This window comes from Ictalurus furcatus, chromosome 10 (genome assembly GCF_023375685.1).
Source record: "Ictalurus furcatus strain D&B chromosome 10, Billie_1.0, whole genome shotgun sequence".
Lineage (NCBI taxonomy): Eukaryota > Metazoa > Chordata > Actinopteri > Siluriformes > Ictaluridae > Ictalurus > Ictalurus furcatus.
In genome coordinates, this window is record NC_071264.1 from 26296668 (window position 1) to 26366007 (window position 69340).

The following is a 69340-nucleotide window of genomic DNA, read 5'->3' on the forward strand; positions in this document are numbered from 1 at the left end:
TATGTTTAATATAAGCGAGTTTGCCTTTGTACTGTTTTGTCGTTGTGTTTTTCATTTAAAAAAGAAAACAAAACAAACAAACAAAAAACACAGATATAGCCAGGGCCGTGTCTACCTGCAGTTCTCGCCTGGTTTTCCACTGAAGCTAAGCATGGTTGAGCTTGGCCAGTACTTGGATGGGAGACCTACTAGGGAAAACTAAGGTTCCCTGCTGGAAGTGGTATTAGTGAGGCCAGCAAGATGTGCTCACCCTGTGGTCTGTGTGGGGTCTAATGCCCCAGTGTAGTGACGGGGACTTTCGAATGAGAGGTTAAACCAAGGTCCTGACTCTCTCTGTCATTAAATGCCCAGGACACTTCACGTAAAAAAGAGTAGGGGTATAACCCTGGTGTCCTGGTGAAATTCCCCCATCTCTATCATGGCCCCTTAATAATCTCCATCTCTGAATTGGCTACATCACTCTCTCCTCTCCTCTCGCTGGTGTGTGGTGGGCGTTCTGGTTCACTGTGGATGCTACACAATAGTGCTGGTTGAGGAGATTCCCCCTATATAAACTGCTTCGAGTGTCTAGAAAAGCACTATATAAATGTAACTGTATTACAAATAATAATGAAACCACCATTCAAGCAATTGCCGCCGCTAATTGAAAGCAAAAGATTACTGCGCACACACTGGCATTCATAAGCAAGAGGGAACCCCCCCACCTCCCCACTGATACTGGTATTACTGGTGTCACATGTCGATTAAAGGGTGGGAACATTCCCCTCACCGTCACATCTCTTCAAACATCCAAAGGCCTGACTTGTTATCTCTTGAGTCTCATGTCTGTAGACCCCACCCCACAATTTTTCAAACGTCTTAAAAAAATAAAATACCGACACGGTGAAACGATAACGTGGATTTTTCCCAGACGCGAGGTTGAAAGTATCGTGCCTGAACCTCCAGAGGACGGCGCGCCGAGGAGAGGACGGGCCAGCTTATTTCAGGCACCTGTGCTCATTCTCTCCAACAGAAGAAGGTCACTCGAGTCCAGATTTCCTGTTTATGATCCTGTATTTTTAGTCTGACGCCCTAAATGAACGGCACACCTTCATTAGGGCACCTAGATTGAAAACATAAACGGTGATATATTCACGTCTTACACAGACGACGACAAATCATCGCAGAGTCTAATTACCAGCAACAAGGCATTACTTCAGTACACGAGTTCCGCTAATTATGCTTAAGTGAAAATTAAAAAGACGTCAAAAGATTACAACACTTCTTACCAGATCTCATGGAGCTCATACTTTCACACTGGGCCTCATTCAGAAGTCTAAGAACAATGTCCTAGGTTGTCTTAGGAGGTTCTTTCCCACTTGGTAATTTATGTTCCAGTGGCATTCATCACGATGTGCACGTGAGGACGAAGAAAATGTACAAAAAAAAATTATAAATCTCTCAAATGTTTAGTCAGTTTTTTTCTACAAAGACATTTACACCAAAACTTCACTGAAAGACCCATTAAAAAGGCCCATTAAACATCAACCAACATCTAGTCTCCTAGACTAGCAGCTAAAAAGCAGGACGAACATCTTCCCAAACGACACGTCCCTGGAGAATAAAACAGACATCAGGGCAGACGGTCGTCTGAGGCGAAGACGGATGAAAAAAAAGGGCACTAATGGCTTTACCAGGCCTCGTCTCTAATTGACAATACAATCCGAGGGAACTATGAGGAACCGAGCGCATAAAAAAAACCAAAAACCCAGAACTGCCCGAGTGAGCTGCCTTCAAAGACTGTGGTGTTAAATTAAAGCGTGAAGGTGCTACACATTAACGAGTCCGAGCCGGAGCAGAACAATGCGTGTCAAAAAGGACCTTACTCATTCACAAAACTTTTCCCAAACGTTTCAAACAAAAGCACGGCCTTCTGAACGTCGTAAGGAAAGCTCGTTTGCATATAAAGACTCGTCTTTAAGACCGGATACGTGAAATTCTCACCTCTGTGTGCAAACGTAGGCTACCTGCCATCTCCGACTGGAAACGGAAACATTTCCCTGGAATGATCTCAAACGATGGACTGGAACGTGCGTACAATGTCACGCTGGGGAATGATTAAAAGAATCGACGGCAAAAAAGTTTCCACTGACTCTTACAGTAAATTATGATATCTCAATTTTCCAGAATATAGGAGAAGGTCCCCAAAAATCCCCAGAAAGTTAACCAACAGTAATCCCAAATTGTTTGGTTTGTAAAAACATTTCTGAGCTTCAAGTCAAAATAGCAGTGTATTTCTAAGGAAATCCTTTCGAGCAGTAACTCCATGTCGCTAATATTATCTTTATATAAGGAAAAAAAACAAAAACCTCCCACAAGGCACATTATCAGACTTAATACAAAATATGACTCATGTATCAATCACTGTTTCCAGTTAAAGGCTCAGTGTTCATCTCGCCTCAGCACATTTTAGCTACAAGCTCTACAAGGTCACATTCGGTTTTCAGATACAGAAGTCACTCATCCTTCACTCCCTGGGTGAGGATTAGAACAATAAAACTACAGAGCGAAGGTCTAGTTAACCAGACACGTGCAGTAAACCGACCGATTTAGACCTACAGTACTAGAGACACGGGGGAAACGCCTGAATCTGAGCTCTTCATCCCATTCCAACCAAGCTCCTTCTCTTTTTAGTAAACATAAATATTTAGTCTACGGCCACTTGCACTCGTACAAAACAAAAGAACGAAACAACATTCCGGAAAGGACGCTTTTTAAAGTTTGGGCCAAAACCACATATTACTTCACTAAACGTCCGTCAAATCTGCATTGTTGTTATTATAGGATTCTGACTGACGCTGGCTACTGTGTGTTAAACATTATATCAAAATAACACGCGTCCTCAACAGCCTTCATTTTATTTCAGTGTTTAAAAGGTTATACATGACTTTTTTTTTTTAATAGAGAATTCAGCCATTATAAAATGTTACAGCACTGTGGAAACTAGCTTGCATTATGGATGTGGATTTTAACGCACTCTAGGTTGAAAAAAGTTAGATATCATTAAAATTGATAAATAAGTAAATAATTAAAATCACCACAAAAGGTTCCTCTACAGATATTTAGTGAGGCAGTAATCTGGTCTACGTGAATATTTAATGGTTATTTTATACTTTTTAATATCCCGTAAAAACGCTTCACTTTCAGACGGTGTGAATCCTAACCCTCTTACGTTGACGCTCGGTGTTCATTAGAAACCGATTGTTGTTTAGACTCCTGTAGATACAACAGCACTTCAGTTCTTTGTGTTAAAAACGACGTAAACGTCGCGAACGTGACGCCGACCTCCCTCGATTCTGGTGTTGCCCTTATATGGGTCATCATCTGGCCCAGTTAAACCTCCATTAGGTGAGAATAAATCAAGCGTACAGAGACAAGCTTTGAGATAAATCAGGGAGATCTGAGAGAAGGAGATGCAGCCACGATGAATGAGAAACTCAATTCGAGCCCTGTTAGTGATTCACTACTTGCATACGTCCTCGTTCTAGATAAACACAAGGCTAGACAAGTGCAAGCGCTGTTAATAATAAGTGTCTATCAGGATGCACATGGCGCATTTTGTAGTTGCTCGGGTGTCAGATATCTGGACGGGGCAGTTGTCCTCTGCTTGCCCTCCGAGTCCGCCCGAACAGCTGAGGCAGACCCTGAACATTCCTCTGGACGCGGTCTGATCACCTGTGCCTGTGGAGCAAGACTGGCACAGGACAGGTGCTTCCTTCTTTCCCTATCGGGAAAATAAATTCAACTCGGCTTCGTCCCTACGCATACGGAAATTAACCAACAGTGATATGATCAGTAAGCACAAACGTCTAGTGCAGTACGATATACAAGACAACGTGCCAAACATACAGAACGCTACACTAAAACTAAGATTTAACACACACACACGTGCAGTTATAGGAGTATAATCAATAACGAGCCACAACCCGAAAGTGTTTTATTCCTCTTACCCAGTAACTATTTTTCCAACTGTAACAATTTCTCATTTATTAAACGGTATTACAGTAACTCAAACAACCACACTTTGACAACCACGGTGAGCTGAAAAGCATCAGCATGTCGAACCTTGAGCCATTTGAGCTACAACAGCATGAAAACCAAATTAGTTTCCAGGTTTATTTCTGGGTTCGTTCCTCTTATACTACAGCAATTTGCCAGTGACTGCGTTCTTTTTCATTAAAGAAGGAAAAAGTCATCATTTTTAATCCGTTCATAGACACATAGTCTTCAGCTTGGACATCGGAGACTCTGATTGGATTAGGATTACAGTACACTACGCCGGCACTGCTGTCAGAGCTGCTGGAATAGACAATTAACCAACAGCGCTGTACGTATCATAAAGGGTTGATGAGCCAGGATTACCGAGCACACTCGCTGAGAAAATGATGTAATGATCAACCATTTACACACACACACACACACACACACACACACACACACACACACAGCATGAAAGTTCACCTCCACAGCATGAACGTGTGCTGGAACAAAAAGCCTCCATTTGTCCCTGTCAAGCAGTCGTGTCCCAAATATGGTAAAAAAATTTTTTTTTTAAAAGCTGCCCTAGATATCTGGGATTAAAACAGAACACAAGGCATTTAGAGGAACATGAGTTTTATATCCAACAGTGCTCAACTGTTTTCACTGATACTTTAAAAATCACTTTAACTGCATACATCATCATCATCATCTCCATCTGCCTGATCCTGCGTCGTCATGGGTGAACTCGCGTCTCTTTTGGGTGTGGTCTGCTCAACGTTTCTGTGGTAGTAGCTGCATATAGCCGACTAGTTAAAACACACATCAAAGGGATGAGATGAAGTCACGCTTACAAGTTTTTCCTCCATTTTTGAACTAATTACATGCAGGAACTAAGGAGATGGGAACTGAAGAGTCATTGGAGGATCGGAGGTCTGAGGAGTCTTTCCAGCAAGCAAAACGTTTGGATTCGTCACTTTGTGGCTTCGCAGAATTGAGGAAAAGTGGAGTGGAGTACAGTGGAGGCAGACAACCGGAGACAGGTGCGAGTAGGGTCAATAAGCCGGGCGCTACTCGGGGGCGTGGCCATGCAGGTGGCACAGGGTGGCAGCCACAAATCTGACTCTCTAGGAGGGACGTTAAAGTCCCTGTGAAGTTCCTTGAAACCCACAGCGTCATTCCACGTGCCGACACTAAAACAGGAAGTCAGGGCAGGATGTATAGTGGCTCCGCCCACTTTTTAAACAGCCAATAGCGTTTAGCATACCTCACAGCCTGGGGCAGTCAGTATCATGGATTTTTATCAACGTCGGGGGCGGGACACTTCAGATATCAGAGAGCGTTTGATTGGACAGAAAATCAAGTGCAGAATGATGTCATCAAAATTGTTGTTTTTTTTTTAAGCTCTTAGATAACCATAAAGCAAACATTCATACTGAAAGCCAGCCACAATTTAAATTTGATAGGGACTTTCAAAAGTATTCTTCCTGAAATTCATACAGATTTAAATGAACCATATCCATCACACTCATTTCTGATTTATATCAGAGTGTTAAATGTTAAACAAAACTCCTCAGCGTTAGGAAGCCGATACAGTAATGTCCTGTCAGGATATGGTTATTCATTTTAAACCTGTACTAATTAAATCTGCTCATTTAAGCTTATCTGGTATATAATTAGGTGATGCCAGGTCTTTGCCCACCCTGGCCACCCCAATGTTCTTATACCATTAAGCAGAGCAGCACGTCCACATTTCACAACACAGTACAGACTAGTTACATCCTTTAAACTACAGCACGCTAATAAACAAACAAATAAATAATAATAATAATAATACTGAAATGAGTATGGGAAAGCAGAATTATAAGCGCCCCAGGGATGAATGAAAAAGCTGAACAGCGTCACGACAGAGAGCCCTAGCGACTACTGAGGGGGAATTTAATGAACTTCTTTCCAGTCAAACGGACGAGAGAAAGTCTTTTTTTTCAAAGCGAATTAAAAACCAAGCACTCACCTTCTCGAAGTGAACAATAAAAGAAAAGAAAAGGAACGAAAATCCCTGTTTTTATTCCGCGGTGTAGTAGTTAGCGTCCTCCTCGGTGAGCTGAGAGTGAGATCAGCAGCGCTCGCGACTCCCCAGTTTAAATATCCCAACGGATTTTTTTTTTCTTTCCTCTCACAAATTTTCCCTCGCGCGAACTTCCAACTGACAAAACGACCCATGACACAGAACCATTTTTAATTCACCGCAAAACCCCATTATCACGTCTTCGTCTTGTCACTTAACATATTAACATGACAAGCTTCTTTCCTTTCTCTCCTGCGTCTCCTTTTTTTTTTTTTTTTTTCTTCCTCCGCGGACTAATCACTGCTGCTCCTCATCTTTAGCGTAGTCGCGCTCGGTGAGCGGTGCGCGTGCCCGCCGCTTAAACGCCTTTTTTTTCTCTCGTTTCCCACCCACATTCCTACTAACCCAGCCTCCTGTACCGGGGTTGGCTGAGCTTTCGTAATCGCAAGCAAGTCCGCGCTTACGATTGGTTACTCTCAGATGTAAAGCGAATCATAGAGAGGGAGAGGCGGGATTTTTCTAATACAGGTAGAGAGGGGAAAAAAACACAGGAGGCGGGTGCTATGGAAAGTGCCTGAAGATGATTGGTTGCCAAGAAAACGTCATAATATTAAAACCAGCGAATCATTGTAGTCATCATTACGGGGCGTGAGGTAAAACTGTTCTGTCCTGCAGTTACTGTCGTAAAAACAGGATTTGTTTTACGACAGTTATTTATTCTGGTCGTTTCCGTCTGGTGCATTGGTAGTAAAGATTGCTGCTATGACACTACGGTTTGGTGAATGTTTCGTCTATAAGGTAAAATGTTCGGAATATATTTTATGCGAAATAAAGCCCTTAAAAAATAAGCTTAGTTGCATTACTAACTAAAGCTTCCTAGCTAGCAACGTATTGCAGAGGAAGAGATCTGTTCAGGAGCTTGTCGGCTATTTAATTTAATATATATATATATATATATATATATATATATATATATATATATATATATATATATTCTAGCTTTTGATTTAATAAAACACTGCTATGCAGTAGCAGATATGTGGTAACTAAGCACTGCAATAAGCTTAAAAATCTTTGCCAGCTGTATGCAGAGTTTCTAGTCTGGAAAAGGGCAGACTTCATACTGGAATAAAGTTGGTTTGACGTTGGACGTTCATATTCGCAGATATGCGGAAATTAAGGGACCGTCTCTAAAGTTACATACGACATTGTTAAACACGTTTCTAACTTCAATAGCATTTGAAGGGAATGACTTACAGTCATATAACCAACTGGAAAGTGTTCATGTAGGTGTCAGCTATAATGCACATCTCTTAGATTTTTGTCATTTAACAAAATAAACTATTAAATCATATATAAATATTGCCATGTATTTTATTACTGCATGGGCCCATACACAAAATATACCATTATTTAAAGCTCAACAGCATTTGAAGGGAATGACGTACAGTCACGCAACCAACTGTAAATTGTTCATCTAGGTGTCAGGTATGATGCACACCTTTTAGGTTTTTGACCCCTAGATGAACACTTGCCAGTTGGTTGTGTGACTGTACGTCATTCCCTTCAAATGGAAGCTTTAAATAATGGTATATTTTGTGTATGGGCCCATTCTACAGTGAAATTCATATCTAATTTACATATGATTTAATAGCTTATTTTAATAAATATCAAAAATCTAAAAGATGTGCATCATTGCTGACACCTAGATGAACACTTTACAGTTGGTTATATGACTGTAAGTCATTCCCTTCAAATGCTATTGAAGTTAGAAACGTGTATAATAATGTCCTATGTAACTTTAGAGACGGTCCCTTAATTTCCGCATATCCGCGAATATCCGCGAATATCCAACGCCAAACCAACTTTATTCCAGTAGACTTCATGTGATACAATTCAATGTAATCTGGATCTTTTATTAATACACTTCAATACAATACAATACTACCATAGAGATGAGTTATTGAGGTTTAATGGCTCTCTGATCTTGTGTTGGTGTTCATTCATTCATCTTCAGTGAGTGCTCGATCCTGGTCGGGGTCACGGTGGATCCGGAGTCTATCCTGGGATCACTGGGTTCCAGGTGGGAATACAGCCTGGATAGGATACCAGGGCACCATGCATACACTCACACTCATTCACATCTATGGGTAATTTAGAGTGACTATTTTACCCAAAATAATCCCACACCGATATGAGACAACCTGTGAAACTCCACGTAGAAAGGAACCCGAGCTCAAACCGGGGACCTTTAGAGCCGTGAGGTGGCAATGCTCCACCATACACCACCGTTCTGTCCCAATGTGTTTTGTCCAAGTCTTATTCTTACTTTTAGATTTTAGCACTGGAGAACATTGAGTATTCATTGTGCTTTCCTGCAGTATCTATGTGTGAGACAGATTGCTGGATGTACTGTACACATTTGCGCTGAGAGCTTGCAACTTGCATCATGTACAGGTCTACAGGAACCTTTAAAGACCAAACGATACGATGTAATGCACAGTGGTGAGCCTTAGCCTTCTGGTCACTGATGCCAAACCTCATATTCTCTTTCTCATATTGTTTTCCAGTAACACTGCCTTCCCGGTGTCACGTCCTCGGAGATGGACCCGGTTGTTCTGAGTTATCAGGACAGCTTGCTGAGGCGCTCGGACGTTTCCCTGCTGGAAGGCCCCCACTGGCTCAATGACCAGGTAATCGGCTTTGCCTTTGAGTACTTCGCTGTGGAGCGCTTTAAGAGCCTGGGTGACGCCGTGTGCTTCATCAGTCCTGAGGTCACCCAGTTCATCAAATGTGCATCATGCCAGGAGGAGCTGGCTGTCTTCTTAGAGCCACTGAGGCTAGAGTCGCGTCGCTGGGTCTTTCTAGCAGTCAACGATAACTCCAACCAGGCGGCCGGCGGCTCACACTGGAGCCTGCTGCTTTACCAGCGCCACTCTGGTCATTTCTCCCACTACGACTCGCAGAGCGGAGGCAATGCCAAGCACGCCCGGCGCATCGTCGCAAAGCTCCAGGCTTTCCTGGGCGCTGGGACTGAAGTGCCCTTCGTAGAAGAGCCGTGTCCCTCGCAGCAGAACAGCTACGACTGCGGTATGTACGTCATCTGTAACGCTGAGGCGCTGTGCGAAAGCGCTCGAGTCGGAGGCTGCGCTCGTCTTCCCACGAACACCATCACGCCACCTTACATCACCAAGAAGCGGACAGAATGGCACTCGCTGATTCGAAGACTCGCAAAGGACTAGAATGAGACACAACGTCTGACATGTTGCTAATAAATAAAGTCAGTACTTACAGCAATCATAATTCAGCTCAGTAGTTGGGGATTTAATCAGCATGTGTTACTAATTAGATGAAACTCAACGACGCATGTGCTCAAGTACGCGAATTCTCTGACCGTTTATCAGGGTTGACTGTATTATCGTTGTGTAAGGAATAATACACTTTGAGTTGTGTTGTTATTGGAAAATAATCGACTTTGGGATGGTGACGGTAACTCCGCGTCGCACCGGGCCGCGTCACACCACCCCGTCTGATTATTTTCCCACAACACCACATTACGGGGTGTTTTCTTCCTCTTATACCACTGCAATTTGCCAACAATTTAAAGTTGTTATTAAGTAAAGAATGACACGTCATCCTTTTTCTTTTCTTTTTTTTTAGAATTTAATTATTTATTTTTGAATCTGATTTGAAACACATGTGGAACATCTGTGAAACAAGTTCCTGCCATCACTTACATATTAGCAGCTTATACCATATACAGCGAGGTTGAATTCTCCAATCAGAAGGTGTTGATTAGTTTTCTAAAACAGCAGCTCTGACAGTAGTTCCGTCTGTAACATAAAGGACAAGTTTATAATATTCACTTCCTCCAGGATTTAGCGGCTTTGCGATCACAGAAATGACGTCATCACGACACGCATTCAGCCAAAAATGCTTGAATTTTCCTGCCGGGTTTTTTTTTTTTCCCAGAAATTTGCGATGCAATTTGCAGAGTATTTTGTGCTTTTTTTTTTTGTCTTTCACAGTGATATTTGTTGGTAAATGAGACCTTTTTAGCTGTACTCATGTTCGACACACGTGAATCGAAGAGGGCTTTGGCTGAATGCACGTCGTGATGACGTCACGTGACGCGTCTCGGCCCAAACCTGCGGTAATTTTGAAAAATTGCAAGCTCCCCCGAATATTGCGGAGTTTCCTTTAATTTTGCCCTCGTTTCTGCGATCGAGAAATCTTTGCGGGACTGATCGGGGTGGTAACGTACATTACCAAAGCTACAACCAGTCACGCCCTCATCGGCTTCTCACCAGGTTCTTCAAAAGTTCATAGAGGGGTTCTGCTAGGAACTCTTCCTCATAGGCAAACCCTCTTTTGTTATTATTTATTCTTCTCTACCACTGGTGGAAATAGATCGTAGGCTGCACATGTGACGTTTGTTTACTGACAAACACACGTTAGCTTTTCAGTTTAGATCAACGGGACACGACGGTGCTAATGTTTGTTAAACAATCCACGATAACGCTGAATGCAGGAGACGAATGTGACGAGACTTGTTTACGAGACTTTTCGCTCAGGGTTATTTTAAGCTGAAAATAAATGAGAAAGAATGTGGACCGTGTCGATTTACTGTTTAAGAAGAAAGTATTCCTTGTGCTTGTTTCTTTACAGAGGGGGAAACCTGTTCTCATTTTTAAAGCAGTTCCCTGCTGTAATTACACGTGTGTGTGTGTGTGTGTGTGTTGTGGATGTTGTCTGAGCACGAGTGTGTTCATGTTCAGAACAGACACGACACTTTCTGACCTCACTCCAGCCGATGCATGACGTTTGGACCTTCTCATGATTTTTATTTGAATGAGGTGAAGGATCTGCTGATCGAGCTCATCCAATAAAGCATCTTTTGCATGTAGAGAAAGATTTGTGTACTTCTGGAGTTTTATATGAAGTTACTTTCCTGTCTAACGGCAATCATATCTGAATGAGATTCTACATGTTTTTTTTTTTTTTTTTTAAATGAATTATTATTCAGATGTTCTGTTTACACTTCACGCTCTCACTTTATGGGAATTCTGGTTTGTAGCTGCAGATCTATAAAGACATCCACTTTGGTTACGGCTCTTAAACTGTTCCAGTTGAAACGGTACAGAAACTGTACCGTCTGCAGATCCTTTGTACAATTTCAATTTGTCTGGAATGACAGTTTTTAAAAAGATATTTGTGTTCACGTACACAGCGGTTAGACTTTGAAAATGTTTTAAAAAGCTTTCCTCTTCACAGCAAACACCAAACTAGGTGTGGGTTTAAGATTCATCTCAGGAAGAGAAGAAGATGAAGGAGGAGGAGGAGGAGAAGGGGACGAAGGAGGAGGAGGAGATGAAGAAAAATGAGATGAAGAAGAAGGAGGAGAAGAGAATGAAGAAGAGAATGGAGATGAAGAAAAAAGAGATGAAGGAGGAGGAGAAGGAGATCAAGGAGAAGAGAATGAAGAAGGAGGAGATGGAGAAGGAGATCGAGGATGAAGAAGGAGGAGAAGAGAATGGAGATGAAGGAGAAGGAGATGAAGGAGAAGAGAATGAAGAAGGAGATGAAGGAGAAGAGAATGAAACGGGGGAGAGGAGAATGTAGGAGGAGATGAAGAAGAAGGAGATCAAGGAGAAGAGAATGAAGAAGGGGGAGAGGAGAATGGAAATGAAGAAAAAGGAGATGAAGGAGGAGGAGAAGGAAATCAAGGAGAAGAGCATGAAGAAGGAGAAGAGAATGGAGATGAAGGAGGAGGAGAAGGAGATCAAGGAGAAGAGAATGAAGCAGGGGGAGAGGAGAAGGAGATGAAGGACGAGGAGATGATGAAGAAGGAGCAGATGAAAGAGAAGGAGATGGAGGAGATGAGACTGAAGAAGGAGATTAAGGAGAAGAGGAAGGAGAAGGACATGAAGAAGGACGAAGAGGAGAATGAGATGAAGAAGGAGGAAATGATGATGAAGAAGTTGTTGTTGTTGTTGTTGTTGTTCCCTGGTGGACTAGAGGCTAGCATGCTCTTACTGCCACTTACTCGCAGAACTGGAAGGTTGTACTCTCAGTGCCAAGCCCGGAGAACTGGGAGGGTTGTGTCAGGAAGAGCTTCCTGTGTAAAACTTCAGAATCCAAATATGCTGACAGGTGATCAGCTGTGGTGACCCTGAAGGGGAGCAGCCGAAAGTGGAAAATAAACAAATACAACAATAATAATAATAATAATAATAATAATAATAATAATAATAGTTTAATGTACATAGTGGTTTTCCCATACTTGCTTTGCATAAAAAAGTGATGGCGTTGGGAGAAGGGGTAGGTTTTCAGCTGAGATTTGAAACAGGGTAGAGAAGCACAGTCACAGAGATGTGGGATGGAATTCCAGAGAATGGCGGCCATGACACCGAACCATCTGCCACCCATAGACTATGGCCCATAGTGGCCAGACTCATCTTAGGTACCACCAGCAGACCAGTACCAGAGGACCTTAATGTGCGAGCTGGGGTGAAAGAGTGCAGAATCGGAAGTAGAGAGGGGTAGGGGCGCATCCGTTTAGTGTATGTGAGGACCCTGGCAGCTGAGTTTGGAATAAGTTGGTTTATCCATGTTTTTTTTTTCCCCAGATATACCAATGTACACGGAGCTACAGTAATCTAGATCTGAGGTAATGAAAGCATGGACCAGGGTTTCAGCATCTTTCTGACTGAGAGTCGGGCTAAATTACAGAGCTGAAGAAAAGCTCTTTTAGTTAGTGACCTAATATGGGGTTCAAAGGAAAGGATGGAGTCAAAAATAACACAGAGGTTGGGAACACTGGCTGAGGATTTAACAGTGATGTCATCAATTCCCATGGAGAATTCAGGAACTTAGTAAGAAGCGCCTTGGTACTAATAAGTAAGATCTCCATTTTACCGGGATTTAATTTAGCGTCCAGCCGTGTTTTTGTGATGTAGGGGAAGAGCTGTGGTGGACCTAGTTCTGTTGTAAAGCTACGCATCATCTTCAGAAGAGTGCAGATTAAAACCATGGTGCACTTGGATACAACATCTGCGATGCTTCCTGGTGTCATCGGGTGTTTCATGTCTTTCAGGATCAGACATTTACAGATGGATTTTTACACCCTTATCGCTTTACTTACATTTATCTCAAGGGTTCAGCAGTGACAGCCTGGCTGGGCTGGGATTTGAACTCACGACCTTCCGATCAGTAGTCCTAACATCGTAACCACTGAGCTACCACATTCCCCCCAGAGACTTTCACCCAGTTCAACCCAGCCTGCTGTGATCAGACTGTGGCTCGTGTCCAAGTAGCTTATTTCCTATGGATTACCCTGCTCGACCTTCAGCCTTGCCAGCATGCCAAACGCAACCAAAACCACACCAGCCTCTTCAGTGACGAAGGCTGTAGCAAGCTCCAGCTCAGCGTCTACCTAACACAACCAGAATTGTTCACGCATTAACGCATGCCACCAGCACACACCTCACCCGTATCTGTACCATGCAGCCACAGATCTCTCCTTTTCATCCACAGCCATCTAGAGAAATGACATTTACGTGAAATTAAAGAAAATCATACTCGATTAAAAGTATATATGCTGAAGTGAAAGTCAAAATGTTGCTACTTTTAAATGTGCTAAATGTATTAAACAGTAAATCTTTTAACTGATAAAATGAAGGTTTTCATTCGTAGATGATGAAGCCGCTACTCCGTTTTGACCAAAAAACTGGCATCGGCAACCTAACAAGCTAATTTCATTTAAATATAGACAGTTAATGTTAGCAACATTAGCTAAACTTACCTCAACATGCTTTTGGAGATGCTTTTTAGGGAGATAAAGGATCGGATAAAGGATAAGGAGATAACTATTATACAAGTCTTTATTTACTCCAGAATATTGAAAGATTTCAGTGAGGTAGGGCCAGGGCACTCTTCCTCAATATCAACACTATTTTGAAAAAACACACACATGGAGAGCTTTAGCACTAACTACATTATGTAGGATGAATTGGTATGATAGTTTTCTTGATAGTTTTCTAACATTCATGATCGTGATTGGACGCGAATCTGAAATGATTCGATGCTAAACTGAGCCCGTGTGATTGACGTAGCATAGCGTCCACTTATATATTGGCGGTACATTGGAAGAAAAGGCCTTTGAGATTCGTAAAGAGTACTTTTCTGTACAAAAAGCATAAATAAACATAAAACCAGTTTTTGTGAGTTGTTGCTGTTTGAGTATTTTGACAGAGCAAATTTACTAAATGCAGCTGCAGATCTGTGACATCTGATTATCCATTTTCCATTTGTAATCAAGCCATCAATCAATCAATAATCCCACATTCTTACGTTCAGTGCGCATCCTTGCATATATCTGATTACCTATGTAAAATAACTCCGTATTTAGATTGTTATCTCCAGTACCAGCATTTAAGACTAACACTGACTCGCTGTAAATTAGCGGTTAACAGATGAGTCCGATTTTAGATATAAAAAAAGAAAACTCTGGATCGGCGTTCATGAGAAGGAAGATATTCTGTTACAGAATGTGAAGGCCAGTGGACGCAGGGATTTTTCTATCAGGCCTGACCTTCTAGAGATTAGTGTGTCAGAAAAAATGCCTTACGTGAAGTAAAGGCAACATTGTGCACATTCCTCACACTTAAATGAGCTGAAACAGGAGAGTAGCATTTCCTGAATCCTGAATCATAAATCACCACATCACGTCCTGTACATGGTAATTAGCAATAAACGAACAAAATAATTCATGGAAAATTCCACTCTGAAACAAATACTGAAATACGTGCGATGTTCTTTAGTGATTCCGGTGCTAATTTGTTGGTTGGTGCTGCATTTTCCTTCTTTCCTATGAGAAGTTAGCAGTTGTGTACTGCACTCAGTTGCAACAGGTGTTTATTAAATGGAGAAAATATCAGCAATCTCAGGCATAAAGGATAACGTTCAGATTTTACTGTTCGCTCCGAAAATCAAACGAGTAAACGCTTCTTTTCTCAGTCACCATTTTCCAGCTACATTTAACGTCATATTAATGAGAGGTAGCGGAGACGGCGGTGCAAACACTGAACTCAAAGTCCCAGAATGCTATGCAGCTAAACAACATGAGACTCTGCCTTTTGGAGTATGATTTGTTCGTGTAAGGACGAGGAGGTGAGAGAGCTGGATAAACTAAAGGAGTAAAGCTCTGCTGCATCCCTCTCTTTAAGTAGACATAAAGTGAGGGCTAAATCCCACCGCAGCAGCATTATGGGTAATGTAGGATTTACATTTATGGCATTTTATCCAGAGCGACTTACATTTATCTCTTTTATACAACTGAGCAATTGAGGGTTAAGGGCCTTGTCCAAGGGCCCAACAGTGGTAGCTTGGCAGTGTTGGGGCTTGAACTCCTGACCTTCTGATCAGTAACCCAGAGCCTTTAACCATTGGGCCACCATTGGGCCACCATTGGGCCACCATTGGGCCACCATTGGGCCACCATTGGGCCACCATTGGGCCACCATTGGGCCACCATTGGGCCACCATTGGGCCACCACTGGGCCACCACTGGGATACCACTGGGCCACCATTGGGACACCACTGGGACACCACTGGGACACCACTGGCCATGTAGGAAACCATTAACCAAAGTAAAAATAAAGCCAAAGATGTTTAAACTAAAAAAAAGTCTTCATCGTCACTGAAGATCACGTGTTAATTCGAAAGATTAATAATTCAAATAAAGAATTCATGCATGACACATCTGGCAACACGGTGCATTTACATTCCCAGGTAAAGTGCCGTGATACTGTAGATACTGTAGAGCTGAGAGAAATCCTCCCTAAAGGAGAAAAAGAACCCCAAAGGCTCCTCAGGTGTTTCACATTATCTCTTTTGAAGGAGCATTAACCCTTATTTCTCAGCTGTCAAACTAAACCACCCTGCTTTTAACACATCCTCCTAAGCTGCACTGTAATATGCTGCAGGTCCCCTCCGAAGTGCAAACATATTTACAGCCTCTGTCTCTAACTACAGCCCTCCAGCAAACTCTCCACGCCACGGATTTATCTCATGGCCATGTCATGCACATCTGAAACCCACTACATCCATTTTGCAACCATTTCCAGACTATTTACAATGCAGGAAGCAACAATATTCACTGTAACTGGAATACTATTACCGAAACACGCCATAACGCTTACATCCTGGTTCGAAGACAAAAGAAGTGCGAAAATGTGTCTTTGTAACACACACCCTGACGATGCAGCATTACAGTACGAGGTGTGTAATGTGAGAACGTGTTTTTGAGCTGCTCAGGGTGAAGACGCTTTTGAACATTGTCCTCTCTCTCTCTCTCTTTGTGGTGGCATAAAAACGCCTGTCACTCACCTGATCGCTTTTGATATGAGGCAAAGAGTGTTAAAGGGTCATGTGATGTGGCTATTGGGGATAGATTACATTTTTTTTTTTTTTTTTTTTTTTTTTTTTTTTTTTTTTAGCATAGCCACATTAACACTCTTGTGGTTCAGGTCCTCATTCAGGAGTGACTACAGAAGGGCTGGAAAGAACGAATCCAAATGCTTTTCCTCTATAAACACTTTCCCCTAGGCGTAAATATGGTGAAAGTTTATTTATCTAGAATGAGATGACAAGAAAGAGATCAGTTTCCTATTTTATTTACACTAGCACTAGTTTATTATAATTTTTTTAAAAAGTCCTTCCTTTACCAGCATATCATCTCAAATGTTAATATTGAGTTGATGCTGGACTTAGACTGCAAGAAATGACATCTGAGCAAATCATTATGCGATTATTATCATTATATGACTATTAAGCCTATATCTAGACATATTTACTTATACATATTTCATGCATTTATGATTCTACTTACATACAGTCCTAAAAGTAGATGAAGAGAACCCAATTAAACAAATGAGACAAAAATATTACACTTGTTCATTTATTTATTTGAGGAAAATGATCCAATATTACAAGTCTGTGACTGGCAGAAGTATGTGAACCCCTAGGATGAGCAGTTCGTTTGAAGGTGAAATTAGAGCCAGATGATTTCAATCAATGGGATGACGATCAGGTGAGTGAGCGCCCTGTTTTATTTAAAGAACAGAGATCTATCAGAATCTGATCTTCACAATACACGTTTGTGGAAGTGTATCATGGCACGAACAAAGGAGATTTCTGAGGACAAGGGTCAACACCAGATTCTGAAAGCAGAGGTTCACATGCTTTTGCCACTCACAGGTATGTAATACTGGATCATTTCCCTCAATAAATAAATGACCAAGTAAAATACCGTTGTCTCAATTGTTTAACTGGTTTCTCTTTGTCTACTTTGAGGACTTCTGATGTGAAAATCCGATGATGTTTTAAGTCATGTTTATGCAGAAATGTAGAAAATTCTTTAGAAAGTTCAAAAATTAAAAAAATAAATAAATAACAATAATTTTCTAAAGAATTTTTTACATTTCTGTATTATAACTGTATTGTTTTGTGTTTTCCTAGAAATAGCCTAAATGCACGAAATAAGCAAATGATCTGCCAATAGAACAAAACAACTACAAGCTCGAATTGAGTAAAAAAATCATTTTTAAAAGGCTTAAAATCCTTATTTGTTTAAAAGCAATCTAACGAAGAGGAAATGTTAGTGGAATTTGCCTATATTCGAGATATTTTTACTCGCTGAGGTATAATTTATTGCATCGTAAGGCAAAAAACTATGTGACTACTACTATATATCTCACAAGACATTTTTGTCTGTTTTTTAGGGTATTTGAGGTTGAAATTTGCTATTCACATATTTTGTTTCATAGATTTCGTTTCATCGCTCCACAGAACAGAATCCCAAAACTTCTGCGGCTTATTTATATGATTTTGGGTCGACTTTTCTTGTGCTTTTGGGTCAGTGGTGGTGTACGTCTTGGAGTTCTGGCATGGAAACCTCCTGCGTTTAGTACGCTCCTTACTGTGCTCACTGAAACCTCGGTGCCTGTTACCACCAAGTCTTGCTGCAGGTCTTCTGCAGTCACTCGAGGGTTTTTCACAACCTGCCTTCTCAGAAATGTGCTTGCAGCCGTTGATAGCTTCCTTTTTCTGCCACGTCCAGGTATTTCATATATTTTCTACCCCTAGCCAGTTCAGGTATTTCATATATTTTCTACCCTTAGCCAGTTCAGGTATTTCATATATTTTCTACCCTTAGCCAGTTCAGGTATTTCATATATTTTCTACCCCTAGCCAGTTCAGGTATGTCATATATTTTCTACTCCTAGCCAGTTCAGGTATTTCATATATTTTCTACCCCTAGCCAGTTCAGGTATTTCATATACTTTCTACCCCTAGCCAGTTCAGGTATTTCATATATTTTCTACTCCTAGCCAGTTCAGGTATTTCATATACTTTCTACCCCTAGCCACTTCAGGTATTTCATATATTTTCTACTCCTAGCCAGTTCAGGTATTTCATATACTTTCTACCCCTAGCCAGTTCAGGTATTTCCAGCTCAAGCACACCTGGGGCAACTAATGAAGCCCTTGATTAACACTTGTTTTGCATATTTGCAGTGTTGTGAGGGATTCTATTCAGGGGGTTGAATCATTTTGAGCATGTAGAAATCATTATAAGTTGCATTTTCAGTTGAATTTGGGGAAACCACTTGACGCATTCATTGCGTCGAACTACGTCAATTGCTTTTGTTTGATTTGTTCATTGCAAACAGCTGAAAGCCTGTACATTTTGACAATAACCCTGATTTGCAACGGGGATTGAATAATTTTGATTGCAGCTGTATGATCGGATAAAGTTTATTAGCCCAATGAAATCCACTTAGCGTGCATGTGCTCACGGGAAGCCGATTGCTCCTGAAAGCCTGTGCACCAGACAGGAAAGTAATTCTTTTTTAATAAAAAGCAGCTCCACTAGCAGATCATAGAAAAGACAACATGGCTCGGTTCACTCAGATACATGGAGAATGATGGCTGGGTTAACTGCTATTTCACATGAGAAACCTGCAAGTCAATGATATGAGACTCCAACATGGCCTGTAGGTCACGTACAGCATCTGTAACAGCTTGCTCCAGGCTCACAGCTTTAGTCCTAGGGGTGCTGTTGTTGAAAAAAAGACAGCTAATATGCATCCCAGTTAGGGCGTAGATATCTGACAGTAACGACAACATTAAACATGGAAGATACTCTTCGGGTTGTCTTCAACATTCATATACAGTACAGTACACAGGACTTTACGAACGTCAGTGGTGTGCTCGTGTACTTCTGTATACCAAATATTCTTATAGCTATAGAGGACAGTATACAGACACATTCACATGTCTCTTAATTCATAATATTAAAAAAAAAAAAAAGAATAACTGCAAAGAGGACTATTCAAGAAAAAAAATCCACCTTTATCATCTGATCTTCAACAGAGTCCAAGATTTGTTCTGTAATCAAATTACAAATGAGTTTAAAATTCTTTGGTCTACAGTGTGTTCACACTGAGGAACACTTTCTTACATTAACCACATTGTTTTTTGACTACCTGCTGAAGGTAATGCCGCACGATTTAGCCATTGCATCATCTTTACGTAAAGAGAGCAATGCAGCGGCGCTTTAGTCATTTAGTCTGTCCAGCTTTCTCACTTCCTCATCTGTATACTCTGCTCAAACAGATCAGTGTCCAAAACTTCATCTTTCATGTTCATATCATCATCATCAGTGCCACTGCTAACTAGATCACCAACCGACCAAGCTAAGTCTCGCGTAACATAGCGCAACTCTATCGTAGAGCTGCATTGCATTCCGGATCTTTGAGTCCAGCATTTGCACCAGTGTCTCCGCTATACTTGTTGGATTTCTCAGTAATGCTGTATAAAATCGAATGTCGCTGGAAAATTGTGAGTGAGAAAAGAAGCTCTCTTTTTTTTTTGTTTTTTAAAATAGTTTTAACAATTAATATCTGACCGTTATCACTTATATCCGAGCATTTTTTCTCCACCTTTATAACTGCACTGGATATAATCAATGTCCTACTGTGATGTCAGAGCAGCAGACAACCAGTAAGATTTCGCAGGAATCGCAAAAATACAACACCAACCAACAAATTAGCACCAGAACCACTAGACAACTATTTTAATCTTATCATATTTAATGTGTTTCATGGTGGAGGTTTCCTTTAAGAGATTTGATAATAGTTGAATGGTGTTTGTCTCCTCTTGCTGTCTGTGAGCGGAACTGCAGGCTCGACACACCTTTGTTTTAGATCATTCCTGAAAAGTGCAGTGTGTACTACTACTACTGCTAATGCTACTACTACTACCACTACTACTACTACCACTACTACTGCTAATGCTACTACTGCTACTACTACTGCTAATGCTACTACTGCTACTACTACTATTACTGCCACTACTACTACTACTACCACTACTACTACTATTAATGCTACTACTACTACTACCACTACTACTACCACTACTACTGATAATGCGACTACTGCTACTACTACTACCACTACTACTACTATTACTACTACTACTATTACTGCCACTACTACTACTACTGCTACTACTATTACTACTACTACCACTATTACTGCTACTACTACTAATAATACTAATACTATTACTACTATAACTACTACTAATACTACTACAATTACTACTAATAATACTATTACTACTATTACTACTTCTACTACTACTAATAATAATAATACTAATATTACTACTACTACTGCTACTGCTACTACTACTACTACAACATTTACACATATGGCATTTGGTTAAGGGCTCAGTTGTATAAAATGAGATAAATGTAAGTTAAGAGTTAAGGGCCTCACTCAAGAGCCCAATAGTGGCAGCTTGGCAGTGTTGGGAATCAAACTCACAACCTTCTGATCGGTAGATTGGTAGTCGAATGTTATTATTATTATTATCGTTAATATTAATATCAATAATAATTATCCATGCATAAAATGAGCATCTGAAATAGCCTGTAATTGGCTTTGTCCATCTCTAATCCACGAGCAGCTGGGCACAGAGTTCAACCATCTCCTGAGCTTCATGGATCAATGCACACAGACCAGTCTAGACTCAGCGATCGAAACCTACTGCCGCTTTTATACAGTAACTACAGAGAGAGAGAGAGAGAGAGAGAGAGAAAGCATATCTCTCTACCTTAAGCAACACTTCTGAGATATTCGCTGGAGATACAGAGTGTTTCCTGAAGCTTCCTGAAACCTGCCCAGGGAATCATTTATGAATAATTCATCCAGACTCACTAAAGTCCATTAAGTCAAGTGAGGCCTGGAAGCTGTGCGCATCCTGTGGGAAATGAACCATCCTGCAAATCAGTTTCCATATGTGCAGCAAGTTAAACAATTGGTTTAGAGCACCATGGGTTCAGAGACATGTGGACAACAGATTTCACACACAAACACACCCTATAGAACATATAAGATCTTATAGAGATACTGTAGGAGGTTACTAAGTCACATAAAACAATGAGAGCAATTTAGCTTATAATGTTTAAAAACATTTTTTAAATAACTTATTGCAAAATTGAATCTATGAAAACATGCATTGTCTTTTTTTTTTTTTTTAGTTAGAATTATCAAATCCACAGAATGTGGTTCGCATACATTCTAATATCACAAGGAGTTTAAATACATTATGATAATTGACTCCAAATGTATTATGTTTTTAAATCAATGATGTACTTTTGGTAATTTGGGTAGTTGTATTTTCCGAGATGGCCTCATCAGCTAATATCACAATATTACTAAAAATAAAAGAAGAACAAATGTACGTACTTTTCTTCTTCCCAGGATCTTCAGGGGCTATAGGTATGGGGCTATTAGCGATCTGCAGAATGCACACCCAGACGGACTGTTTATCATCACCGGAGATTTCAACCATGCGAATCTCAAATCACTGCTCACTAAATTCCATCAACATGTCAACTTTGCAATGAGAGGGGCGAATGCTCTGGGTCTTGTTTACACTAACATCCCTGATGCATACCCCCACCTTGGCTACTCAGACCACATCTCTGTTATGCTAATCCCAGCATACAGACCACTCATCAGACGCTGCAAACCGGTTTTGAAGCAGGTGAAACCTGGCCAGCAGGAGCCATCTCTGCTCTTCAGGACTGCTTTGAGTACACTGACTGGCACATGCTCATGGAGGATGCAACCGACAGCGACTCCACCAACTTGGAGGACTACACGGCATCAGTGACCAGCTACATCAACAAGTGTATTGATGACATCACCGTCTCCAAGACCATCATGACACGCGCTAAACAGAAGCCGTGGATGACTGCTGAGGTGCGTGCACTGCTGAGGATCCGAGACTCCGCCTTCAGGGCAGGTGACAAGGCGGCCCTAGAACAGCAAGAGCCAAACTGTCCCGGGCCATCAGAGAGGCAAAGCGCACACACACCCAGAAAATCCAGTCACTTCACAGACAGCGAGGACACGCGGCGCATGCGGCAGCGCAATCGGGTCATCGGCAACTACAGGACAACATCACCCAAATGTGATGCCTCCCTTATAGATGTGCTGAACAACTTCTATGCTCGGTTTGAGGCACAGAATGATGTGATGGCGAGGAAGACCACCCCTCCTACCAAGAACCAGGTGCTAACCACGGCTGATGTGAGGAAAACTCTACGCAGAGTCAACCCACGGAAAGCTGCTGGACCGGACAACATCCCTGGCAGAGTGCTCAGAGGATGTACAGACCAGCTGGTGGATGTTCTCACTGACATCTTCAACATTTCCTGAGCAGCGTTGTCATTCCAACATGCTTCAAAGCCACCACCACTGTCCCAAGAAGTCTTCAGTATCCATCTTCAACGGCATCCCATTGCACTCACACGCATCGTCATGAAGTGCTCCGAGAGGCTTGTCGTGAGGCAGATCAAGACCCTGCTGCCCCTCTCACTGGACCCCCTGCAATTCGCGTATCGTCCCAACCGCTCAACAGACGATGCCATCGCCACCACCCTACATCTGGCCCTCAACCACCTGGACAAGAAGGACACCTACGTTCGAATACTGTTCATAGATTTCAGTTCAGCATTCAACACAATCTTCCTCAGCACATGAATGGAAAGCTGAACCTGCTGGGCTTGAACACCTCCCTCTGCAACTGGGTCCTGGACTTCCTGACTGGGACACCTCAGTCATTCTGGATCAAGAACAGCATCTACAGCACCACCACACTGAGCACCCAGGCCCTCCAGGGATGTGTGCTCAGTCCACTGCTCTTCACTCTGCTGACTCATGACTGTGTAGCAATGCATAGCTCCAATCACATCATCACAACACAACACAACCGTGGTGGGTCTCAACAGCAAGAACGATGAGTCAGCATACAGAGAGGAGGTGCAGTGGCTAACGGACAGGTGCCGAGCCAACAACCTGTCTCTGAATGTGGACAAAACAAAACAGATGGTTGTTGACTTCAGGAGAGCACAGAGCAACCACATTCTGCTCAACATTGATGGCTCCTCCGTGGAGATCATCAAGAGCACCAAATTCCTTGGTGTTCACCTGGCAGAGAACCTCACCTAGTCCCGCAACACCAGCTCCATAACAAAGAAAGCCCAGCAGCGTCTCTACTCTCTGAGAAGGCTGAAAAAGCCCATCTCCCACCTCACATTCTCACCATGTTCTACAGAGGAACTATTGAGAGCATCCTGAGCAGCTGCCTCACTGTCTGGTTCGGAAATTGCACCTCATCGGATCGCAAAACCCTGCAGCGGTCAGTGAGGACAGCTGAGAAGATCATCATTCATGCACTACGGACAATTTGGAAATACAAATCAGCCTAGAGTGCATGTCTTTGGACTGGAGGAGGAAGCCGGAGTACCCGGAGGAAACCTCTGAAGCACAGGGAGAACATGCAATCTCCGTACACAGGACGAGTCCTTATAGCAGATTGCACATCTTTATCAAAGTTGACAACAGATTAAAAGACAGCTGAAGAACTTGTCTGAAAAATATCATTTTTAATGAAAATGTTTTCATTTCATGGCAAACACTGCTTTGCATTAGTTCCTACTTTTCAGTTCACAAAGGTGAGGTTTAAGTATTTGAAGTGAAATCACACTCTGATTACTGCATTCATTACAGTTCATGGCTTTTCTCCTTGTAAATAATAAATATATATATATATATATATATATATATATATATATATATATATATATATATATTTATTTCCTAACAGGTTCGGAAACATTAGCAGCTTCCACTAGTGTGAACATAGTGTGACTTGGAAAATCGGTCAAAATTTTTTATTTAATTAAAAAAGAAAAAAACCCTGATCATCACATTACAGTCTGGAGTACTTAATAATAATAATAATAATAATAATAATAATAATATTTCATGACAGTTACATTAATCCCTTAAAATTCTTTTGTGTCAGATATTCAGAACAGTTTTGGCCATGATATCCACATGGTAGTGCTTCAGTGTGTCATGTGACATTTGAACATATCCTGCTTATTTATATGAAATGCATTCACAGTTTACATAATGTGCAGGTTCAGTGGTTACAGATAAACATATACATATAAACGGGGTTATATTTCCTGCAAAACAGTAAATAGTACTGAAGGAATATTCATTAGAAGGTCGTTTTTCTTGCTACCTGCATAACCTGTAAATATAAAATGTACTGACTTGGTCAGGTGATCCAGCTTCACATTATTGTCGTCTATAAAGTACATAAATAAAAAGATGAGTGCTGTTGCGTTCATGTGCGGTGAGAGTAATGTCTGTCCTGAGTGCAACAGAAATAGGCTACAGCTTGAGGAAATAAATACATCCAGTGTTTGACCTGGTAAACTCCCGTAAAGCATGTCATGTTTTTCAGTAGCGACTGTGAATGAATTATTCAGTAACAATTCAAGCAAAACTGTTGGAAATGTGCAGAAGTACAAAAGTGAAGAAATAGAAAATGAAGTCTGGAGAACATGATAGGTCCGGGGAGTTTAACGGGTTAGAGAGTGTAAGTCATGTTTGCATAATTAAACACGTGTGGTTAGACCTTTAGTTCTTCCTATATTCTCACCTGCAGAATTCCTTAATGACTTTAGACGGCAATCATGATGAGCAATGAAACATGGCTGACTGAACAGCTCATACCTGCCTTCACCCCTCACACTGTGTGCTTGAAGAGGGCAAGGCATGAACGGTGGTCGATCCCAGAAATTATGAGCCGACTAAAGGTCTCGGATGCACGATCAATTTTCCTGCAGGATGTTTCTGCTGTAGTTACTTCAACATTGTTCCTGTTTCAGCAGACCAGCAGGACGTGCTCCTAAGTGCTCATTACATGACCTGCGGTTCACTTCTTCCTCCATCCTCTAGCACTGAAAAACCCGCAGTGCCGCATCCCGTCTTCATTTAGTCCGTCTATGCAAAAATCAGATTATGAAACAGGCCGGTGTCTCCACTTCACTGCAGCGATAAAAAAAAACAGATCCGGCCTGCATCGTGTTCAGGTCAGGACACCCTCGGCTACCTGTACGAATGCAGAATATGTTTGTGAATGTTTCATTTCATTTATTACCATCTTATCAGTCAAGTACGTTTACATGGACGACGATAATCCGATATTAACCCGATTAAGACGATACTCTGATTAAGAAACTAGCATGTAAACAGCGATTTCTGATGACCTTAATCCGCCTAAAGTCATACTCGAAGTAAACACAAATGGAACTAAGACGTGTGGAGTATTCCTGTTTTAGTCGCATTATGGAAGTGCGTTATAGACATGTACACACCGCGATCACACGATTAACGTCGTGTGGGAGTTTTCACCGCATTTTGCGACAGGACACGTTCACACACGGCAGCGCTCAACCGTTTCACGGCAAACGAGAGAGCACGGCTGCATCCCAAATTCGTAAAATTAAAAATGAAACACCCAAAACTGTATACGGTACCATAACGAAGACGAACTGTATGTGGATATGTGAAATTCTGGAGGGAACGTCGGACGGCGTGGCGCGGGGACGTAATGACGTGTGCCGTTAATCCATCTATGTTCTATAACATGTAACACAGGAACATGAAAGGAATATTCTAAAAGCCACTCATGTAAACAACTTAATCACAATATTGTCTTATTCAGAATAAGGTCAATAGTTAGATTACTGCTCTCCATGTAAACGTAGTCAGTGTAACAATATCAAAATCATGGATAGTGTAAGTGTATAAGTGTTACTTATAGCATTATACAAAATGCTGCCAAATTCTTAATTCTGACTTGTCAGACGGTGCTGATTCATTTTCTCTCACAGCAGCTCTGACACTAGTCCATCCATTCATTTTCCACCCTGGAGAATGATCCTGAGGCTATCCCAAGGTGCTCGTGCCACAAGGTGGGGCACACCCTGGACTGGGTGCAAAAGCCGTCGCAGGGCACAATAATATGCTCGTAATACGCATCATTGTTTCTATAGTAACAGCACATTCACAGGGACTTATACTGTACGGCGGATGCTCCTCAATAATCTCAGGCTAATAAGAAACAGATTAAAAATAATCGTTGGAATGAAGGATGTTTATTGAACATTTATGGAAGGAGTCTCCAGTGTTAGCACTTTGTAACAGTCAGTCTTATTAACTTCAAGAGAGAGAAAAAAAAAAAAACAGAAGCTGGTGAGGGAACTGTTTATAGCTGCTATAATGTGAGTGATGACAGGAAGTCACTTACATTACATTTACGGCATTTGGTAGACGCATTACATTTACGGCATTTGGAGTGACTTACATTTATCTCATTTATACAACTGAGCAGTTCAGGGTTAAGTTGGGCCTTGCTCAGGGGTCCAACAGTGGCAGCTTGGCGGTGCTGGGATTTGAAGAAATAAGAGGAATAAAACACTACAAGATGTGCTCTTATTGGAAAATAATCAACTTCTGAGCGGTAACAGAAACTCCGCTTCATACATGTGTTCCGTACGTGAACTATAGAAGATAACCACGATCATGTTTTTCTATTAATTATATTTAGTTCATTTTGATTGATTTATTCTCGTAAATTATAGTTCGCCTTATTCATATTTTGCATCTGATGCATAAAACCACATCTTTACTCTTACATTGCTTCACTTCTCATTTGCGTTAAGTTAAACTCAGCTACATTTCTGCTCACTTCACTTCGCCTGTGTCCCTGCGATTGCCAAGCTTTTGTTCAAAACGAACGACTTCCAGACGCTTTGTGGTTGTCATGCATCCGGGTTTCATGTCAGGATGTTCTCTAATATGCTTTTGGACCTATTGAATGGATCGTTTTTGGTTTTGGCTGCCCTCTTGAATCTTGGAATATCCACAACATGACACAGGGTTTAAATACATTCTTTGGGTATATCAGTTCTGGGTGAATTCTGAATGAAAACAGGACTACGAGGAGGAACGTCTCACCTCTCCTGCAGGGGGAGCGCTACTTGGCTGCTGAGGAACAAGAGCTGCTGTTCCAGACTACACACACGAAACGCCAGGTAACACGAGGACAGAATGAGGAGGATAATTCTGCACAACACAACAGAAGAACAATCGAAGATAAGTAATCTATAAAGATAAAATATCTATATATAAGATTTACATACAAATCAAAGGTTTTGAACACATGAATGCCCCCCGACTCCCCCACATTTTATTATAAAGTACCCAATATTGGTGATTAAATATGAAAAAATATGAAACACGTGCTCCATCAAACCCCTAAATCTTTAATAATCTTGTTTAATAGTGCTTTATAAAAGACAAGCGCACTTGTTTCGTGAAGACTGTAAGTTACTTTAAGCCTTAATTTGTCGTACAGATGATATTAGGCAGCTCTAGTATCAGCCTTAACACAAATACTGCATATAATGTATGCTAATGAGAGTAATCAAGATCAGATTTTTCTAGTTAGATACAAGTCCCCCCCCCCCCCCCCCCCCCCCCCCCCAAAATTTCTTACTTAGATTTTAACTTTCTGGACATTTGACTAAAAAAGTTATACAGTAATGCATCTGCAATACTTCATGCAGATATAGGTCAGGAGCTTCAGTTAATGTTCACATCAAACATAAGAATTACAGAAAAAAAAAAAAACCTCAGTGAGATTGTCATGCTAAAGAGTCTCTAGAGCAGTGGTCACCAACCCTCTTCCATGAGATGTCTCTTCCTGTAGGCTTCATCTCCAACCAATATCTAACATACCTGTTTTAGTTGATCAAGAACTTGTTAAGGCAATGATTAGATGGTCAGGTGGGCACGATTATGGTCGGCGCAAAAGTCTTCAGGAAGGTCTATCTCCAGGAACAGGGTTGGTGATAGATCTATCTATCTATCTATCTATCTATCTATCTGCCTGCCTATCTATCTATCTCTCTATCTATCTGCCTGCCTATCTATCTATATACCTATCTATCGATCTATCTATCTATCTATCTATCTATCTATCTATCTATCTGCCTGCCTATCTATCTATCTATCTATCTATCGATCTGCCTATCTATCTATCTGCCTGCCTATCTGCCTGTCTATCTATCTATCTATCTATCTATTTATCTATCTATCTGCCTGCCTATCTATCTATCTATCTATCTATCTGCCTGCCTATCTATCTATCTCTCTATCTATCTGCCTGCCTATCTATCTATATACCTATCTATCGATCTATCTATCTATCTATCTATCTATCTATCTATCTGCCTGCCTATCTATCTATCTATCTACCTGCCTGCCTATCTATCTATATACCTATCTATCTGCCTGCCTATCTATCTATCTATCTATCTATCTATCTATCTGCCTGCCTATCTATCTATCTATCTACCTGCCTGCCTATCTATCTATATACCTATCTATCTGCCTGCCTATCTATCTATCTATCTATCTATCTATCTATCTATCTGCCTGCCTATCTATCTATCTATCTATCTGCCTGCCTATCTATATACCTATCTACCTATCGATCTATCTATCTATCTGCCTGCCTATCAATCTATTTATCTATCTATCTATCTATATATCTATCTGCCTGCCTATCTATCTATCTATCTATCTGCCTGCCTATCTATCTATCTATCTATCTATCTATCTATCTATCTATCTATCTGCCTGCCTATCTATCTATCTATCTATCTATCTGCCTGCCTATCTATCTATATACCTATCTATCTATCTATCTATCTATCTGCCTATCTATCTATATACCTATCTATCTATCTATCTATCTATCTGCCTATCTATCTATCTATCTATCTATCTATCTGCCTGCCTATCTATCTATATACCTATCTATCTATCTATCTATCTGCCTGCCTATCTATCTATATACCTATCTATCTATCTATCTATCTATCTATCTGCCTATCTATCTATCTATCTATCTGCCTGCCTATCTATCTATATACCTATCTATCTATCTATCTATCTATCTGCCTGCCTATCTATCTATATACCTATCTATCTATCTATCTATCTATCTGCCTATCTATCTATCTATCTATCTATCTGCCTGCCTATCTATCTATATACCTATCTATCTATCTATCTATCTATATACCTATCTATCTATCTATCTATCTATCTGCCTATCTATCTATCTATCTATCTATCTGCCTGCCTATCTATCTATATACCTATCTATCTATCTATCTATCTATCTGCCTGCCTATCTATCTATATACCTATCTATCTATCTATCTATCTATCTGCCTATCTATCTATCTATCTATCTATCTGCCTGCCTATCTATCTATATACCTATCTATCTATCTATCTATCTATATACCTATCTATCTATCTATCTATCTATCTGCCTATCTATCTATCTATCTATCTATCTGCCTGCCTATCTATCTATATACCTATCTATCTATCTATCTATCTATCTGCCTGTCTATCTATCTATCTATCTATCTATCTGTCTGTCTGCTAAATCTTAATACTGTTAACAAAATAAGAGGATTATAAAAATCCCATGTTGTTTTTTATTAAGCACTGTCCTGAATAAGCTATTTCATGTCTTCTGGGAGAAATGTAATTATCTTATTTATCATCTGAAGGGCAGTACTATGTGGGAAAAAAAAGATCTTTAAACAAAACAATGACAATTTACACCGATCATCCTGTTCAAAAGTTTACACCCCCTGGCTCTTAATGTATCGTGTTGCCTTCTTGAGCATCAGTGAATGACAGTGAATCACAGGGTCATGTAGTTAAAAAAAAAAAAATCTAAGATCCATAATCCATAAATAATAACTCACCAGCATACAACTTACCAATGTCCATATCAATACCAATGGCTATAACAGCTTTCAGAGGCATCCTCCAGGTTTTTCCTCTGATAGCTTTGAGTTCACTAATAACCAATTCACACTGTAACTGAGTCAAATCTACAACTACTCCTCTGAGGCCATTAAAAAGTCCTGAGAGGAATGTTACAGAATCTGGCACTTTAAAATAAAGTAAGAAATAACCGTTCGTTTACAAGAAAGCACAACCTCCTATGAGGCGTAATGTGTGATCAGGGATTTGGGAAGTGATTCATATCTGTTAAAATGGACGATGAAGACGGGGGATCATCCTGAGCGGACATAAGGACGAGGAGAAAACGAGCCAAACTCACAGCAGGATGAAGAACTTCAGCAGCTGGTACTCCATCTGGCCCAGTTCTGGTACAGGCTCTGTGAGGAGGATCTTCTCAGACTCTAGAGCTCTCTCTGCACATGCGCACGAACGCACGCATGCACACACACACACACACACGCACGCACACACACACACACACACACACTTTACTTACCAGAAATCAGTAAATCAATCAGTCCACCTATCCATCCTTCCTTCCATCCTTTAATCCATCCTTCCTCTTCTTTCCTGTCTCTTCTCTTCTATTTGATCCTTTCTTCCTTCTTTTCTCCTGTCTCTTTGTCTCTACTCTTCTCTTTGATCCATCCATCCATCCATCCTGCTATCCTTCCTTTCTTTCCTTCTTCCTTCCTTCCTTGTCTCCTGTCTCTCCTCTTTGATCCTTTCTTCCTTACTCTCTCCCGTCTCTCTCTGTATCTACTCTTCTCTTTGATCCTTTTATCCTCCCTTTCTCCCGTCTCTCTCTGTCTCTACTCTTCTCTTTGATCCATCCTTCTTCCTTCCTTCCTTCTTTCTTTCGTTCCTTCTTTCTCCCGTCTCTCTCTGTATCTACTCTTCTCTTTGATCCTTTTATCCTCCCTTTCTCCCATCTCTCTCTGTATTTACTCTTCTCCTTGATCCTTTTATCCTCCCTTTCTCCCGTCTCTCTCTGTCTCTACTCTTCTCTTTGATCCATCCTTCTTCCTTCCTTCCTTCTTTCTTTCGTTCCTTCTTTCTCCCGTCTCTCTCTGTATCTACTCTTCTCTTTGATCCTTTTATCCTCCCTTTCTCCCATCTCTCTCTGTATCTACTCTTCTCTTTGATCCTTTTATCCTCCCTTTCTCCCATCTCTCTCTGTCTCTACTCTTCTCTTTGATCCATCCTTCTTTCTTTCGTTCCTTCTTTCTCCCGTCTCTCTCTCTGTATCTACTCTTCTCTTTGATCCTTTTATCCTCCCTTTCTCCCGTCTCTCTGTTTCTACTCTTCTCTTTGATCCTTTTATCCTCCCTTTCTCCCATCTCTCTCTGTATTTACTCTTCTCCTTGATCCTTTTATCCTCCCTTTCTCCCGTCTCTCTCTGTCTCTACTCTTCTCTTTGATCAATCCTTCTTCCTTTCTTCCTTACTTGCTCCCGTCTCTCTGTCTCTACTCATCTCTCTGATCCATCCTTCTTCCTTCTTTCTTTCGTTCCTTCTTTCTTTCTCTTCTCTCTCTCTGTCTCTGCTCTTCTCTTTGATCCTTTTATCCTTCCTTTCTCCCGTCTCTCTCTGTATCTACTCTTCTCTTTGATCCTTCCTTCCTGAAACTTAAACTGAATTATAAATCTATTTAAAAAAAAATGTCAACTAGAATTTTACTGCAATTTTAATTTAATTTTAAAAGGAAACGTGCCATCTATAATAGAAAAAAAAAATAGAATTTATAATTTAACACAATTAAATTATGGATTTGGATTGAGGAATAAAATGCTCCAGTGGCTCATGATGGGACACATTTGCCTCATACCTTATTATTATTATTATTATTATTATTATTGTTATTATTATTATCATTATTATCATTATTGTTATTATTTAAAGGTCCTGTGATCATAAACCTTTTTTTTTTACCCTGATTTAAATTGCAGCAAGTTTGACAGTCATATATTTCATTTCATAATTCATTTAAATCTAAACTCAATTCATGTGCTCCGTGACCAAGACGTATTATTACAGCATTAGTTCCACGCCTCACATATCGGTGAACAATTCTATTTCATATTTCTCAGGATGCTGAAATCCCTCTGTAATCCCATATTGCATAAGGACTGGACTCAGTGCATGCTGGGGATTTATAAATCCAGACGTATGACTGATGACTGAATTAATCAGCTCTGAACAGAATAAATGTGCATTTATTAGTACACCCTACTGAGCAATCATTCAAATTTATACCATGTTACAATGCCATTAGATTTTATGTCAATATTTTAGTGATGGTGTAATAAACACGGAAGCTTGGATACAGATGTTTGGGCTTTTAGACATTAGTTCCCCCCCCCCCCCCCCAAACCTTTCAAACATCACACCCCTTTCTGCATCTGGATAAAAATAGAGACTCTTTTTGCATAAACTCTGACTTGTTCTCCTCGAAATTTTCATACAGATGTCACAACAGTAGTTCTCTGTGTATGGGCCTCATACATATCAAGAAGAGAATCTTTCCGTGAAGCTTGAAGATGACGGCATTCGAATAATTCACTCAAACTGTAAACATGCTTTCCAACTCTGTGCATTTTTGCCTGATGACCGTTTCACCTACACTTGGCACTGAAAGTCATTTGCAGCTGATTTGTAGTTTGTGGTTCGCTGTATACACGGGGTATTTATAATAATTGAAAGTATTTGGAATGTGTTTTGACACAAAGACAAAGAAAGCAGGTTAATTCTAGCTGGCAAATTATTTAGACTCCATTAAAAAACATTATTTCTGATTACTTGAAAAAATATTGCACTTTAGAGCACTTTTTCAGGCAATATATATATATATATATATATATATATTAAATACAATAAAAAGGGCAAATGTTTTGAGGGCTGATTCAGCTAAATACTGCTTCAGCAACTGTGTTTCAGCAAACCTGCCCTGAGGCAATACAAACGAGCTGCATGTCTGATCATCCCTCGATTGCCGGTGTTGTGTTCCCGACTGACAGTCTTATAAAATTGAAGAACGTTCTATAAAACAATACACAAACTGCTATTGCAGAGATGTTAACACGCCCCACTTCCCCACTAACCCTGCAAAATGAAAGACTCACAGCCTTGATTAGATTTGCTGTGTATTAAATATCCTCAAAATCATATTGTGTGTGTGTGTGTGTGTGTTTGGTTGTTGCTCACCCTGGAGAGGCTCACTGGGCTGAAACGACGTGTCTACAGCACTCAGGTTGCTGGTGGAGTTTCCCAGTAGATCAGGCAGGGACGAAGAGACGGACGCCACCGACGGCTTCCTCCGCCACTTCAGCACCGGAGTGAACTCATCAGCGGCCACTGGGTACTCATCAGGGACGGGGAATTCTTCCTACACACACACAGGAGAATGTTGGTTACCTGAAACAGGTTTCATTTTCGTCACCACAAGCTCATGAAACCACAGCAGCTTCATCATCAACGAAAAAGAATGATAACGTGCGATAAACCCGTTTGACGCCTAAACTCATAAATCTATAAACTATTATTTATATATTAATGACCGAGATCATGATTACACCACAGCCATGCTGAATGCTCGATCCTGATTGCTCAGAAGGTGTTGCTTAATTTTCTATAACAGCACGCTGTAATTCGAATCACAGGTTAATATTATATTAATGTTAATAGAATAACTTGCTCCTTATCGTTTCCATAGAAACAGCTTACACATGAACTTGTATGGCGACCATTCTATCGCAGGCAGATTTTTCAAAACACGTAATCGTCGATATGGTGCGTAGAGACATTTATTTATCACGGAAGGTAAGGAGTCTCCAGTGTCAGCACTAAAATGGGAAAATCTTCAAGATGGAGGACTTTTCTCTTTTTTTTTGCGTGGTGAGGAAACCACCACGTAGTGAGGACAGGAACTAACTTGTTGCGTGGACATTCCACAACATTAATTGTAACTATAAACAGATAAAACGTACAATGTAATTAATAATAATAATAATAATAATAATAATAATTAGCTATTAAACTGCTGTGGTGTAAGAGGAATAAAACCCTACATGCAGGACGTGCTGTTATAGAAGGACAGTCAACTTTACACTGCTCCGTTGTTGATCATTTCCCCATAAAAGCATGCTCCGTTGTGTTTTATTCCTTACTCGTCGGGATTTTAGACGTTATCACGCTACCCTGGCTGAGATTAGAAAGAAAAGCGAGAAGCGCTGGCGCTGGTATGAAGGCTCACCAGAGATAAAGATGTCGGCTGCTCCATGTACTGCTTGAAGCTGAGGCTCTTCTTGCCATTGACCTGTATCACAAATGTTTAAAGGCCAAACAAACAAACCAGACGTTATTTACTGTACACCAGACATCTTCTGCACTACTAAACATTCAGCACTGAACACAGGAGAAGTGTGTGTTCTCTCACCTGTAGGTGTGTGCAGATCTGCCTGAGCACATCATACACACTGTCTCTGGACAGCAGAGACACAAACACATACTGAAAGAGAAGGAAAAAGACCAAAACAGTGTCAAAAAACAACACACACACACTTATTTGTATTAAATAAATGTGTTTTTTTATTATTATTATTACTTGATTGCACAGCCATGTGTATGAAAAGTGCTCTATAAATAACGTAGTTATTATTATTATTATTATTATTATTATTATTATTATGATTTCTAGTTTATAAACTATTATAATAACAACACATTTTATTTTACAGAGCGCCTTTAAAAGCAGCTTCTCACAGCGCTGTACACAAAAATCAAAAATAAAAGTAAACAACAACAAGCAAATGCTAGTTTAAAAACGTATGTCTTGAGTTCAGCTTTTAAAATGTCAAAGGTCTGAGCTTCCCTAAGTTCGAGAGGAAGAGAGTTGCAAAGGGTACGAACATAGACAGAAAAGGCCCCGTCACCCATAGATCTTAAGCGGGTTTGTGGAACTGTGAGGAGCGCAGTCTGCGATTTGGGGTGTAAGGAATTAATAAAGCTGATAAGTACTGAGGAGCCAAGCCATGTAATGCCTTGTATGTCAACATCATGACCTTAAAATCGACACGGAACCTGACCGGGAGCCAGTGCAAGGACTCAGAACAGGAGTAATTTGATTGTATTTCCTGGTTCCAGTCAGGATCCTGGCGCAGAGTTTTATACATATTGGAGCTTATTAAGTGTGGATTTAGAAACTCCGGCTAAAAAGGCGTTAATCACGACGAATGAGTTAATCAGTTTTTCAGCTACAGAGAAATTTAGCACAGGATGCAATCTTGCTATATTTCTGAGGCTTTAACAGTGCTCTGTACAAAAGAATCAAATGTAAGACCGGTATAAAAAAACTTCGAGTCTCCAAAACAGAGCCATCAACAAACAGAGACAGTGGACCACTTTGAGCATTTGATGACGGGAACCTATAAGCATAACTTCGGTTTTCCCGCTATTCAGGCACACAGAAAGTTATTGTTCATCCACGTTTTTATCTCAGAAACACATTCAGAAAGACAACAAACATCAAGGTTTTCACCAGATTTTGAGTGAATGTAGATTCGGGTATCGTCAGCGTAGAAGTGATAACGGAGGCCGAGCGATCGCAGCAGATGCCCAAGCGGAGATAGATAAATATTGAAAAGTAAAGGGCCTAAAACTGAACCCTGAGGAACACCAGTGAGTACAGAGCTAGTGTCAGACCTGTACACACCCATAGAAATAAACTGGGAACGGTCAGTAAAATAGGATTTAAACCAGTTTAAAACTGTCCGCGACACACCAAAAACACTTTCAAGGTGAGTAAAAGTAAAAAAGTAAAAGACCATGAGCCACAGTATCGAAAGCAGCTCTAAGAGCAAGAAGGATGAGAATGGAAATAGCTCCAGAATCAGAAGTCATCAACAAGTCATTGGTAACTTTGACCAACGCCGTTTCAGTGCTGTGAAATTTACGAAAACCTGACTGAAGGGGTTCAGAGAGGTTATTAATTGTAAGATGATTAGACAATTGGGAGGCAACAACACGCTCAAGTGCTACTACTACTACTATTAATAATAATAAATTATGTGCCACCAGTGTTGGACATCAACTTCACTACAACTTATTTTTGTTGTCTTTCTGTATTCTGTATTTTAAAACTTAAAACTAAACTAAGTTAAAACTCAGCTACAATCATCTTACTTGTCACTTAACTGTCTAAAAGAATCAATTAAGAGAAAAACACAAAAGTGTCTTTGGAAATGTACATACATTTACTGAAAAGCTCTTTAAATGGTACAGATTTGAATGTAGAGATTTATTTAAACACACACACACACACACACACCTTTTGACTGCTGTCTGTGGTGATGGCCAGGCCATTGGGGACGAGGCCCGCTGTCTTATGTTTCTTTACCAGCCTCACAGACACTACGGGGATGCACACCTGCACACAGAGAGACAGAATGAGTGAGAGATAGGAAAGAAAGAAACACACAGAGAGAGAGAGAGAGAGAGAGAGAGAGAGAGACAGAGAGAGAGCGACAGAGAGAGAAACAGGGAGAGAGCGACTGAGAGAGACAGGAGACAGAGAGAGAGACACAGGCAGACAGCAGACAGAAATATGAGACAAAGTCAGAAACAGAGACAGAGAGGCAGGCAGGAGACAAAGACAGGAGACGGACAGAGATAGAATAAGACAGCGAGAGACCGGATACAGCAAGAGAAACAGAGCGAGAGAGACAGAGAGAGACAGGAAGAGAGAGACAGAGAAAGAGACAGAGAGAGATAGACAGAGAGAGAGAGGGAGAGAAGCAGAGAGAGAGACAGGGAGAGAGAGAGAGCAAGAGAGAGAGAGATAGGGAGAGAGAGAGACAGGGAGAGAGAAACAGAGAGACAGGGAGAGGGAGAGAGACAGGGAGAGAGAAACAGAGAGACAGGGAGAGAGAGGAGACAGAGAGAGAGAGAGACAGGGAGAGAGAGAGAGAGAGACAGGGAGAGAGAGAGAGAGAGAAAGGGAGAGAGAGAGAGAGACAGGGAGAGAGAGAGAGAGAAAGAGAGAGACAGGGAGAGAGAGAGAGGGAGGGAGAGAGAGAGAGAGAGAGAGAGAGACAGGGAGAGAGAGAGAGAGAGAAAGGGAGAGAGAGAGACAGGGAGAGAGAGAGAGAGAGAGAGGGAGAGAGAGAGACAGGGAGAGAGAGAGAGACAGGGAGAGAGAGAGAGAGAGACAGGGAGAGAGAGAGAGAGAGAGAGAGAGAGAGACAGGGAGAGAGAGAGAGAGAGAGAGAGACAGGGAGAGAGAGAGAGAGAGAGTAGACAGGAGTGTACTATATGGATCAGGTTACGGTTTGTGAATGTGATAAAGGATCTCAGTGGAACTCCCACTCGTCCTCACCTCACGTTACTCAGAGGAAAAACCCGGAACAGACAGTTTCACGTGTTCAGTGAAACGTAATTGTGGGTAAAGAGCTCGATGTGCAACACAAAAGAGGCGTCTCACTTTACCGTGTTTAATACAGCACAACAAGCAGCTACGGCCCAGAGCCGGGATTAAAGCACAGCACAGCTCTGTGTTTAAAGTGTCATAACAACTAAAACACAATACTGCATTGTCATCATGTGCGACTCGGTGTGTGCAAGGTGTTTATCGTGGTTGCTCCGAAAAAATTCGGGGGTTAAGATGGCAGGGTTGAACAGCTTTTGCTTCTGCTCACCTTAATGTCCTTCCCAAAGAGATTTGCGTAGAAACACAGCCAGTTTCGGGAGATGTAGAGTCGGCCTTGTAGCAGGATGTCTCGCAGCAGAGCACAGGAGTACACTACCATACACACACATATAGAAAGAGAGAGAGAGAGAGAGAGAGAGAGAGAGATTTGCCAGTAAAGCTTGCTGAATTGAACTGAAATGAAAGAGAAGCGGGTCGTGATGAAAAGCGAAACAAGCAACAGTCAGAAAAACCTCCTGAAGCATATAAAAACCTGCTTGATTTCAAAACCTCAGATCTAACACGCTGATATAGTTACAGATTTATCTACAACCGAACAGTATGAAGCTCGAGGCTCCAGCTCCATTCCCGTGTGACCGTGACCTGTTTTTGTGTAGGTAGTCTGTATTTTCTAAACAACTCAAGTTTTACGTCCAAAAAAAAAAAAAGTGCAATGGATAAAGGAAATTCAAACATATTATAATAATTAGTCATGTACTGTATAAACACTGACTTTTCTCATCCTATGCTGTATAATAGCGTGTGTGGCGGCCTGGGAAAACCCGTCACATGGTGAAACTGACCCTATAAAGTTCGAGTATTTAGAAGTCTGGTTACTCCTAAAAAATACGAGAACAGAACAAAATCACATTTAAAGACACCTCTGAAAGACACCCAGCCTACCTCCATATCGCACACATTTCCACAGCTGATATCTGATCACAAACTGAACTGATTAGGGAAAAAAAAATCAGCAGTTTCTGAAATATTCAAACCAGCCCGTCTGATTGGCTGATAGGTTTGAAATACTGAAAATGACACATGATTGGCTGATGTTTGTTTTCCAGTCATCCCCAGCAACATCCGATGGGTTTACCCAGACCGCCAGGCATGTTTATATAAGTGTCGAACACTCTTCTTTCAAAACTACAGAAGCCCTAAGAGGCCATGCATTACTACGTTTTTCTTTCTTGTTTTCTCGTGATCCGGACTTCATTTTCTCGAGATCTCGACATAATGAAAAGTTGTTTTCGTTTTATTGAAATCATTTTATCATGAGAAAATGGGACCGGTGTCGCTGCACGTTGGCGTCTTCGCCATCGCCATCATGAATGTAATAACTGCCCGCTGTAGAGATGGACTCTATCTCCGTATTACGAGAGAGGGGAGTGTCCCCTTCTCGAGTGTCGGACACTCACGTGGAAGTCAGTCACTGAGAGATATAGAGCTATTTCAGCTTGAGTGAGTCTCTGATCAAAGTAAAAGCAAATTTGTTCATCTATGATGCTGTGGGATTGCGCGAAGCTTTTGCTGCCTCTAGAACAATAAACACGACAGTCGAGTACGCAGAAAAATGAGGTCATGATCACGAGAAGACAACTTTTGTTATGTCGAGATCAGGAGAAAGCAACTATTTTACTGTGTCGAGATCACAAGGAAATTAAGTCGAGATCACGTGAAAGCAATTTCTGTTATGTCGAGATCACAAGTAAATTAAGTCGAGATCACGTGAAAACTTCTGTTATGTCGAGATCACAAGTAAATTAAGTCAAGATCACGTGAAAACAACTTCTGTTACGTCGAGATCACAAGAAAATTAAGTGGAGATTAAGTCGAGATCACGTGAAAACTTCTGTTATGTCGAGATCACAAGTAAATTAAGTCAAGATCACGTGAAAACAACTTCTGTTACGTCGAGATCACAAGAAAATTAAGTGGAGATTAAGTCGAGATCACGTGAAAACAACTTCTGTTATGTTGAGATCACAAGTAAATTAAGTCAAGATCACGTGAAAACTTCTATGTCAAGATCACAAGTAAATTAAGTCGAGATCACGTGAAAACAACTTCTGTTATGTCAAGATCACAAGTAAATTAAGTCGAGATCACGTGAAAACTTCTGTTACGTCGAGATCACAAGAAAATTAAGTGGAGGATTAAGTCGAGATCACGTGAAAACAACTTCTGTTATGTTGAGATCATAAGAAAATTAAGTGGAGGATTAAGTCGAGATCACGTGAAAACAACTTTTGTTATGTCGAGATCACAAGAAAATTAAGTCGAGATCACGTGAAAACTTCTATGTCGAGATCACAAGAAAATTAAGTCGAGATCACGTGAAAACTTCTATGTCGAGATCACAAGAAAATTAAGTCGAGATCACATGAAAACTTCTATGTTGAGATCACAAGAAAATTAAGTCGAGATCACGTGAAAACTTCTATGTCGAGATCACAAGAAAATTAAGTCGAGATCACATGAAAACTTCTATGTTGAGATCACAAGAAAATTAAGTCGAGATCACGTGAAAACTTCTATGTTGAGATCACAAGAAAATTAAGCCGAGATCACGTGAAAACTTCTATGTCGAGATCACAAGAAAATTAAGTCGGGATCACATGAAAACAACTTTAATGTCGAGATCACAAGAAAATTAAGTCGGGATCACGTGAAAACAACTTTTGTTATGTCGAGATCACAAGAAAATTAAGTCGAGATCACGTGAAAACTTCTATTTCGAGATCACAAGAAAATTAAGTCGGGATCACGTGAAAACAACTTTAATGTCGAGATCACAAGAAAATTAAGTCGGGATCACGTGAAAACAACTTTAATGTCGAGATCACAAGAAAATTAAGTCGGGATCACGTGAAAACAACTTTAATGTCGAGATCACAAGAAAATTAAGTCGGGATCACGTGAAAACAACTTTAATGTCGAGATCAGAAGTAAATTAAGTCGAGATCTGAAAAAAACCCCAACAACTTTTGTTAGGTCGAGATCATGAGAAAATTAAGTCGAGAGCAGAAGAAAACAAGAAAGGAACAAAAACAATAACGCACGTCCCTTTAAGAAACTGCAGGCTTTAATTCAGACAGTGGGGTCACTCTTATTCTCTTTTATGATGTTTATTTAAGAATAATGTCAAAAACGCATGATATATTCCATTAAGAGAGTAACATCATTACGTTTACTCAGAAACACCACAACACACTGGAAGAAGACACACCGCTAACACAACAGCTAATTCTTATATGTTCACCATAAAAGAAAGTACAGTGAGTGCAAAAGTTTGCACCCCCCATGGGTTATTGGTGGAAATAAATAATCTGTATTTTAGTATTTATCCACAAAAACATGTATTTATAGGAACAAAACAATAGTTTAAAAAAAACCAACAACAACAACAACAAAAAAAAACAATTTTGAAGTGATCTGAAGTGTGTGACATCTGAGAACAGTTACACGGTAACAGTGTGTATCAGGACAAACGGGGAATATTACGAATTAGGAAATCATAAAGGCAAAAGAAAAGCAAACTGACTTTTTATTTAAGATAAAATAATACTTTATTAATCCCCAGATGGAGAAATTAGGGAACTTTTTTTTAATTTAAACTTCTTTTTAAATATCTTTCTGTGAAACCTAACACACTACATGTCTTTAACGCGGTACACGCTGCTTTACATTTCGTACTTTGGGTATGCAAACCTTTGCTCCCACTCACACGGACACGGAGGAAGACGTGTAAACATATGTAAATATGTAAATAAATAGTAATACATGAAACTATTGAATACTCCTGGTTATGAAAGGTTAAGGAATTGAATACAATGCAGATAAGTGACATTAAGAAACACACACACACACACACACACACACACACACACACATACACTCAGACTCACCCTTCATGAGGTCCTCGTCCTTGGGGACGTTGTGGAAGAGTTTGTGGTACTGTGAGTTGTACTTGCTGACGGTGTGGGAGGAGGACGAGGCTGGAGGGAGAGAGATGAGCTCGTGCACACAGCTTCCCTGCAGCCTACTTTTCTCTCTCAGCGGCCGGGAGCTCTGCACCAAATTCAGCATGCTGACAACACTGACACCAACACACACACATACACACACACTGTGCCTCTCCGACTCAGAGAGAGAGAGAGAGTGCGTGTGTGTGTGTGCGTGTGAGTGTGCGTGTGTGTGTGTGTGTGCGTGTGGTCAGCGTGTTGCAGGTATCCAGTATCTCTTTCTTCTCTCCCAGGCCTCTTGAGATCTGTTTCTGTTCCTGTGAACTGATCCTGCCTCCACTTACTCTGGTTACACAAGCGCTTCACCAATTAGCTCTCTCTCTCTCTCACTCTCTCTCGCTCTCTCTCGCTCTCACACACACACAATCTTTCTCTCTGCATGTCTACCTCTCTCTCTGTCGCCTCACTCTCTTTCTCTCTCTCTCTGTCTTTCTCACATTCCCCTCTCTCTATCTCTCACTTTCTCCTTCTTTCTGTCTTTCTTTCTACCTGTTTTTATTTCTCCCTCTCTTCTTTCTCTGTCTCTCTTTTTTCTTTCTCTCTCTTTATTGCTCTTTTTCAGTCTTTCTCACTACCTCTCTCTCTATTTCTCTCTCTCTCTCGCTGTCTGTCTCTCTACCTATCTTTCTATTTCTCTCTCTCTCTCTCTCGCTGTCTGTCTCTCTACCTATCTTTCTATTTCTCTCTCTCTCTCTCTCGCTGTCTGTCTCTCTACCTATCTTTCTATTTCTCTCTCTCTCTATTTCTCTCTCTCTCTCTCTTGCTGTCTGTCTCTCTACCTATCTTTCTATTTCTCTCTCTCTCTCTCTCGCTGTCTGTCTCTCTACCTATCTTTCTATTTCTCTCTCTCTCTCTCACTGTCTGTCTCTCTACCTATCTTTCTATTTCTCTCTCTCTCTCACTGTCTGTCTCTCTACCTATCTTTCTCTCTCTCTCTCTCGCTGTCTGTCTCTCTACCTCTTTCTCTATTTCTCTCTTCCTTTATCTCCCACTCTCTCATTGCAGTCTCTGACTGACTGAATGATTCGCTCTCTCTCTCTCTCTCTCTCTCTCTCCCCCTCTCTCTCTCTCACTCTCCCTCTCTCTCTCCCTCTCTCTCTCCCTCTCTCTCTCTCTCTCTCTCCCCCTCTCCCTCTCTCTCTCTGCAGATACTCCCACTGCACCTTGGCGGAAAAAGCTTGCAGACTTGCACTAGCATGTGAACTCTTTACCACACTGGTGCTTCCTGCCTCACACTACACTACACACACACACACACACACACACACACACACACCACTGTTTCTACAGAAGACAGGCTGAGCGTGAGTCAGTAACAGTTCAATAACATGTGAGTTACAGTAATGTTTAACGACACTTTATTCGTATCAGAGTTTTATGAGTGCTAATCAAGGTCAACACACGCATCACTCTTTTGACTGGAGGTCATGTGATTTTTAACTCCCTGTGGCCTTGACCTACAGCTTGATGACTTCCTGTCTAAACACGCTACTGTGCAAGAATGGATTTTTTTTTATTGTTGAGGTGACGATAAGACTATAGAACACACCAGATAAGGCTGTTACTCATCATTTATTCTACAAATGCTTTAAACGCATGTCAGATTTACATTAAATCGGGCCAGCGACGGCTCCTCGGTGTCTGTTTAATGACACACTGTGGTAGTTTTATTTTTATACCACAGCGCACTTGAATGCTCGAATCTGATTGGTCAGAAGGTGTGCGATATTTTCAAATGAAACAGCACGGCCCGTCGTGTGTTACTCCTTACATAACTGCCTTTTTAGCCTGTAATAGATTATCACTCACACTAAGTATTGTCTTATTCTGATTCATAGATTAGGAACATCTTATTTTACTTGTACATACACACTCACCAAGCCTCTGGTGCACTTCTTGACGTCCTCACAGGACAGCTCGTCAAACAGATGCACCCTGATATAAGAGCAGAGAAGTGGAGAATGTTGAAGGATATTATGTGTTATAAACATATTTAGTCTGATAGTAGGAAGTCAAAGTGATTAGAATGGAAGTCCAGTCGCTGTGAGGTACTGTTACTGGGCAAGACCTGTTGAGACTGATATTAAAGGGGCAGTTTATCATTTTTAGAGCCTTCTGCTGCCTGCGAGGTGAACGCTATGAAAAACATTTAAAGACAAGCTGGAAATGTAAGTCATGTGGGTAATTGTCTATAGGGAGTATAATGCAGAAGTAAATGTAGCCCAAGGGATATGGCGCTTGTAAAGATTAAACAGTAAGAGTAAAAACAGTAAGTCATAAACATCTCAGATAACACTTTTACAGTATGAATGTGTTTAATATGTAACTATACGTAGCATTTGCACGTAATGTCCTCCATTTCCTCCTTTGAAACACAACACAAAACCCATCTCTTCGCGAACTGCTATAACTTCCTGATTGTCGCTACTACAAAGGACTTATTTCTGTCCAAATTTCAGGTTCATATCTGGTCCTCCACCAGAGATATTCACTTTCACACCTCCATAAAAAAAAAGAAATTAAAAAAAAGAAACAAAAAAAAAGAAAAAGAAGAGAGAAGTCTCAAACCTGAAATGTTCCGCATGCACACTATACTTACCCCTAACAAACAACTTAAGACTGATACTCGAACCCTTCCTATTTTAAATTGACTGTAAACGTGGAACTGTGAGCAACCTTGAGCATTATATTTGGACTTAAGTTCTAAGTCTCAGGAACAAGGATGTGCAAAAGGTTTATATACGAGATGTCACTTTGCTTGTATTTCCTCTTTGGATAAAAGCGTCTGCTAATTGAATAAATGTAAATGTAATGTCATGCATAAATGTAAATGTAATGTAAACTTGTAATGTGCTCTAGAGGTCAGTTTTTGTTCAAAGGAGTTAGGACCATCCCGAGCCAAGATATTAAGGTTTCTGTAAACAACTGTATAACCAAAAATTTGAAGTGTACCATGACACAATACATGGCCACTGTAGTTAAACAAAGTAAAATAAAACGTTTTTAAAAAACTTGCTGGTTTTGTAATGCCAATACATAGAGGTAATCAAATTATGAAATGGTTGCGCAACCTGCATTGGACCTCTTGAGATGGAATGACCCTACAGCTATATTTGGTGCTACAATCCGATCATTACTACACCTTAAACAGTAATACGATGCACACTTGGCAGATGGATGACAAGGTAATGATAATACATAGTAACTAACGTGGAAAAAAAGCTTGAAGTATATCACAATATAGAGATTTTCTATACAACCATTTACTTTCAAGGGCAATTTGAATGATTACACAATTTTACACATATTATTACATGTTTATAAGTAGCAAATAAATCGCAGTGGGGTATGCGGTTATAGGAAAATAATCAACGACAACATAGAGCGGCGTTAACGTCACCACTACAAACGTTTTCCAGTACCAGTACGAGCTGAAGTGTTTCATCACTCTTAAACCGCGGTGTTTTACATGTAATTAAAGACTTTTTTTTTAAATCAATTTATAGTAATATTTAATATCGTTTAGTTAAAGTTAGTTCCTGTTATCAGCTTTTTACGCACGTAAGACAAAAAATAAGTGTTGGTTGAAGTGATGCAAAGTGCTGACACTGGAGACTCCTTCCAGCAACCCAATATAAACGTCTCCTCACAGAAAACACTATATCGACATTTTTACACGTTAATGTGAAGCATCAGTCATACGTCCACCATTTTCTTCTGCAAGTTGTTATTATAGAAACTACTCTGACCAACCAGAATTGAGAATTCAACGGTGCTGTGGTATTTAGTTATATATAGCGATGTTCTATTTTCACAACCCGAAGCAGTTTGGCTAATTTGCATAAATATTTGTGCAAACATTCTCGTAAGTACGACCTTACCAGCCATTCAACTCTTGAATAATAATCAGCTCTTCAGCTGCATATTTACTGTATCTTTTAAATACCAGGCATATGTCATTTAAAATAAGTTATTTTCACTCCACTTTAATCATTCCATTCGGCAGTTCACATACATGACATACGCTGACATGTATTTATCTATTTTACATCACATTTTTTTTATCTATCTTTGAGACAGCCCTTATTTAACGCGATAAACGCAGCCTTTAAAATTCTACGTTGCTTGTGCCTGTTTGTTGAGCGTGCAAAAATCACATCCCGTACAAAGCACCTAGTTAGAGACGCTCTTTATCACTTGGATCCTTAACGGTATTGAATTTCTTCGAGACGTCATCAGTCAGCGTGTCCTTGCACTGGCTCAGAAAGCCCGTCAGAAACGACTAAGAGGACAGGAGGAGCTGGCGGTGAGCCAACAGAGCAGCAGCCTGCCTGAAAGTGAGCTCCACTGTCTGTCACCTTCCTCTCTATATGACCTTACTTTAGCTGACAGGAAGTAAGTGCAGCTGGCAAGGTCTTGCTCCATTAGTCATCCTCTTTCAGCAATCTAATACAGCTTCTGACTGACAGCCGCAGGGGTTATTTTATGTAATAGAGCGCTGACAGAAGGGGACGTGTGGTGATGTATTTGAGAGCAAGTCTGATGTGTGTGAGTTTTTAATAGACAGACAGATTGTGTGAGTGCGCATGCAACTAATAAACGTTTAATGGAAAGCACAACAGCATCCCAAAGCATATGTTTCCTCATAAGAGGACATACGGGTAACTCGTGAGGGCAGTTGAAGCTCAGCTAATGACCGGAAGGTTGTGAGGTCAAATTCCAGGACTGGGCTTACTCGGCTAAAGTCCTGATGGAATACTACACTAACAGAGATGTCGCCATCACCATGGAAATGAAGTTGACCATTTGGACAATGGCCATCCAATTTTTCTTGCACTTATCTTGCACTGGTGTCCCCACTCAACCAGAAGTTCCCATCACTAGAGTACTACTTACTACTAACTTGATACTCATTACTTCCTCATGTACTCACTGTTTACCTACTCCTAGTTCTAATCAGAAAGAAGTATTGCCTTCTTCTGAGCATCTTATGTTTGGTTTCTGACACTTCTGGGTTGTTTACAGAACGATTGACAAACTGATGCGGTACGTTTTTTTTTGTCTCGTCTAAAAGGTTCTCAGCTGGACACACTTTAAGGAAAGCACTATCTGCCATCTTCTACATACAGGAGCTCATAGACGCCTGGCTAGTATTGCTCTGATTGTCAGGAAAGAAGAGTAACGCCATCCCTCCCACCCCGTGAGTACGGCCGGTTTTGCTCTGTTGGACTCCTTGTCACGGAAGGATGTGGAAATGTTGGGATGTGAACTTGCAACCTCATGTTGCCAGACTGATTCGTTTCTGTTGCGCCACTCAGGACATAATGTGGCACTCCTTCAATTTGGGTCATGGTCACTGCGGAGTGGCTGAATTGTAAATTGGCAACTTATTCAGGAACTCTCATGTGGGAGATTTCCAAATCTCTTTAGGTTCAGGAACCTCAACCAAAAGGCACCTACAGTGAGGGAAAAAAGTATTTGATCCCCTGCTGATTTTGTATGTTTACCCACTGACAAAGAAATGATCAGTCTATAACTTTAATGGTAGATTTATTTGAACAGTGAGAGACAGAATAACAACAAAAAAATCCGGAAAAACGCATGTCAAAAATGTTATAAATTGATTTGCATTTTAATGAGGGAAATAAGTATTTGACCCCTCTGCAAAACATGACTTAGTACTTGGTTTAAAAACCCTTGTTGGCAATCACAGAGGTCAGACGTTTCTTGTAGTTGGCCACCAGGTTTGCACACATCTCAGGAGGGATTTTGTCCCACTCCCCTTTGCAGATCTTCTCCAAATCATTAAGGTTTCGAGGCTGACGTTTGGCAAATCGAACCTTCAGCTCTCTCCACAGATTTTCTATGGGATTAAGGTCTGGAGACTGCCTAGGTCACTCCAGGACCTTAATGTGCTTCTTCTTGAGCCACTCCTTTGTTGCCTTGGCCGTGTGTTTTGGGTCATTGTCATGCCGGAATACCCATCCACGACCCATTTTCAATGCCCTGGCTGAGGGAAGGAGGTTTTCACCCAAGATTTGACGGTACATGGCCCCGTCCATCGTCCCTTTGATGCGGTGAAGTTGTCCTGTCCCCTTAGCAGAAAAACACCCCCAAAGCATAATGTTTCCACCTCCATGGTTGACGGTGGGGATGGTGTTCTTGGGGTCATAGGCAGCATTCCTCCTCCTCCAAACACGGCGAGTTGAGTTGATGCCAAAGAGCTCCATTTTGGTCTCATCTGACCTCAACGCTTTCACCCAGTTGTCCTCAGAATCATTCAGATGTTCATTGGCAAACTCCAGACGGGCATGTATATGTGTTTTCTTGAGCAGCGGACCTTGCGCGCGCTGCAGGATTTCAGTCCTTCACGGCGTAGTGTGTTACCAATTGTTTTCTTGGTGACTATGGTCCCAGCTGCCTTGAGATCATTGACAAGATCCTCCCGTGTAGTTCTGGGCTGATTCCTCACTGTTCTCATGATCAATGCAACTCCACGAGGTGAGATCTTGCATGGAGCCCCAGGCCGAGGGAGATTGACAGTTCTTTTGTGCTTCTTCCATTTGCGAATAATTGCACCAACTGTTGTCCCCTTCTCACCAAGCTGCTTGGCAATGGTCTTGTAGCCCATTCCAGACTTCTGTAGGTCTACAGTCTTGTCCCTGACATCCTTGGAGAGCTCTTTGGTCTTGGCCATGGTGGAGAGTTTGGAATATGACTGATTGATTGCTTCTGTGGACAGGTGTCTTTTATACAGGTAACAAGCTGATATTAGGAGCACTCCCTTTAAGAGTGTGCTCCTAATCTCAGCTCGTTACCTGTATAAAAGACACCTGGGAGCCAGAAATCTTTCTGATTGAGAGGGGGTCAAATACTTATTTCCCTCATTAAAATGCAAATCAATTTATAAAATTTTTGACATGCGTTTTTCTGGATTTTTTTGTTGTTATTCTGTCTCTCACTGTTCAAATAAATCCACCATTAAAATTATAGAATGATCATTTCTTTGTCAGTGGGCAAACGTACAAAATCAGCAGGGGATCAAATACTTTTTTCCCTCACTGTATAGACAGACCCTGAGTGACACTGCTTTTTGATAGCAAAAGTTAATTATAAGGTAAGCAGCTACATGAGAAAGGGAATCTGTCCTTGAGGCCATGAGTAACCATCCTGCTGTCAATAATTCATCCAGGGCCAAAGAGCATCAAACCAGCAGATTCCTGAGTGAAACCAAACCCAGTGCTGTTGTAACGGGCCTGAAGTGAGTCTCTCTGTGAAGGTGACTGTCGCTGCACTCGAAGGTGAGATCCAGCAGCATGCTGTCCAGCCAAATCCGGAGGTGAAACATGTTCCTGTAGATTGCGTGACGTGCCCTGTGGCTGGCTATGACATAAACCACTCACACCCATAACTTTATCAAGTTACGACAAAATATGAACAGAACATTCTGTCCTGTACAAACAATTAGCCAGAGCACTCAGATCATCAGGGCAGGACATGCTTCAGGATGTGTGTTACTAAGTAGTCTCTGTTAAGAGAGTATTTAAAGGAAATGAAGACTGGTTGTTATGAAGTGATTCATGTAATTGAGAGTGTATGGTAGTCACTGAAAAGGGTTATGTTACATTAAATTCCTCTAACTGACATTTTGGATCGTATCTATACGCATTATACAGCATCAAATCCTCAGCTGATTAAACATTAACAGCACTAGCAACGTAAATAAAGCTACATCACTACAGTGCACACTTCATAAATGACTAAGGGGGCAAAAAAAGAGTGTAAAAATGTAACAAAGGCTGAAAAACTGGGTATAAGGTTTGATTCTACAGGCATTATACATTGTTATATACAGTTGTGCCCAAAAGTTTGCATACCCCTTGCAGAATCTGCTAAATATTAATACTGTTAACAAAATAATAACAGGGAACATGACAATCTCATGTTGTTGTTTATTTAGTGCTGTACTGAAGAAGCTATTTCACATAACAGATGTTTACATATAGTCCACAAGACAAGATAATAGCTGAATTTATAAAAATTACCCCGTTCAAAAGTTTACACACCCTTGATTCTTAATACTGTGTGGCGTTACCTGGACGATCAGCGACTGTGTTTATGTTCTGTGAGAGTTCTTCATGAGTCCCTTGTTTGTCCCGAGCAGTTAAACTGCCCACTGTTCTTCAGAAAAATCCTCCAGGTCCTGCACATTCTTTACTTTTCCAGCATCTTCTGCACATTTGAGCCCTTTCTAACAGTGACTATATGATGTTGAGATCCATCTTTTCACACTGAGGACGACTGAGGGACTCGTACACGACTATTACATAAGGTCCAAACGTTCACTGATGCTCAAGAACGCGTCACGATACATTAAGAGCCGGGGGGGGTGTAAACTTTTGAACAGGACGATCGGTGTAAATTGTTAGTATTTTGTCTTCTGGGAGACTATCTTATTTAGCATCTGAGGGGCGGTACTAAATGGAAAAAAAAAAAAACGATATTTAAACAACATAATAACAATTTACACTGATCGTCCTGTTCAAAAGTTTACACCCCCTGGCTCTTAATGTACCGTGTTACTGAATATACTTTCAAACGTTTACCATAACAACGATTATACTTCTTTGTCAAATAACCTACTTTAGCAGATTATGTAGATCTGCCAGTCAAGTTCCTGTTAATAAGCTGTTACCAAACAAAGATGCAATAACGTATTAGAAACTGCTAATATTATGGTCAGAGCTGCTATTAGAGGAAATTAATCAACGCTTTCTAAGAAACCGGATGGAGAACTTAACAGCAATGTGGTATACTGCAATAACCTGTAATGGTCCATCATTTTGAAATGGAGGAATTTGATGATGCAATGGCCTTAGCTAGGTAACAGGGACATGTTGTTTAAGATGCACAGTCAACTCTGGAATTATTGGCACCCTTCATTCAAATGACTTTAAGACAGCAATGAGTGATATTTTGAGCTAAACCATATTAGGACACTGTATATTTTCTACACAATTCCCCCCCTTCCCCCCTCCCCCCACCAGGTTTTCTTAAATAGTGCAATTTTTTCTGTTAAAACAAAACAAAACCACCCTGGTCTCAAAATTATTGGCACCCCTACAATTAGTCTCGCGGACTTTCATGTCTAACAAGGCTGGACATTTGGATCTTCTCAAACATATTTAGTTTCTTAGGTTTGCACATGTGCAGTGATTTAAATCACATATCAGATGAAAAGTAACCAGTTTCTTCAATGGTTTGAATGGAACATTTGAATCAATGTGCAATGGTGGAACAATTAACCTTTTTTAGCCCTTTCTCCTGAAGGGTGCCAATACATTTGGTGCAGGAGCTTTGCCAAAAATATCTTGCACAGACAAGCTGTCATTATATATAAAGATTATATATAAAGGCATTGACTGATTGATGTGTTCACCACAAGAAAATCACAGACCCACCCTTTTAAATAATTCTATTGGATAAGATGTTAGACATTTCCTACACTTCCTGTATTCAATTACAATACCACTTAACAAATATAAAGCTCTTCAAACACTAAAGAAGCATTTGCCTCGACTTGCCTGAATTGTGGAGCGTGGTGTGTGTCTTCCTCCTTCTGGGGCTCTGACACATCCTGTGGTGTTAATAAGCTGACATCCTCAGCTTGGTCACTCATGGTCCTGGACCTGCATAATAACATGTACAAGACAGACTCAGAAATCGTGTGTGCACTCAACACACACCCTTTCTCACACCCTGTCTCACTTCCACATGCTGTTTCCCCTGTAGATCACACACAGCACTTGGCAGGTTCAGTTAAAAAAAGACTTGAGGATGGTGTCATGAACACTGCACTTCTGAACTTATTAGCTATTAACCGCATGTCCTCTACCTTCTTTTCCCGTTCTGGCTCTAATTGGACACCTTCATTAAAGTAACATTGAGTCATTGCTGCGTGCACTGACAGGCCTCTTCCTGTTTTTGATTCACTGCTTAATTCTCCCGAGAGACTCGACACACTGCTGCATAATAAACAGCAATCGAGCATCGAGAGAGACACGGCTCGCCTGTGACATAAGCACTTAGGCTGTATTCCAGCAGCTTGCTTCTATTTATATTAGAAACATGCAGGGCGACGCTATTCTAAAGAGACGTGGGAGGAGGGCACAGGAAAAGGTGCTAACGAATTCTTAAAGGTCAGCCTCGGGTTCTCAGGAATGAGTGGCTATGGAAAGCCAACAGTGACAAATTAAAAAATATATATATATATATATATATATGAGCTTGAGTGAATACGCATATAAATAGTCTCTCAGTAGAAAAGATGCCATTATAGGACAGGGTTGTGAATCACTATCGGAGCAAAGCATACTAGGCGTGAAAGGTTGGTTTGTTTATGTTGTATCGGGTCAGGTTTTTGTAACCAGACTACACAATGTCTTACAAAGCGCAGGTTGACAAGCAACCGAATAACTCTACGTTCACACGCAAGTGTCGTTTTGTCTCTTGTGGATGTGTAGCAACCGCTACTGTTGTCACTTGTAGGCATGACCTGTCCAGTGTTGTTTTACTGTTGTTGTTTAGTTCTAATGAGAAACGGCAGTAGCTATATATATTACATTACATTTAAGGCATTTGGCAGACGCCCTTATCCAGATCGACTTACATTTATCTCATTTATACATCTGAGCAGTTGAAGGTTAAGGGCCTTACTCAAGGGTCCAGCAGTGACAGCTTAGTAGTGCTGGGATTTGAAATATATATAGAGCTTCTAAATCAAAAGAGTTACGCTCAAATTAGATGACGCACTCATCAGTGCAGTGTGCAAACTGGTTGATTAATTTATACGTTACGCGCCAGGCTAAACACTAGCTTCATCGGCAGATTAGATAAGCAAGCTAACTAACTGTACCTAATTACAGTTGTGGATTTTGCGATTTTGTAATCGCAGAAAATAACCAAAATCAAGCAAACGCTGCAATATTTGGAGGAGCTTTACAATTTTTCTAAAATACCGTAGATTTGGGCCAAGATGCACCATGTGGCTTGACGGTTAAGGCTCTGGGTTACTGATCGGAAGGTCGGGGGTTCAAGCCCCAGCACTGCCAAGCTCCCACTGTTGGGCCCTTGAGCAAGGCCCTTAACCCTCTCTGCTCCAGGGGCGCTGCATCATGGCCGACCCTGCACTCTGACCCCAACTTCCTGACATGCTGGGGTATGCGAAGAAAAGAATTTCACTGTGCTGTAATGTATACGTGATTAATAAAGACTCATTATCACAACCCTCTTATATTCATATGCGTTGAACTTGAGTACAGCTAAAAGGTCTCATTTGCCAACAAGCATCACTGAAAAAGACTGTGCAAAACAATTTCATGCAGTTGCATTTTCGCCAATTCAAGTAGTTTTCTACCAAAAAAAGTGCAAAAAACAGAAAAAACCCACAGTAAAACCAAGCATTTTTGGCCGTGAAATCCTGTATGTACTGATTACACACACGCACCAGACCCACCAATGATCTCTGATACTCCCTTCCAAGCTTTGTTTTTCTTCACAACGTCTCTACACACATTTAATGAAAGGTCGTACTGTATATGACGGAATAAGATGAAGCCACGGTTATAAATTGTTCTGACATTTTTGCATGTCAAACAATAAATGAGAACAAGTTGCAGGCAGAAACTAGAGTTGTGAGCGGGGAACTGAAGAAACATCCGACCACACAGACCATAGGCTTGGCAACTGACATGACCTCACTTTGTCGCTTGCTGCTGGGACTGAAATTGTGGCGCTGCGTCGTGCACGTACAAAACTGCTCCGTCGCATAACAATACATATAAATTGCAAGTATAACAAAACATAAATTCTGATCTCTCATTTCAATCCAAGTCTAGACAAAAGTGAGTTGTTGTTAGGAATTCAAGTAAGATTTAAAGTTGCATCTCAAATTAAAAAAATATATATATTTTTTAAAATCCGCAGCAATATCAAGCATTTTTGTCAGCAATAACTACAAAAAAAAACCCTCGGTGAAATCCTATATGGACTGATTAGTTCTAGCTCCACTTTTTATCACTCTGACGGGAACACCAATGAGCTTTTCACACAAATCTAGATATTGATCCCCATCATGTTTTCGAAAAGTATTCACAGCATCCTGATTTGGAACAAATTCAACATTTCTGTCTGAAGCGATTTGCGTCCTCACAATCGTTTCCTCCGACATGTCACATGATTGCCTGTGATTGGTTGTTTACAATGCCAGTCAAAGTAGGTGGTCCTTGGACACACTGAGTGATAAAAAGTTCCATACAGATAGAGTAGTCTGGCTTAGGAAACTATTCCAAAAAAAATTCAAATTCGCTTGTGTTCTGCTGTACAAAAAATGGTTCCTCGAGCATGCTTTGGAAGGTAAACGGCTCTAGCATTCTTGGAGAGTTACTTGGACCCTTTTCTGAAAGTGGAAATGCTGTCTTGTAGAGCTGATGTTAGATTTAAATCATGCGCCCTGACCTAGCCATGAACTAAGGGCGTGGCTTATATGATTGACAAGTTATTAAAATTCACACTAGCGCTCATCTATCTGACACACGCTAGTGAAAGAAGAAATGTATATATGTGCTTATTATGGTTGTGTTGTTTTAGAGTGAAAATAGTAGCAGGAGGTTTACTGCTATAAATAAGTAACTGGAAGAAATCCGTCATTTCCAAATATCTTTTCTAACATGGTAGAGACAAGCCCCAAACCGTTTTTCAAGTTTTTGTCTTGAAATGGGTTTGATAATCATTTTATCTACCACTGACATACCAGTGGAAGTATCTCCGAGCGTGTTTAAAGGTTGACCTGCCTGTGATGACGACGCTGTGTCTGGCACCCGGTAGCGCAGTACGAGTTTGATGAGGGCTGGGGGGTTACAAAACTAATTCACGTCAATGGCGTTAAAGCGTTAGTAAGAGCTCCATTCAGAGGTAAAGACCCGGGCTGCAGGTGTTTGCTCAATATGAATGGGGCCATTAGCCTCTTGCTGTATAGCTGCTACAACAAAAGACCAATCCCTTCATATTGACTGACTTTTGTAAAATGTTATTATGTAAACTCTAAACTTATATAAACTGTTTGTGCATGTGCACTGTGTGTGTTGGTTTGTGGTGCGCAAGTTTGATCATTTTGGTTTTAGTCTCCCTTGAACATCTGGTGACAAAATAATAATTTCACTGTAGATGAAAACTAAGCAATAAAACCTGACGGAGTGTGCTGTTACAGAAAAGGCATCAACGATAGGTTTGAGTGATGTGGCCCCGGCCCAGAGCGGTTTATTTTCCTATAACATCATGCCCCAAAGTGTCTTTTTCCTCGCATTCTACAGCTAACAACTCTTTATTTATTTATTAAAGAATGAGACGCCATACATCGTATCCATTTATTGTTAGTGTTGTGGGACATCGATGAAACAAGTTAGTTCCTGTTGTCATTTATGTAACAGCAGATATAAACAGTTCCCCCACCAGCCTCTCGTTTTCCTCTGTAAGTTAATAAGACATAAAAAGCTTGTCATGTTACCAAGAATCCGCAATGCCATCCGTCCTGAAGACTTTCCTGTGTCTGAAAAGGTGCTTTACCTCAGACTGTTACAAAGCACTGGCACTGGAGACTCCTTCCAAAATGCTAAATGAACATCTCCTAACCATATGAGTTGTTACAATGAAAACGATAGCGTATTAGAAAGAGCGCATTAATATAATCCTGTGATTTGTCTCGCAGCCGGATCTACTGTCAGAGCTGCTGTAGTAGAAATCGTAATCAACACCTTCTGACCAATCAGAACAAAGAATTCAACAGTGTTGTGCGGATTCAGCTAAAAGCACTTTTAGTAGCACTTTTGCAGAAACGTTCAGCACGGCTCTGTGGAGTGATACGCCATCGCTAATAATTGAGAACGTGCTGACTGATTGAAACTTTGCACCACGGAAATGAACTAGAGATGCACCGATGTATCGGCCAATAATCGGTATCGGCCGATAAAGGCGATTTTTCACGCTATCGGCCGATTACGTCCTGTCAATCAAAAGAGGGCGGGATCGATATCGTGCTGTGTGTAAAGATGATGTCTCTTGTGTGGAATGACGACAAAACTGCAGTCTGTAAGCTCTGTAAGCTCTGCACTGCTAACATTTTACACCGGACGCTGCAGCGGTGAAGCGGGAGTTTCAGCGTCGAGTCTAAGTTTATTTTTGCCGAGCTGCTCGCGCTCAATTAAAGCTGCAGTACACCGTTGAAAGATTTAAATGAAGATGAGTTGACAAAAAAGTATATACTGCACAGAAACTTATATTTGTAGAGTAGTAAATTTCATATCCAGTTAATGTTAATATATAAAAAAGTGTATATTATATATTACCAGTGTGACGTTCAGTGATGAAGTAGAAATGCTTGTGTTTGTGATGAGTGAATGTGAGACTAACAGGAGGGGTTTTTTTATAATTCAGTCAATGTTAATATGAATTAATAACATTCAATAATTAATAATCTTACTTTAATCTTCAGAATTGAGTTCATGTGTTCATGTTCATTAGAGTAATGTGTGTTCTGTTGATGAGACCAGTTACTGTCAAACAACTTGTTGAAATGGAGAGAATAAAGTTTTTATTTGCATTAATTGTGGAATTAATTATTATTCATTTAAAAGAAGGCATAAAAGACAGAACTATCGGTATCGGCCGATATCACTCGGAATAATCGGTATCGATTGTTATCGGTATCGGCTGAGAAATTTAGTATCGGTGCATCTCTAAAATGAAGCCTTAACACAGCACATATCCAAAAATCATTTAAGTGCAATCATATTTGCAGCACGGACTCTAAAGTAAGGTGTGGTCAGTTGCTCTCAATGACATATTTCTAAACTCATTTCCTTTTCATGATTAAAGATAAACATTTTTGGACTCTCTAGACCCCTAATTGTAATTTAACTTGAGTAATGATTCATTTAGACTGATCTTGTTGAGATGCTTAGTGTTATGTCTCGTATTGGAGATCATTTATACAGCCATTGTTTTGCAAACACAGAAGTGACACAAACAATGGCCTCACATGAGACTGTTTTCCTAAGACTTTGTTTAGTCTCATTTCAAAATCAGACACGACAAAAATAAAACCAAAGAAACCGAATCTCCTCCTAAGTCCTAGGTCACGTTTGTGCCTCGTGACCGAGTTCAGCCCACGGCGAGTGCAATGCGAGGACGCGTTGTGCGTGTAGGAGAGAGCGTAAAGTTGATTAGGCTAAGTGGATTAGTCGTAGTCCTGTGATGCCGCAGCCTGGTAAGCATGTGGAGGGGCGGGCCACAGATTGACCTTCACCGTTTAGGACAGATCTGTTCATGTCATCAAGAAGGAGCTAACAACCTGCATGAGACTTAGATCTTGTCCACAGGGTTATTAAGGGGCTTTTGGAATACGAGGGGGCGAGCAGGTGGACGTATTTGCTCACTACTATAGGGCTAGTTTCCATGAGGGCTTTGTTGTGCCAGGTGGTGGGGAAAAACACATCCCCCACACACGCTCACTCACTCACTCTCTCTCTCTCTTACACACACACACAGGACTTTGGTCTTTGAGATGTCAACAGTCCTTTGTTCAATTGTATAAATGCTGGAGGGACTTCAAAAGGTCCTTCTAACTCCGTCAATGCCAGACTACCGTTGAGACAAATGTTTTTTTGGGCGATTATTAAATTATTATGAAAAGGTTGTACGTAAATTCTCTTTGGTCATATCTTAAATAAAAAAAGGAAAGAAATAAAGAGCCTTAGTAATCTATTTGTTTAGAAGGTGTTGATTAATTTTCTATAACAGCAGATCTGGCAGTAGTTCCAGCTGCAAGATAAATCAGACGCTTGTATTAATGCGCTCATTTCAAATACGTTTTCGCCTCTATTGTAACAACTTGCAGAGATTTATACGGCACACATCATCTAAGTCTGATAATTAACAGATTTAAAAATAAAAATGTGCTATTTAACAGAAAAAACATCAACAAATGGCAATGTTTGTCATATCTCTGTGAAGAGATTTTTTTTTGTTTCGCAGCATTTATGGAAGGAGTCTCCAGTACCAGTGGTTTGTAACAGTCAAGGGTAAAAGCTTCAACTAGATTTTCTTCCACGGGAAAGTCAAAGGACAAAAGAGTTTGCAGGAGGCAGGATTCAATCCCCCAACCGCTGAGGTGCGAGGCCAACGTGCTAACCGCTAATCCTCCGTGCCGTTACCGACATAATCACCAGACCTAACTTGTTTTACTGACGCTCCAAAAAAGTCAGCAAATTGTTGTAGTATAAGCTGAATAAAACACTTCAGGATGTGCTGTTATAGGAAAATAATCAACTTCAAGTGCTAACACTTCACACTGGGTCGCGTCACACCACCCAGTTATTGATTACTTTCCTAGAACAGCATTCCCCTAAGTGTTTTATTCCTCACATGCCGTCTAAGACCATAAGTAATGAAATGCAGCCTCGTAAAACAAACACTAGACAAAATACTATTCTTAAACGTTAGCACTATGGATGGCCGATATGATGTTATGACACTGCTATTACATTATTAATTGACGTCGCGGTACACTTTTCTGACATCACGAGCAATATTAGCATTCTTATTAACACCAACAGTTTCTTCAGAGTAATATTTGTGCCACAGGGGATTTCATTTTAACGTTTTTTTGTTGCCATTTCAATCAACCAATCAAACAGGCATGAAATGTTTTGGGTGCTCTCATGTTCTCATGGTAAATCTGATTTGATTAACTGACTTTGAAATGTGTCGTACCAGCAAAATTTCAATTAGAGTTGGAAAAAATTCAGGTTTATTTGAATTCAGCACTAGTTTTTTGTCGGCACAATGCGAATATCGTGATGTACAGTCTACAGGGTGTCCCAAAAAGTCTCCGTACGTACGGGACTATGTACAGTTTGCCAGCACTACGTCGGTTGTGTCTTCGTCAGAGGATGTTCGTGGACGTCCACTTCTCGGTCGTTCCGCAACACTTCCAGTCTTTTTGAATTTGTTAAGAACGTCTGCAACGGTGTCGTGTGTGTGATGTTCCTGCCGTGTTTCCCGTTAAAATCCATCAGCTTCCTGATCCAGCGATGAGAATGATTTCAATACGTTCTTCTTTTGTCAAAGGCTATCTGAAGAAGAAAAAAAATGTATATGATATAAACTAGGGGCGCACGGTGGCTTAGTGGTTAGCGTGTTCGTCTCACGCCTCCAGCGTTGGGGGTTCGATTCCCACTGTGGCCCTGTGTGTGTGGAGTTTGCATGTTCTCCCTGTGCTGCGGGGGTTTCCTCCGGGTACTCCGGTTTCCTCCACCAGTCCAAAGACATGCATGGTAGGCTGATTGGCATGTCCATAGTGTATGAATGTGTGAGTGATTGTGCCCTGCGATGGATTGACACCCTGTCCAGGATGTACCCCGCCTTGTGCCCGATGCTCCCTGGGATAGACTCCAGGTTCCCCCGTGACCCTGAAGAAAAGGATAAGCGGTATAGAAAATGGATGGATAATATAAACTAAAGTATGAAAAAGTTTGGAAGACATTTTGATTAAAAAAAGTGTTCATTTCCCCTGCTTAGGAGACTTTTAGGACACCCTGTAATATTGTGTGAAAAAGTCTTGGTGATTTGATTGTTCTGTTCTGTTTTGTTTTGTTTTGCCCAACCCTAGTGAGTATTTATCCGTCCTTTACCTTCCATGATGGCGGATAGCACTCAGCTTTCACTCCTTAATCCTGTAAGTACTATAAGCTCAGCTTCTATGTGGTGCAGTGACTGGATACTAAGGGTTAAGATATGGAAATACAAAGAATCCTAAGAGGTGAAGTGTAGGCATTCAGGAAAAATAAATGAATAAATAAAAACCAGCAATGGCATTACGATTACAAAGAGCTCACTTATATGTTTATCTGAAATTTAGAGAACTCGTGATTAAATAGAGTTATGGATTATTCCACATACAGGCTCAGGAGTAAAACATTAGGATGGTAACCTTTAATATAACTACATCCCCCTGAAAACCTTCCAAAATCATTTCAATGGAGAGTGAAGCTTTAAAGGCTTTACACTAATGCATATTTCTAGGTTAAAGAGACATCCAGGTGTACACCTGACCCTTTTACTTTTACCCATTACTTAAACACACATCACACCCGTTTCAGCATGAACACACTAATGAAAGCTTAACTCTTATTTGTTTTTCTCTATTAAGTATGTAAATCAGTGATACACTCTGATATGACTCAGAACCGAGTCAATAACCAACTCTCGCGAGAAACTCCAGCACCTACCTGCCTACAGTACCTGGCCGGTGTTTCTACTCCGCTGAAATCACGTCCTCGGCGCAGGCATCGCGGGGAAAAGTCCACATGTTACCGGAGACACGAGCCGTGCACTTCCGTTAGATAGTTAGTTCGGGACTTTTCCGCAGGGGAAGGGCACTGACAGTCAGGTTGAAGTGAATCAGAGTGAAGCGGAAGGCGCGGAGAAGATCAGCGCTGTGTGGAAAGCCAGCGGTGTCAAAACCCTCCCAAATAGTGATGTGTCGCTCTTTGAACCGGGTCATTTATCTGAACACTGACTACGTTTATATGGAGAGCGGTAATCTAATTATTGACCTTATTCTGAATAAGACATGTAATATTGTGATGGTGTTTACATGAGTCGCTTTTAGAATATTCCTTTCATGTACCCGTTTTACATGTTATAAACATAGATCGATTAACGGCACACGTCATTACGTCACCGCGCCACGCCGTCCGACGTTCCCTCCAGAACTTCACGTATCGAGATACAGTTGGTCTTCGTTATGGAACCGTATACAGTTTTGGGTGTTTAATTTTTCATTTTACGAAAGCTTCAAGTGCAGTTAATTATTTATCATGCTCGCGCTCCACTCGGTGTAGTATTCACAACAGCCAACGTCAGTCCTCCTGGAACTTTTAGTGTATTTGAGTTCCTGTACTCCCTAAAAGCCCGAATGACTGGACATGGGATGTTAACTCTATTTAATTCCGGGCAGTCGATCTCACTTTCAGAGCCGTGCGCAGGTTGACAACGTTTAGCCTCGTAAGCGCTTCTAAAAACCTTCCACATCCAGTTTAGCGTTATCATTGCTAGTCGTGGGAACGGTCGCTCAACTGCTTCATCAGTGACCTGCTGCCACTCACTCTCTTGGACTCTTGCCTATTTAGTATTTTGCTCGGTTTTCTCACTGTCGTTGTCGTTTGCGTTCGTAAAAAATGCTGGTACTGATAACGGCTTTCTTTTCGCCATGACACACTACAATGCATGCTGCGTGACTGTAGGCTTCACATATATTGCTACAGAGGTGCCGGATCCACATAAAAAGTTTCTGGAACGCAGGTGTGCAACATTTTGGAGGAGCTGAAATTAAGCTCTGCTGCGGACGTCTGTAATGTTTATTACGGGATAAGCGATTTCGGTAGAAATGTCTTCGTTATTTACATGCTGATGGCCCATCACAGCGGCCCCGTACATCATACACAGCAAAATCTCCAGTGTTGATTTAACACCCACAGTGTTGAATTTACACCCTACGGTATTTATATAAGTCCATTGGATACAAATGAACACTCTGGGTGTTAATTCAACACTAGGGATTTTACTGTGTATGTAATGTGGTGCTGCACCTCAGTGTTTGATAATTACAACATGGCACCGACGAAGCAAAAGAAAAGCCGCAACTGCACTAGATCTGAAACTTCAGAAATTTCCATTTGGGGAGAATGAGGTTATCCAACCCTGTTTGGGAGATTTTCATCCTCCCAAAATTTCACAAACTTTGTCTTGTTTACGCATAAATGGCAATGAACCAAAAGAGTCATCTCTTATTGGTGAGCTGAGTCAAATGATTTTGACTCACTGAAAAGAGACGGAATTCCCATCACTACCATGGGGCACCATGGGAAAGCTTTCACAGGCTGTACTCATTAGCAAACTTAAATTGGCGGTCATTAGCATTATTATTGGTCCCTTAACAATCAGAGAAATATTCTGAAATATATTGCAGCAAACCACAGGACAAATAAAGTAGCTAGCATCGCACACAGTAAGTAGAACTGAGGAAGAAAACTAGCTATGTTCGCTAACTAAGCTTCTTACCAGAGCCCATAATGTCTACATGGGAACTGTGGAATTTGTTCAGAAATTATTTAACAATCTGAGAAACTCTGGAATCCTTTAATAGAATAGATCAAATTCTAGTAATAAATATTACACACACTGATTTACATTTTTAAATCTAAAGATGCTTTTGAGAGAAATTATTATTATTGTTGTTATTTTCAGGGCTGTAAGTAAATTCTCTAGTTCTATGAGTGGAAATTTTGAATTATTGTATTTATAGTAATGCTTAGTTTACATGTATAAATGTATACATATAGTTAAATAAATTTCAAATGTCTTGAGCAGGTGAACAGTCACTGTTTAACCGCTCTTTAATCCATTTCTTTGGAATAGGTAATGCCAATAAATGCAGAAATCAATACAGAATTTGGCGTAAAGCACGTGTACATTTGCTCTGTCCTGCCCTGAGGATGTGCAAATGTACTGTAAGTGTCTATGATCAGTCAATATGGCCTCCAGGTGTCTGCTGGTGGAAGGAATAACACACCTGAAGTGCAGTCGTGAGCCCTGTCTCATCCCCGGCTCTGCCACAATCCAAGATCAACTTCAGCTTCGTCTTGGGAATAGTAATTTCCAGCAGGCTAGGTGGGAATGGGTTCCAAGAATTTCATCGACTTTTGGTCGATCCTTCTGGTTCAGCAGCGTACAGATCTCAGACCTGCCAGAATTGGAGTGATCATCAGGTAACTTGGCTAGATCTTATACATCACTCAAAATATAATGCTAGCCCTATCATACCATCATTAGCAGCACGCTATTTTTCTACACCACAAATTGTGTTGGTGTGGACCTGAGAAGGTTAAATGTATAACACAGGAAAATCTGGAATATATTCCAGTAAACTGCCGAACAAATAGCTAGCAGTGCACATAGTACGTAGAACTGAGGTGTATTGAGGAAGAAAACTAGCTATGATAGCTAACTACGCATAATATATCATATAGTACGCTAAGCCCATAATATCTACAATTGTGGAATTTGTTCAGAAATAATTCACATACTATAACCACCAGAGTTTGCAGTACAAAGATACACAAACGCTCCAAACACAACTAGTTATCCATGTGCCGACTGTCTAGACATCATGGGCTCTGGCAAGATGTTCAGTTAGCTAACGTAGCTAGTTTTCCTCCTCAATACACCTCAGGTATATTTACTATCTGCAATGCTAGCTACAGGTGCAGCTCAAAAAAATTTTAATATCGTGGAAAAGATCGTTTTTTTCTGTAATTTAATTCAAAAAGTAGAACTTTCATATATTCTAGATTCATTACACATAAAGTGAAATATTTCAAGCCTTTTTTTTGTTTTAATCTTGATGATTACGGCTTACAGCTCATGGACATCAAAAATCCAGTATCTCAGAATATTAGAATGAAGGATTTATAATACAGAAATGTCGCAATGTCGCATTCCTAGTGTCAAGCCACTCGTGAACCAGAGACAACGTCAGAAGCGTCTTACCTGGGCTAAGGAGAAGAAGAACTGGACCGTTGCTCAGTGGTCCAAGGTCTTCTTTTCAGATGAAAGTAAATGTTGCGTTTCATTTGGAAATCAAGGTCCCAGAGTCTGGAGGAAGAGTGGAGAGGAACAGAATCCAAGTTGCTTGAAGTCCAGTGTGAAGTTTCCACAGTCAGTGATGATTTGGGTTGCCATGTCATCTGCCGGTGTTGGTCCACTGTGTTTTCTCAAGTGGAGAGTCAATGCAGCGTCTACCAGGAGATTTTAGAGAACTTCATGCTTCCGTCTGCTGACGAGCTTTATGGAGATGCTGATTTCCTTTTCCAGCAGGACTCTACACCTGCCCACAGTGCCAAAACTGTTAGTAACTGGTTTGCTGACCGTGGCGTTACTGTGCTTGACTGGCCAGCCGACTCGCCTGACCTGAACCCCACAGAGAATCTATGAGAGACACCAGACCCAACAATACAGACGAGCTGGAGGCCGCTATCAAAGCGACCTGGACTTCCAGAACACCTCAGCAGTGCCACAGGCTGATCGCCTGCATGCCACACCACATCGATGCAGTAATTTGTGCAAAAGGATTAAAGCCCTGACCGAGTATCAGCGCATAAATTAACGTTCCTGTATTATAAATTCCTTATTAAAATATTCTGAGATACTGGATTTTTGATGTCCATGAGCTGTAAGCCGTAATCATCAAGATTAAAACAATCTTGCAAACAAGCTTGAAATATTTCACTTTATGTGTACTGAATCTAGAATATATGAAAGTTCCACTTTTTGAATTAAATTACAGAAAAAAATGACTTTTTCCACGATATTCTCATTTTTTGAGATGCACCTCTATGCTAGCGAATCATTTCTGAAGAAAGAGGAATTAAAGACGGCAGTTGTTTAGGTGGTTGACCAAAAATCAACAGAAGGATCATTTAGGGTAAATGCTTTTTAGGGTAAATCAAAGTGTAGCACCACTGTTGATGTTTTTGGGTTTTTTTTTTTTTTATCTCTGTGTAATTAAATGACATGCTTGTTAATATTTATATGCCTTCATATCCAAATTTTTATTTTTTTTTAAATGTTAATTTGTTTCTGTAAAGGTTTTCTTTTAGTGCTTTTGTTAGTGACATTTCTTACTGCTGACATTTACAGTTTAAAAATGCACAAGCATGTGCATAAATCCAACTATGATCTTTTTTCTGCATTAAAGAATCATTTTTTTTTCTTCTGAACTCTATCAAAGAGTGCTATCAGCCTCCACAAAATCCTCCATCAGACAGATATGAAGCAGAGCGTAAAGCGAATCATACCTGTTGCAGGTGTGTGAAGTGAAGCTCAGAGGTGTTTAGCCCCCTCAGACGTCGCCGTGTATACCTCGTGCATCCTATGAAACCCGGAATATCATCATTTCACGCCTGTCAAGTGTCCTAGGTGGATTATGAACGGAAGTCCATGACCTCAATACATCTCCCTGCCTCCCTGCCCTCCACACAGAAACATAATCAGATTTCATATTTACTCTCCACAAATCCTCTTCACATAATCTCCAGCGCTTCACACAAACAGCTGTTCACAGATACGGAGCACATTACACAACCTGAACCGGCTAAACAGCTACCGTTGAGTGTTATAACCCACTGACTCGGAGATAGAGTGGATTTGACTGATGATGCAGGGAGAAGCGAGGAGATTTATTCAGGTTTGATTTCGAAATCAGGTCTCGGGTTACTAATAGCAACGTTTCCCCCTCATCATTAGCTCACATACCTGAACATCCATCCATTTTCTATACCGCTTATCCTACAGGGTCATGAGGAACCTGGAGCCTATCCCAGAGAGCATCGGGCACAAGGTGGGGTACCAATCCATCGCAGGGCACAATCACACACACATTCACACACCTATTCATACACTACGGACACTTTGGACATGCCAATCAGCCTACCATGCATGTCTTTGGACTTGGGGACCAAACCCGAGTACCCGGAGGAACCCCTTGCAGCACGGGGAGAACATGCAAACTCCGTACAGGGAATCGAACCCCCAACCCTGGATCCGTGAGGCGAACGTGCTAACCACTAACCCACCATGCGCCCATCCCTGAACATTTATACACAATATATCAGTAACACTTAAAACGAGGGTTCTACACGTAAAGGAATTTCCCCCATATGATTTAACATATTTAATTGAAACATTATAAAAAGAACCATCATATTTATTTATTTAAGCTGTTAAAGCTTTCTCTTCCTGAAGCGTACACTCATCCAGAAGAAGATGGAAAGGTGGAAACACAGTATATCATATTAACAGTGCTTCCTGGTGTTATTTAAATTACATTTCAATTAACATTCTCGTACTTGTTTTTAGTTTTAGATGATCGGCACTTTCATTTCAAGTGACCTATTAATCAAGGTCGCAACTATGACAACCTTGAGACTAGTTGATCATAATCTGCACCATAATCATGTGACTAGGGGAAGGGGGAAGCCATAGTGCTATTGACCCCATGGACATGCACTCCCCGACCATTTTAATAGGAACCCATACTCATTCATTCATGCAATGCATGAAATGCAGAAACAGGTCAAGAGCTTCAGTTATTATTCACATAAACCATCAGAATGGGAAGAAAAAGAGATGTGATCTCAGGGTCTTTGACAAGCCTGAGTGACATGGTTGTGGGTACCAGATGGGCTGCTTGAAGTATTTCAGAATCTCCTGGGATTTTCATGCACAAGCTCTAGAGTTTACACAGAGCGGTGCCAAAAACAAAAAACATGCAGTAAGCGGCAGTTCTGCTGATGGAAATGCCTTATTGATGAGAGTGTCCAGAGGAGAAAGGAAGCCTACTGTAACTCATATAAGCACTCTTTACAAGCATGGTGAGCAGAAAAGCATTTCAAGGTTTTTCAGGTGTCAAACCACAGCAGAGTTCACTCTTATAAGACATAATATTAATTCCTTAGATTTATAAAGAGCTTTATATAGTGGGGTGGGGGGGTGGGGGTCTCCTCAACCACTACTAATGTGTAGCCTCCACCTGGATGATGCGACGGCAGCCATAGTGCACCAGAACACCCACCACACACCAGCTATTAGTGGAGAGGAGAGGAGACGGATGTAATTAAATCAGAGATTACTAGGGGGATCGTGATAAAGAAGTGCCAATGAGGGAATTTCACCAGGACACCAGGGTCATACCCTGACTCTTTTACGAGAAGTGTACTGGGACTTTTAATGACCACAGAGAGTCAGGATCTCGGTTTAACGTCTCAGCCGAAAGACGGTGCTGTTTCTACAGTATAGTGTCTCCGTGCATTAGTCCCCACACAGACCACAGGGTGAGCGCCCCCTGCTGGCCTCACTAATACCACTTCCAGCAGGAGCCTTAGTTTCCCCCAGGAGGTCTCACATCCAGGCACTGGCCAGGCTCAACCCTGCTTAGCTTCAGTAGGAAACCGGTCCCATTTTTCAGTACGCACGCTTGGCTGATTGGATAATTGCAGGGGTACAAGTGTTCTTAATTAAAGTGGCTGGTGACTGACTACCTTTCTAACAAGGTTTTGAAAGTCAGTCTGGATAAAGAATTGCTGTAAATGCAAATTAGAGGCAAGAGTCTCTCAGGAGATGTCTGAATAATAAGTTCTTTATGCACCTCGATTTTACTCTGCAGTTTTACTCGATCCTGCTCTGGGCATTTTTATTAACATCACAGTGGCAGTATGTAAGTATTCAACGCAATACAAACTGATTCTTAATTTTTTTTTTTTTTTAAAAAAAGGACTTGCTGAGAGGATCGGCGTTACGTTTCAGTAGTTTACCAAAACAATGTAGAAATATCACATGACGCATTTTTAGTATGTTTGTACTATAGAAGGTAGACTAGCACGATCAAAACCTTTCGAGCATCACACAGAGAAATAACTTTCTGATCAATCCAAATCAGTAGCCTAGAGCACAGTGTAGTACAGTACTGTCAATTATTAAATGATCATCTCACAACAATTCTTCTACACAAATATAGTGTAGTCGGTACACATGACGTTCATTTGGTTTAGTCGTACAACACAGTAATACTAACGGAGTTGTAAAAGACCAGGTTTAGTACATTAGTACAGAACAGTCCTTCATTTTTTTATGTAGTTTTTGCTATAGTATAGTAGTACTGTTTATTGTGTATAAATTATTTGTGCGTTTAAATAATATGTTTTATGTGAGACAATTAAAACAATTTTTTAATCCTTCATATTTTACAGGATTTTTTAAATTTATTTGCACGGGTGTTTTTTTTTTTTTTTTTTTTTTTTTTTTTTTTTTTTTTTTAAAACTAGATTTGGCACCACGCCGCTTTTTTCTTTTCCAACACCAATGCCAATAGAATCCTTGAGCATCAGCGATATTGCTTACCCATCTGATATTTTTGTTTTAAAATCTACAAAGCCTTTTTAAAAAAATTTTTTTAATAGCTTAAAAACACAGGAAAAAAAATACATCGCTTATACAAAGCCGCAGCTTTCACACACACACACACACAATATAATAAATGTATGTATAAAATAAAAATCAATCCAAACAATACATTTCCAGTTCTGGGAAAGAAAAAAAAAAATCCTTTTCAAATCTAATCTCCATTTGTTGCATGATCGGATAATTTTTTTTGCCTCCATCCGATCCAACATTTTGTGATGGTATCGAGTCCGTGCCATTTCTAGCGGTTACAAGTTGAATATTAATAAACATCTGTATATTTTTTACTGTCGAAAGCCAGAGGTTTTGTTACAGCATTTATTGTGCTACATTAATTACACATTTTTTAAACCTGGTTTCTTGATCAGTTCTCTCATCATGCTGGCGAATGGCACACCCTGATAGTCCAGACAAACCTTCATCAAAGTGTACAGTAGAAGGAAGAAAGCCACACAAGGACAGATGTGATTGTCTCATAAAAAGATTTATTTTTTGCCTAAATGTACAAAGGCAAGTTGCAGTATTGTATAAAAAAAAAAAAAAAAAAAATTAACATGGTCATGTACACTTTACATACAAGAGGACAGTCCAGGAGGAAGCTGGAGGATCTGAGTGACACAGCCGTGGAATTATTTAAAACGCAACCATTAAAAAAAATGTAAACATCCTTTTAGTACCAGTGACTGATACTTTGTAGAAACGGTCTCGCTGGGAGGACACAGGGATGGGGCGGAGCTTACGGAGGAAGGTAGGAGTCCAGTGTGAAGAATGATGCAAACCATGCAAAAGTGCACAGCTTCCACTACAGAGATAATCAAAAGGTCAAGCACCAATCGAGAGGTTTTACAGAGCACAGGAGACCAAAATCAGAGTCCCATTTTCATTACACATTGTAGCACTGTGTCAGTTAAACTGAACTGAACACACCTGGAAATCTATTTTAGCGGCTTTAGGGTGGATATGAAACTCATTTCGCGATGTAGTTCGGGGTCAGCTGATGGCGTTTCGTTGCAGAGGATGAATAAGAGCGCTGCTGAATGATTTCACGAGATTGAGGATACAAAAAAGAAAAAAAGAAAACAAAAGGAACACTTTATTACTGAACCACAATGTGCATGTGGCTTACTCGGTTAGAATCTCTCAGATAAAACCCACAACAAAAACCCCTGCTGTTACTTTCACAAAGATTTAGATAATGATATTGTGTGTGTGAAGAGCACCTGGATGCTTGCGTTAACAGAAACGGGCCATGCTGAGATTTCAATTAACACCCAATCCCCCCCCCCCCCAAAAAAA

General features: G+C 40.7%; 4 protein-coding genes across 19 annotated transcripts in view; 1 reads left to right on the plus strand and 3 right to left on the minus strand.

The window, feature by feature from the left end:
• The window catches only part of myo9aa (myosin IXAa), a 122683-nt gene extending 116293 nt beyond the window's left edge, over positions 1-6390 (minus strand). For 4 of the 6 annotated variants that reach the window (XM_053634978.1, XM_053634977.1, XM_053634981.1 and 1 more), the window contains exon 1: positions 6032-6390. The gene's annotated coding sequence lies outside the window, so the exon portion shown is untranslated. The remainder of the gene's footprint in view (positions 1-6031) is intronic. The other 2 variants (XM_053634979.1, XM_053634980.1) reach the window with 1 other exon arrangement.
• An 86-nt stretch (positions 6391-6476) lies between these two features.
• Positions 6477-10696, plus strand: senp8 (SUMO peptidase family member, NEDD8 specific). 2 transcript variants are annotated; one of them, XM_053634982.1, is made up of 3 exons: positions 6477-6883; positions 8103-8168; positions 8656-10696. In XM_053634982.1, exon 3 carries the CDS (start codon positions 8689-8691, stop codon positions 9325-9327), a length of 639 nt encoding a protein of 212 aa, XP_053490957.1. In that variant the 5' UTR covers positions 6477-6883; positions 8103-8168; positions 8656-8688; the 3' UTR covers positions 9328-10696. The 2 variants fall into 2 exon arrangements, with proteins under 2 accessions (XP_053490957.1, XP_053490959.1); XM_053634984.1 differs by lacking the exon at positions 8103-8168.
• A 13704-nt stretch (positions 10697-24400) lies between these two features.
• On the minus strand, positions 24401-60475 carry gramd2aa (GRAM domain containing 2Aa). Of its 5 annotated transcripts, none has more exons than XM_053634769.1 (12): positions 60269-60475; positions 51496-51600; positions 43789-43846; positions 41795-41957; positions 38116-38219; positions 36750-36848; positions 34860-34931; positions 34677-34739; positions 33629-33809; positions 30745-30838; positions 27546-27653; positions 24401-25635 (listed from the first exon to the last, which is right to left on the minus strand). In XM_053634769.1, exons 2-12 carry the CDS (start codon positions 51588-51590, stop codon positions 25632-25634), a joined length of 1041 nt encoding a protein of 346 aa, XP_053490744.1. In that variant the 5' UTR covers positions 51591-51600; positions 60269-60475; the 3' UTR covers positions 24401-25631. The 5 variants fall into 5 exon arrangements, with proteins under 5 accessions (XP_053490744.1, XP_053490743.1, XP_053490745.1 ...); XM_053634768.1 differs by having other exon boundaries at positions 60256-60475; XM_053634770.1 differs by lacking the exon at positions 60269-60475 and adding an exon at positions 51807-51872.
• Positions 60476-68509: 8034 nt separating this feature from the next.
• The window catches only part of LOC128613426 (zinc finger protein 609), a 72650-nt gene continuing 71819 nt past the window's right edge, over positions 68510-69340 (minus strand). For all 6 annotated transcript variants that reach the window (XR_008386881.1, XR_008386880.1, XR_008386879.1 and 3 more), the window contains one exon: positions 68510-69340. This exon is cut by the window's right edge. The gene's annotated coding sequence lies outside the window, so the exon portion shown is untranslated.

Bases quoted from the DNA above. Each gene is read 5' to 3' on its own strand.
- senp8 (XM_053634982.1), top strand. From the start codon at position 8,689: ATGGACCCGGTTGTTCTGAGTTATCAGGACAGCTTGCTGAGGCGCTCG.
- gramd2aa (XM_053634767.1), bottom strand. From the start codon at position 51,614: ATGTTATTATGCAGGTCCAGGACCATGAGTGACCAAGCTGAGGATGTC. The intron at 34,740-34,859 runs GTGAGAGAACAC...TTTGTGATACAG, and splicing joins AGATCTGCACACACCTACAG to GTCAATGGCAAGAAGAGCCT. The intron at 33,810-34,676 runs GTGAGCCTTCAT...GTGTGTGTGTAG, and splicing joins AGCCGACATCTTTATCTCTG to GAAGAATTCCCCGTCCCTGA.